The 72,089-nt window shown below is 36.7% G+C and overlaps 4 protein-coding genes, 1 non-coding gene and 3 pseudogenes across 5 annotated transcripts; 4 read left to right on the top strand and 4 right to left on the bottom strand.

Annotated features, from left to right (window-relative positions):
* Positions 1–9,027: 9,027 nt before the first annotated feature.
* Positions 9,028–9,721, top strand: LOC121803694 (transcription factor RADIALIS-like). Its single transcript, XM_042203329.1, has 2 exons — positions 9,028–9,362; positions 9,509–9,721. Exons 1-2 carry the CDS (start codon positions 9,105–9,107, stop codon positions 9,530–9,532), a joined length of 282 nt encoding a protein of 93 aa, XP_042059263.1. The 5' UTR covers positions 9,028–9,104; the 3' UTR covers positions 9,533–9,721.
* A 16,351-nt stretch (positions 9,722–26,072) lies between these two features.
* On the top strand, positions 26,073–27,593 carry LOC121803948 (annotated as a pseudogene).
* Positions 27,594–27,971: 378 nt separating this feature from the next.
* On the bottom strand, positions 27,972–28,541 carry LOC121794638 (annotated as a pseudogene).
* A 1,392-nt stretch (positions 28,542–29,933) lies between these two features.
* On the bottom strand, positions 29,934–31,266 carry LOC121795744 (40S ribosomal protein S25-like). Its single transcript, XM_042194341.1, has 4 exons — positions 31,182–31,266; positions 31,021–31,095; positions 30,768–30,902; positions 29,934–30,246 (listed from the first exon to the last, which is right to left on the bottom strand). Exons 1-4 carry the CDS (start codon positions 31,182–31,184, stop codon positions 30,133–30,135), a joined length of 327 nt encoding a protein of 108 aa, XP_042050275.1. The 5' UTR covers positions 31,185–31,266; the 3' UTR covers positions 29,934–30,132.
* A 10,741-nt stretch (positions 31,267–42,007) lies between these two features.
* On the top strand, positions 42,008–42,571 carry LOC121794562. Its single transcript, XM_042192810.1, has one exon. It carries the CDS (start codon positions 42,008–42,010, stop codon positions 42,569–42,571), a length of 564 nt encoding a protein of 187 aa, XP_042048744.1.
* A 2,941-nt stretch (positions 42,572–45,512) lies between these two features.
* On the bottom strand, positions 45,513–49,044 carry LOC121795734 (annotated as a pseudogene).
* A 5,934-nt stretch (positions 49,045–54,978) lies between these two features.
* On the top strand, positions 54,979–56,950 carry LOC121794481. Its single transcript, XM_042192693.1, has 5 exons — positions 54,979–55,199; positions 55,290–55,678; positions 55,726–56,088; positions 56,167–56,509; positions 56,653–56,950. The coding sequence occupies exons 1-5, from the start codon at positions 54,979–54,981 to the stop codon at positions 56,948–56,950; spliced, it is 1,614 nt and encodes a 537-aa protein (XP_042048627.1).
* LOC121758061 lies at positions 55,549–55,655 on the bottom strand. Its single transcript, XR_006041318.1, has one exon. It is a non-coding gene; the product is annotated as a small nucleolar RNA R71 (small nucleolar RNA).
* Positions 56,951–72,089: the final 15,139 nt, after the last annotated feature.

The following is a 72,089-nucleotide window of genomic DNA, read 5'->3' as shown; positions in this document are numbered from 1 at the left end:
TAAAGTGGAAAATGGAAGTCCACTACTATGTCAGATCTATGATTAGCCACTCATTTGCTTAATCATAATTAACTAACTCCCGAAAGTAACTAAATTATTGATTAGAGTATAATTTATTAATCACTTGAAGGATAACGTATGTGTGACTGCACATGTGATGACAATTAACAACCGTTGATAGAGACAATTATTGACCTTCGATCTGGATTCTTCCGATTCATTTCTTCTAGTTCAGAATATTCAAAAAGAAAATAAACATTTACTAAAAAAATACTCCACTTGCAATAAAATAAAAAAGCGGATAAAAGATATTATTACTACTAGCTAGCTACCAGTATTTAACAAAGTCTTGGCCACTTAAATAAAGTTAATGATAAAAGAATTTAACAAATCATGGCCACCTAAAGTAGACTGGTTAATGTCAGGCGTCAAACGTTTCGAGTTTGAATTTACTGTGATAAATTTTTGTTTAATTGATCATTAAAAAAACCTAAACAGTTGGTGTATTAATTTCATAGTGATGTTTGCAGGGCATTTTATAATATCCATGTTTTTAACAAAATTAGTTTAAGGGGAATTGTTTAATATTCAAGATCAAGTTTGTTGGAAACCATTTGAGATGAATTTCATTATAAAGAAATGTCAAGACTCTGTAAACAGAAAATAATAATATGTGACATTATTTTGAGATTTAAGTATAGAGTCGAATCAACTAAACTGAAAATTATTTATAAAACACAATACCTATATAATCTACCAACCGATGACCGATGACCCCCAATGAGTACACATCGTAAAAAATGTCCAGCCAATGATCACTATTTTATTATAAATCAAATAATGATGTCATTATTTGTAATATGTATAAAACTCATTTAAAACTAATTTAGGTCAAAAGTGGTGACATTTAGCAATATAATTAACAATATTAAGAATGAAGGAATAAAATAAGTGCCAAAAAACAAACCAAATGTGAGGCAACATGATGGAGGCCCTTATATGTATTTGTACAGTTATTAAACATAATGACTTTATTACTTAATACTCCACTTACTTTAGTACTGGAATTAATTGTCTTTTAACACAATTTTTGTAATTTATGCAATTTTGGATAATACCGCTGGAACTTGAAATATAAGAACGATTTGATGTGAGCAGTAATTTGTTCTCTGATGTAGTGTGAAACTGGAGAAAGTAAAATATGAATACTATGTGATAGTTGCATGAATTTTAAATTACACCACATTAATCTGGCCCAGCTCAAAATTGAACCCATAGCAAAATTTATGTACTTACTATAAGTTAAAAATGTATTAACTTTTTGCAACAGTTTAAAGTTCATATTGTGAATTAAAAGTCAGTGTTATAATATAGTCCATGCTATCAACCCTATCCTTGGTTTATACTTAGTACATTGCTTCGTCGGCAACCATTTAATTATAAACAGCAGAAAAAACAAATCATTTGTCGAATTCAACCACAATTTGTCATGGGATAAGTTGAAGCTATGTAAACATTTGAGAGTTGAGTATAAATTCTTGAAACGAATATTCTATCACATTTTTCTCTATTATGAATGTAACGTTCAAGGGAAATACTATGTGGAGTAGTATATTAAATCAATATGGTAGCTTAGTCTTCAACCAAATTAATTTACTTGTGCATTAGTTGGATAATAAACTGTTTTAGTAGTATATTAAGTAGTACTAGCTAGTATTATTAATTAGTACTCTCTCCATATAATGACAAAAGCTCTACGCCTCTACCAAAATGTCAATGGATGAAAATGATGTGACTTTATAACGACTCACCAACCGAAATTCTATTTGATTTTTTTGGGGGTGAGCATCCACTACGCGTCCCGCGACGGGCACGCGTTTCGTTCCGGAGGGACGGAATCGCCGCGGGACGCGTTGCAGCGACGCGTTCCGTCCCTAGCCCGTCTCCATGCCGCCCCGTAGCCCGCGACCACGCGCCGAGGCGACGTGGCGAGCTCCCGATGCATGCGTGACGCCCACTCGCTAGCCCGCGAGTGGGCGTTGTCACGATGACACAATAATTCAATTTTTTTTAATTCGAAGTTTAATAAAAAAATATTTTTCAAACGGTAATGTTACCATTTTTTTTGCCGTTTTTCAATTATTTTTAAATTTTTTTTATTTCTTTACTCTATAAATACTCCTATTTCATACTCATTTCACACACAAACACACATCTATTCCTCTCAAATCCTCTCTATATTCACTCCAATTTCCATCTCAAATCAACTCAAACTAATGAATCCTTTTAAGCAAATGCGTCAAATAATTGAACAATCACTTGAAGAAGATCGACGCCGGGAGGCGGAGGAAGCCGCGCCTCCCCCACGACGCTCCCGGACGTACATCCACCGTAACCGGGAGGAAGCCGCCGCAAGGTTAGTACGCGACTACTTCTGCGATAACTCGATTTGGGGAGATACCTACTTCCGTCGCCGTTTCCGCATGAGGAAACCGATATTTCTCCACATCGCGAATACTTTGGCGGCCCGGGAAGAGTTCTTCCGAGAAGGGTTCGACGCGGTCGGCCGTCCCAGCCACACGACGCTGCAGAAATGTACTGCAGCAATCCGTCAGCTTGCGACTGGACAAACGACCGACATGTTCGACGAATACCTCCACATCGGAGACACCATTGGGCGCACGTGCTTGCTCAAATTCTGCAAAGGCGTCCGGGCAGCCTTCACCGACGAATTTCTCCGGAGGCCAAGCACGACCGATTGTCAATTCCTCCTCGACCTGCACGAACAAGTGCACGGATTCCCCGGGATGCTTGGCAGTGTCGATTGCATGTATTGGCAATGGAAGAATTGCCCGGCGGCATGGAGGGGGTCCTACACGAGCGGCCACAAAGGCACCCACCCAACCGTTGTACTCGAGGCCGTTGCCGACTACCGGCTTTAGATCTGGCACGCGTACTTCGGGGTCCCTGGCTCGAACAACGATGTAAACGTGCTCCACCAGTCCGACCTCTTTACCGAAGTTTTGGATGGTAAAGCGCTGGCCATCAACTTCGTCGCCAACAACCGGCTGTATAAAATGGGGTACTATCTCGCCGACGGCATCTACCCGAAGTGGCCGACCTTCGTGAAGACGTGCAACAAGCCTGCGAACCCAAAGCAGGCTCTTTTTGCGCAGAAGCAAGAGGCTGCTAGCAAGGATGTGGAGAGGGCGTTCGGGGTTCTCCAAGCGCGCTTCAACATCATCAAAGGCCCGGCTCGTTCGTGGTTCATGGAGATCATGGTCGACATCATGTATACGTGCATAATCTTGCACAACATGATTGTCCAAGACGAAAGACTCGAGGCGGGAAATTGGTTCGACCCCGAATCCCCCGGAAGCTCAACCGCAAGTAGTCTGCCGCGAAGTGGAGCGCATCCGTCTATACAAGAATGGTTGTCTATTCGGTCAAGGACACGCGACTCTAGCGCCCACGCCCAACTCCAAGAGGATCTAATTGAGCATATTTGGGAAAACTTTGGCGGAGAAAATTAAATTATGTCATTTTTATTTTTTTAGGATTTTAATTATGTCTTTTTTCTATTTTATTGAATTTTAAGTTGTAATGTTGTTTTAATTTTAATGAAGTGTGTTTTTTAATTGAATTTGTGGGGAAAAAAAATAAAAAATGAAATTGAATGAATAGTAATTTAAGTGACGGTTAGGGTGTCCACTATGGACACGCCGCGGCGGACGGCGTGAACGGGGGCGGTTGGGGGCGGTCGGCGCGGCTGTTATAGTGGAGGGGTGGGCGCCGCGGGGTGGACGCGGCGGGTGAGGGGGGAGGGCGGCGGACGAGGGATCGCCGCGTGCGGGGCGAGGACGCGGCGGTGGATTGCTGAGAGAGAAGGAGGGGGGCTATAGCCGCGGCTGTCTATTGCTATAGCCGCGGCTGATGCGGGGGCGCGGCGGGAAGAGAAGGGGGGCGGCGGTGGGAGGGGGCTGTCCGCCCCCTATAGTGGACACCCTTAAGAGACGGTTAAGGGACGGAGCGTTGCAGGTTCCGTCCCTTAGTTAAGGGATGAAGTAAAAAAGTACAGTGGGGCCCTCAAATAGTAGTTTAAGGGATGGTTAAGGAACGGTATAGAGATAGCGTAGTGGATGACCTAAGAATAATTGTTCTCTTTCTTTTAATAGTACGTTACTGTTAGAACCTATGTAAACTACGAATAAGGGTTCGGAAATATGGATTGGAAGCAGAGATACATATATTGAACTATACAAAATTTTTTTAGATTTTGGGGATACGATGATAATGATATTATTTTCATTATAATTTAAAAAGGTGGTAACTTATAAGGATAAAACTGTACAGATAGTATTATTATTATTAATGCAAATTTGATTCTAGATATAGTAAAAAATGTGGTTATGAATAGAATTCCCAAGCTTAATTAGTGGAAATAGTACTCCTTTTGACAATTGGGTTGGTGGTCCGGCTCAATATTGGGTGTGATTTGCATTACATTTCATTTTGAATTACGAGAGAGATTATTTGGACAAATTCGAATTTTTGGTGAATTTGAGTGTATAACAACAGGCTAACAGCTATAAAAAATATTGTTTGATCTAGAAATAGAGAGAATATTACATATTTTATGTGAGTTTATTGATGCAAGTTACATAAAAATTAAAGTTAGATCTGTTTATTTTCTTTATAACTTCAGAAAATAAATAATACACAAACCGAGCTTTAATTTTATGTTATTTGCAATATTAATTATATCAATTATTATTTTTAAAATATTAGAATTAAATCAAATGAATAAAACAAAAAAATAATACTCACATGAATTAAATACTAAATGCACCCACGAATAACATTTCTCTCGATATACCATATCTTAGGATTTTTTTTCTTTATTTGTATATTTTTGGGCTTAAATGGGAAAATCCAATGGGCTAAGTGGTACATTACATCGGTCCACTACTCTGCTATTTTGTTTATACGCCAATTGAAAAACATTTTTACACCCCAATATTTTCATTTTGTATTACGTAATAAATAAAATTAAAATTTTCAACTATATCATATGGCACATTTGACTATTTGAGTATTTATTCGATATATGCCAAAAATCCATGAAAGTGGAAATCCTAATTAATAAGGATTTATTAAGTTGCACCAACCGATCGACTAATAATATGTGCAAGAGTAGTTGTAGAATAAACTCTGTTATGCTATAGTATAGTATAATCTTGGCTTGCTATGAACAAATATCATTTCCATTTCCGTATCCTAAATATTTGGACATATTTTTCCATGGACTTCACGAATCTCAAATATCTGTATTAATATTTATTATGAGATCACTTAAATCTAAAATATTTTATATTACTCCCTCCGTCCCAACTTAATTATCACGCTTGGAGTGGGCACGGGTTTTAAGAAAGGTAACGCTTGGAGTGGGCACGGGTTTTACGAAAGGTAAAGAAAAGTTGGTTGGAAAAGTTAGTGTAATGTGAGACCCACTTTTTTATATTGATTTTTTAATAAAATGTAAGTAAAGTGAGTTAGTAGAATATGAGACCTACTTACCATTTATCGTAAAAATGAAGTGTGACAATTAAGTTGGGACGAAACGAAATGGAAAAGAGTGACAATTAAGTTGGAAGAGGGGGAGTATAACTTAAATTATTTAAATAGTTAAAAAATTATGTTAAATTATTTAGTTTTAGATGGATAAATTACCATTAGTCATTATGTTGTTCCAATTAAGTTGGTTAATCATGTAGATAATTTAATGTTTTGTTCGGCATACAGATTTAATTAGATTAGTGTTTAAATTAGGAGAGGACAATATCATCCCAGTTAAAAATTACTCCGTATTAATTACTAAATTATCAAGGCATAAAAATTTCAAGAGAAATCTCTTTCACAACCGACTCAATCTTCTACCGGTTTGTTCCATGGCCGACCCAAATCTTGGTTTGCTTTCTTTGATTCTTTTTATTTGAATTTTAACCAAATCAATGTAACATTTCAGAAAATGTAAGCAAGTGCAATAGTGGGTAGTTTGAAGAATTTAAATGTATGGAAATGTGATGTTCACACGACCAATTTTCTAAAAATATGGATTTTAACTAAAACTGCTCTTACTGAATCTTGTTTCATAGATACACTTATGTTCTACAGTATAAACCTAGTAATCAGAAGCCCCCTTCATGCCGAGAATAGTTGTTGATTAATTTATTTGAGTTGAACAGAATTTTACAGATCGTGAATCATTTTGATTTTCATAGTTAATTTAATCTTCTACATCATTTTGATTTTAATAGTCATTCAATCTATGGAGGAAACGTTAAGAGAAGATGAGTAGTAGATGATTTTAGGGTAAACGTTTGCGCTAAGTAATTAAAATGAGAATAATAATGCAAACTCTAAATATCGTACAAATTTTAAATTATGATCTGGACCGTTAGAAAATGTCAACAGATGATAAAATAACAACAACAAAAAATGTCAACGGTTGATGTTGTGTTGACATTGTATTGACACTGTGTTGACATTTTTTGTTGCTATTATTTTGTCATCTGTTGACATTTTCTAACGGTCCAGATTATAGTTTAAAGTTTATATAATATTCAGAGTTTTCATTTTATCACTATCCATCAAACTAAACTATTTCAACTTTTAATGTAGATAAATAAACTCACCTTTTTGGTTGGTTCAATTACCATATCAAAATATGGAAAAAGTGCAGACCTCTTCGGCCCGAAGAAATAACACAGTTGTAGTTAGTTTATTTATAAATTAAACAATAAGTAGAATTATGATAAATAATAATGAAATATAGCTAACAAATGGGACCTAAAAAAATACTAGTAATTATTTTTCTTCATTATTGGAGGACTTATCTTCTGCACCATATCACTAGGGTCTGGCTTGGCCTATGGACCTTATCTTGGATGTAATCTCCTTTTCAGGATTCCATGCCCAAGAATCAATTTAAAGAAGCATGAATCAGAGCAACTAGACAAATGTAATATGTGAAGATCAAATTATTTTCCTTATAAGCAATACAAAGATTTATAGTACATATGTCCCTAAGATTTATCATGATATGGTTATGTCAGCAAGAATATTTAGTACCCCCTCCATCATCATACCCAGTATAAAGATTAAAATACATATTTCATTATGAATGTGAAAATTAATAAGTAACTAAAAACTAAAAACTTGTGCATAAGGAATCATTATTATGTGCTGCAAAATTTTTGACCTCGTTAATTTTTAGCAAGCTCGTTTGCAGTCTTGTAATTAAGCTTGATCGTGAATAAAATCATACTTTACTTTAAATTTCATAGTATTAGCCCAAATAAAATAGTCAATCACATAAATAAATATTTAGCATTAATTTGGATTGAATATAAGTGTACTAGAAAGATGAACACTGATGGAAATGGTAAAACAGAGTGGAAATCTTTTGCAGGTAAAAAAATCTTGATGAAACGGGAAGGGTCGTCTGAACACCCCCAAGATCTTATAAAATGGAAGCATATCAAACAAAATGTCTTGTAGTTTACACATGCCAAATAACCTTTTATTACAATGAGTAGAATGTAGAACATGTAGTGTACAAATTCTTTTGGTGCAAAAAATTATTGTACTATTTTTAGCTGGACATCTATGATTGTTATCGACTACACTACTATACACCAAAAAGAGGATCATATTTATTAGGAATAATTGCAATTTAAATTATCCACTTCTTGTTTTATACATCTACTATTTTTTAAATTCAAATATAAAATTACTAACGTTATAATTTTTCACAATTGTCCATGATGGTTAAAATCAAAATTGTTGTAACTAAGTTAAATATGACGTGGTAGTAAAAGTTACCATATCATTTTAGATAAATCGAAGTCATTTTAATTAACATTCAAAATAAAACTATGTTTTTTTGTCCAGACAACATCGTTTTGTTTGTTATATCATTTGATTGATAATATTAATCTTGATTTTAACAATTGTGGAACAACTTTTAATTTCAATTAGGATTGATTAGAAATCAATGTAAAGTAATAATGGGAGTTTAAAGCTATTTTCCGACAATTTTCAAAATTCAAATATGTAACAGAAGGCACAGCTTCTCCAACCTATATATGTCAATCAGTTAAATATTATTTTAAGTGTGATTAAATTAAGCTAGATGCTACTAACCTCGATATTTTGAACATATTTTTTTCTAATAGATGTTTAGTTTAGTTGATTTTAAGCAGAGATGCTTGCTTTCGACGGAAAAGTAAGCCAATGGAAATGGAAATGTCGAATCCCAAAATACCAACCCATGTGGAAAACAGCTGATTAGACGACTTAAATATACACCAAAGAAGTAAGTTCCCAACACCACAAATAGTCCCATTAAATATAACCAAACAACAACAATACACAATTGTTAAATTTAAGAATCCAATTAAATAAAACGAAGATTCAGCTGATGATACTTAACTATGACATCAAACCTACCAAAAAGGTTGTCAAATAACCAAATTAATTAATAAAGAGTTAATCCTATAATCAACATTCAGCGTTTTTTTTTCAAAAAAAAGTCCTCAACTCATATTTCAATTTAAAAACTATTGACTTTGGAAAAAATGTCACTTCACCTGATTTTTAAGAATTAGAATTGTTGTCCTCATCTATCTTAGTAGTTAAACAATAACTCATCTAAGAATTGAACGAGTGGACACCTCAATTTACCGCGGTTTCAGTAAATATAACATTTTGGTGTGGAGAGTTTGTAAAGTCAATGAGAATTTTGAAAAAAACGTTGAAAGTTGGAGGGGCAAAATATGATTAAGTCATTATTAAATCATGTGATGAAATGAGAGGAATTAAGATAAAATGAGAGGTGAGAGATGATGATATCAAGTATCAAGTGTGGACCATATAATAAGATGTTGTCAGTCCTAAATAGTAGTACTATAGTATACATGATGATATCTTGCTTTGAAACCCAAACCCACCCCACCAGAGAGAGCCTATAAAAGAGCAGCATTTCCATGCACCTGTTGAGTTTGAGGTAGAAGTATTAGAAGATTGTAAGTAGGTAAATAGAAATGGCATCAAGCTCCATGAAGTGGAGTGCTAAGGAGAATAAGGATTTTGAGAAGGCGTTGGCGGAGTTTGGGGAGAACAGCCCGGACCGGTGGGGCAAGGTGGCGAGGGCGGTGGGCACGCGCACACCGGAGGAGGTGAAGGCCCACTATCAGATCCTCCTCGAAGATGTCAGCCATATTGAGAGCGGCAGAGTGCCTCTTCCCACACACTGGAATGGCTCCAGCTCCAGCTCCAGCTCCAGCTCCAGCTCCGACGAGGTACCCACATTGCCATTGCCATTGCCTTCCAATTCTTATATTTAATCCAACTACTATATCTTTTTCAAGACAGGGAAATTAGATAATTTTTCTAGGTATTAATAACATATATGCTGGATATTTAGGACATTTAATTATTTATGCAGGACGAGAAGCCGAAAGTGGGTTGATGGTGGTGAAACAATTAATTAAAGGTGGATCTTATATGGAAGGGCATGTTAATGTGGCAAATATATAGTAGGAATTATATATGTAAGTCTTGATGATTCGGTATTGGCCAACTTGCATGTACTTTCAACTTATTTATGTTTAATCTACATTGCATGCCCTTTTATTAATTAATATATTATTCTTCATAACTACTACTTTTCAAATTACAAAAATTGAAGTCGTAGCTAGATCTTAAATTGCAAATTACCAGTAGTGGGCGTCGCATCGCATCCACCATAAAAGCTAGTAGTATAAATTAAAACAAATGGAAACATAGTACTATTTAATTGTACTTTTAATTAGGAGATTCTAATCTTTAGTCCCAGCCCAGGTAGTGTATATACTTATTAGTAATTGGTTGTTGTCAGACACTGTGTCTGTATACATATAAAAATGTTTCTGCTCGTACTTAAAATAATACTCCATTTACTCCTCGGAATGGAGCTCCTCATGCAAGGATTCTTGGGTCTGATTTGTAAGTTATTATAAGACCAAACTTGTTACTGGGTTTTCTCCTCCTAACAAAAAACACTACATTTCAAACTGCTCTTTAATTTACTAACTTTTTTAACCATCTATATATAAATTTGTTACTACCATAAATTTCTTCCTTCTTCTTTTTCCTCCATCAACATTGTATATGCATTGGCAGTGTAGAGAGTGAAGTAAATTACCCAAAATTCCATTTTCCTGTTTTAAATTTTAAATTTATTTTTTCAAGAAACACAAGAATAATAAATATGACGATTATTTGAAGGATAACAAGAGCTTTATGGATCCTAAAATGTTACTCCATGAATTATTCCCCTATCACGAATCAAAGCCCACGTCCATTTTATCCTAAGCCCTTTATCTATTAACCATTGGGCTGCTACTTTTAACCGTGTACCACTCATCATTGGTCTCGGCCCGTATTCTTGCTCATTCGGAAAATAATTAATTCCTCCATCTATCATTAAATATCTAATATAACTATATCGGGATGCTACTACGAGATGTTTTATTTCACTTTTACTATTAAAAATTTATTATAAAATCAATATATAAAATAGTAGGGGAGTGATCAATTGCTAACTTATAATTTAATTGCTAACTGCTATTAATTTAAGATCATAAGATTTTAGAAAACTTGTGGTCTATAATTTGCCACGTGTAATTTTTATTTTTATTAATTAAATCGAAAAAGATAAAAAAAACTAGCAAATTAGGGTTTCGGATGAAAATGTAAATTTAGTGTTTCAAAAATATCAACACACTGTTTTTTTGAGAATGTCAACACATTGTTTATATTGACATTATTATACTGACATATTTTATATATCATGTTGACATTTGTTGCTGTACGAAAAATTGAAAATTTTTGAATTTTTTTTCAAATTTTGACATCGGAACATATGCAAGTGAGATCTCGTTAGAATCCTTATGGAGTTATCTTTAATTTGATATATGTTGTGCGAAAAAATAATTTAAATCGAGAAAGTTATATGCGTTTTAAAGTTATGAAATATTTTTCAAAAGTTAGATACTACTAATTTGTTGTAAATTGACCTTAATACCCTTATTGACGTTTTTTGTTGATCGTATTGATATATCGGGGCTGATGATCTAGACCCTTAATTTGAATATCTAGGGCTCGTTCAGTGTTCCCGAGATAGCGAGAAATGGGCTCCTTTCCATACAATTATGACCGTTCAGTGTTTTAGTATCATTTCTGTACAACCCGATAAGAAATGGAAGGCCCGCACTGTTCCTATCAGTTTTTTAGAGAAATCAATTCTTCCGAGTGCGACGAGAATTGACCAAGCATCGGGAAGCACACCCAGAAATGAATGTATTTTTTCGGAGACGCCCCTCTCGTTTTTCATTTCCCCCTTCTCTCTCTTGTTTGTTCTCATTTTTTATTTTCCCCCTCCCGCATCTGGAACCCTAGGGCAGAGAATTCAACACAATTTTATGCAGATACCGACTCGCCACCTCTGCCAGGGATTAATTTACGGCCAAATTGGGACACTCCAAGGTAATGGTCTGCATATATATATGCCCAGTAGTCGTGCGCCGATCGCGGAAAAAAATGGGTGTTGAGAGTGACGATATCGGTTCGTTTTTGCAGGGAAGTTTCAGTGGAAAGAATCTGAATTAACTGGAAATGCCCAAAATTGATAGTGAGGAAACGCGTAAATGGCACACCTGCATTTCGACTGAACCCTAGTTTGAAAATTGTAAGCGTGGGTGAAATGGAAGACTCGCCTCCTGCTTCATGTTTTGTAGACTCCGAAAAAATTAAACCCACCCATCCAATTTGCCGAGCTCATTTTTTCGTCGCCGCAAAAATCTCATATTCAATTTTTTTTGGGGCACTTCTGTCTTTCTACAATTTACTTTAAATTAATGTACTTATTTTATTGTAAATGCAAACCCATTTCTAAAACACTGAACGGTTGAAGCGATGTGCCACTTAGTGGGCCCAACCCACTCAATTCATGATCATTTCTAAGACCCATCCATATAGGGAGAACCCACCTCTAAAACACTGAACAAGCCCCCAATGACAATTATTTAGTTGTAGTTAGCCATTAAGTATTGAGTTAGCAATATAACACTCTCCTAAAATAGTATATGATTTACATTTTACTCATTTTTCTTTATTAAAATATTTAATCCGAAGGCACTATTTTCCTTTAAAAATCAAATAAAAAATCAAAAGGAATAAAATATAAATAAAAGCAATTAAAAGATAAAATGAATAAAATATTAACCATTATTACATATACCATAGCAAACACGCTAATATATTAAAAACATCACAAACAAAATACAAAGTGATCGTGCAAAATGAGAAAAAAAATATCATTAAGTACTCATATCGAGTAGTTTGAAATTAAAGTGGTAACCCCTCCCTTAAATTTCAAATACTACATTTCCAACCGGAGAGATAAATGGAAATATAAAGTCTTATAATTACCAGTCTATCATATTTACATAAAAAATCATTCTCTAATAGGAATATATTTGAGAGTGTATTATACATTTTTTCTATTTTAAAAAGGTATTTACTTATCCATTAATGAAAAGGTAAAATCTTATAACTACCATATTTGTCTTCTTTTCATAATAAATCATTCTCCAAGGAGAAATGTATTTGCGAAGGTATCCTACCTATTTATTTTGGAATGCATGTTGTACTATTTTTTATTTTAGAAAATAATTTATCTTTTCTATATACATTTTCTCTTTAGAATTTGTTATTTTTTGGATGAGTATATTTTCCTTTTTGAGAAGATAAATGGATGATATATCTTTTCTTTATATCTTATCTTCTTGGAGATGCTCTTAATATGACATACCATATCATCATGTCAACTTGGTATACCTAATCGACTAGTCCACTTAATTTTTACTCCAGAGCTCAGGTAGTCTAAGTCGCATTACACTATCGTATTTGTAATATAAAATTACTACTATTATTTTTCTTTTTATGAAAATACTCAACGATCTTCATTTTTTTATTTTAATATATATATATATATAGAGTCGTGATCATATGATAACCCCTAAATATCGTAATAACCCTATAACTAAATCTGGACCACACATTTTTAAAATCACGCGGTCTAGATTAAAACTTAGATTTACTTCATAAAAAAAAGGCAGAGGGGTAAATATGTCATTTCCCTCATTTAATTTCTGAATTTCGTCAAATATCACGTAAAATGATAAAATTATCTATTTTAGGTTTATTGCATAAAATGATAGTTTTGTCGGATAGAATGATACTCTACTTACATAAAAATAGGCAGAGGGGTAAATATGTCATTTCGCTCATTTAATTTCTGAGTTTCGCCAAATATCACGTAAAATGATAAAATGATATATGTTAGGTTTATTGCATAGAATGATAGTTTTGCCGGATAGAATGATACTCTGAGTTGATAAAATGATACTCTAAATGATAAAATGATACTCTGAATTTCGCCAAATATCACGTAAAATGATAAAATGATAGGTTTATTGCATAGAATGATAGTTTTTCCGGATAGAATGATACTCTGAGTTGATAAAATGATACTTTTGACTGACTGATAAAATGATAAAATGATAGGTTTATTGCATAGAATGATAGTTTTGCCGGATAGAATGATACTCTGAGTTGATAAAATGATACTTTTGACTGACTGATAAAATGATAGGTTTATTGCATAGAATGATAGTTTTGCCGTATAGAATGATACTCTGAGTTGATAAAATGATACTTTTGACTGACTGATAAAATGATAAAATGATAGGTTTATTGCATAGAATGATAGTTTTGCCAGATAGAATGATACTCCGAGTTGATAAAATGATACTCTAAATGATAAAATGATACTCTGAATTTCGCCAAATATCACGTAAAATGATAAAATGATAGGTTTATTGCATAGAATGATAGTTTTGCCGGATAGAATGATACTCTTGACTGATAAAATGATACTCTGAATTTCGCCAAATATCACGTAAAATGATAAAATGATAAAATGATAGTTTTGCCGGATAGAATGATACTTTCAGCCGATAGAATGATAGTTTTGCCGGGTAGAATGATACTTTCAGCCGATAGAATGATAGGTATTTTTTTGTGTATAAAATGACATTTATGTTTAATAAAATGATACATTTACCTTATAAAATAATAATCTAAGCGGATAAGATGACAGTAACCTTATAAAAATGATAGTTTAGCTGAAGAAATTGCATATAAGCTGATAAAATGATACTTTAACGTGACAAAATGACTTAAAACTGATAAAATGATAGTTTTTCCGGATAGAATGATACTTTCAGCCGATAGAATGATAGTTTTGTCAGGTAGAATGATACTTTCAGCCGATAGAATGATAGGTATTTTTGGTGTATAAAATGACATTTTTGTTTAATAAAATGATACTTTTACCTGATAAAATGATAATCTATGCGGATAAAATGACAGTAACCTTATAAAAATGATAGTTTAGCTGAAGAAATTGCATATAAGCTGATAAAATGATACTTTAACGTGACAAAATGACATAAAACTGATAAAATGATAGTTTTTCCGGATAGAATGATACTTTCAGCCGATAAAATGATACTCTGAATGATAAAATGATACTATGAATTTCGCCAAATATCACGTAAAATGATAAAATGATAGGTTTATTGCATAGAATGATAGTTTTACCGGATATAATGATACTCTGAGTTGATAAAATGATACTCTGAATGATAAAATGATACTCTGAATTTCGCCAAATATCACGTAAAATGATAAAATGATAAAATGATAGGTTTATTGCATAGAATGATAGTTTTGCCGGATAGAATGATACCCTGAGTTGATAAAATGATACTCTTGACTGATAAAATGATACTCTGAATTTCGCCAAATATCAAGTAAAATGATAAAATGATAGTTTTGCCGGATAGAATGATACTTTCAACCGATAGAATGATAGTTTTGCGGGTAGAATGATACTTTCAGCCGATAGAATGATAGGTATTTTTTGTGTATAAAATGGCATTTTTGTTTAATAAAATGATACTTTTACATTATAAAATGATAATCTAAGCGGATAAAATGACAGTAACCTTATAAAAATGATAATTTAGCTGAAGAAATTGCATATAAGCTGATAAAATGATACTTTAACGTGACAAAATGACTTAAAACTGATAAAATGATAGTTTTTCCGGATAGAATGATACTTTCAGCCGATAGAATGATAGTTTTGTCAGGTAGAATGATACTTTCAGCCGATAGAATGATAGGTATTTTTGGTGTATAAAATGACATTTTTGTTTAATAAAATGATACTTTTACCAGATAAAATGATAATCTAAGCGGATAAAATGACAGTAACCTTATAAAAATGATAGTTTAGCTAAAGAAATTGCATATAAACTGATAAAATGATACTTTAACGTGACAAAATGACATAAAACTGATAAAATGATAGTTTTTCCGGATAGAATGATACTTTCAGCCGATAAAATGATACTCTGAATTTCGCCAAATATCACGTAAAATGATAAAATGATAGGTTTATTGCATATAATGATAGTTTTGTCGGATAGAATGATACTCTGAGTTGATAAAATGATACTCTGAATGATAAAATGATACTCTGAATTTCGCCTAATATCACGTAAAATGATAAAATGATAGGTTTATTGCATAGAATGATAGTTTTGCCGGATAGAATGATACTCTGAGTTGATAAAATGATACTCTTGACTGATAAAATGATACTCTGAATTTCGCCAATATCACGTAAAATGATAGTTTTGCCGGATAGAATGATACTTTCAGCCGATAGAATGATAGTTTTGCCGGGTAGAATGATACTTTTAGCCGATAGAATGATAGGTATTTTTGTGTATAAAATGACATTTTTGTTTAATAAAATGATACTTTTACATTATAAAATGATAATCTAAGCGGATAAAATGACAGTAACCTTATAAAAATGATAATTTAGCTGAAGAAATTGCATATAAGCTTATAAAATGATACTTTAACGTGACAAAATGACTTGAAACTGATAAAATGATAGTTTTTCCGTATAGAATGATACTTTCAGCCGATAGAATGATAGTTTTGTCAGGTAGAATGATACTTTAAACCGATAGAATGATAGGTATTTATGGTGTATAAAATGACATTTTTATTTAATGAAATGATACTTTTACCTGATAAAATGATAATCTAAGCGGATAAAATGACAGTAACCTTATAAAATGATAGTTTAGCTAAAGAAATTGCATATAAGCTGATAAAATGATACTTTAACGTGACAAAATGACATAAAACTGATAAAATGATAGTTTTTCCGGATAGAATGATACTTTCAGCCGATAAAATGATACTCTGAATGATAAAATGATACTCTGAATTTCGCCAAATATCACGTAAAATGATAAAATGATAAAATGATAGGTTTATTGCATATTATGATAGTTTTGCCGGATAGAATGATACTCTGAGTTGATAAAATGTGATAAAATGATACTCTGAATTTCGCCAAATATCACGTAAAATGATAAAATGATAGGTTTATTGCATAGAATGATAGTTTTGCCGGATAGAATGATACTCTGAGTTGATAAAATGATACTCTTGACTGATAAAATGATACTCTGAATTTCGCCAAATATCACGTAAAATGATAAAATGACAGTTTTGCCGGATAGAATGATACTTTCAGCCGATAGAATGATAGTTTTGTCGGGTAGAATGATACTTTCAGCCGATAGAATGATAGTTTTGTCGGGTAGAATGATACTTTCAGCCGATAGAATGATAGGTATTTTTTTTGTGTGTAAAATGACATTTTGTTTAATAAAATGATACTTTAACTTATAAAATGATAATCTAAGCGGATAGAATGACAGTAACCTTATAAAAATGATAGTTTAGCTGAAGAAATTGCATATAAGCTGATAAAATGGCACTTTAACGTGACAAAATGACTTAAAACTGATAAAATGATAGTTTTTCCGGATAGAATGATACTTTCAGCCGATAGAATGATAGTTTTGTCAGGTAGAATGATACTTTCAGCCGATAGAATGATAGGTATTTTTGGTGTATAAAATGACATTTTTGTTTAATAAAATGATAATCTAAGCGGATAAAATGACAGTAACCTTATAAAAATGATAGTTTAGCTAAAGAAATTGCATATAAGCTGATAAAATGATACTTTAACGTGACAAAATGACATAAAACTGATAAAATGATAGTTTTTCCGGATAGAATGATACTTTCAGCCGATAAAATGATACTCTGAATTTCGCCAAATATCACGTAAAATGATGAAATGATAGGTTTATTGCATATAATGATAGTTTTGTCGGATAGAATGATACTCTGAGTTGATAAAATGATACTCTGAATGATAAAATGATACTCTGAATTTCGCCAAATATCACGTAAAATGATAAAATGATAGGTTTATTGCATAGAATGATAGTTTTACCGGATAGAATGATACTCTGAGTTGATAAAATGATACTCTTGACTGATAAAATGATACTCTGAATTTCGCCAAATATCACGTAAAATGATAGTTTTGCCGGATAGAATGATACTTTCAGCCGATAGAATGATAGTTTTGCCGGGTAGAATGATACTTTTAGCCGATAGAATGATAGGTATTTTTGTGTATAAAATGACATTTTGTTTAATAAAATGAAACTTTTACATTATAAAATGATAATCTAAGCGGATAAAATGACAGTAACCTTATATAAATGATAATTTAGCTGAAGAAATTGCATATAAGCTTATAAAATGATACTTTAACGTGACAAAATGACTTGAAACTGATAAAATGATAGTTTTTCCGTATAGAATGATACTTTCAGCCGATAGAATGATAGTTTTGTCAGGTAGAATGATACTTTAAACCGATAGAATGATAGGTATTTATGGTGTATAAAATGACATTTTTATTTAATGAAATGATACTTTACCTGATAAAATGATAATCTAAGCGGATAAAAATGACAGTAACCTTATAAAAATGATAGTTTAGCTAAAGAAATTGCATATAAGCTGATAAAATGATACTTTAACTTGACAAAATGACATAAAACTGATAAAATGATAGGTTTTTCCGGATAGAATGATACTTTCAGCCGATAAAATGATACTCTGAATGATAAAATGATACTCTGAATTTCGCCAAATATCACGTAAAATGATAAAATGATAAAATGATAGGTTTATTGCATATTATGATAGTTTTGCCGGATAGAATGATACTCTGAGTTGATAAAATGTGATAAAATGATACTCTGAATTTCACCAAATATCACGTAAAATGATAAAATGATAGGTTTATTGCATAGAATGATAGTTTTGCCGGATAGAATGATACTCTGAGTTGATAAAATGATACTCTTGACTGATAAAATGATACTCTGAATTTCGCCAAATATCACGTAAAATGATAAAATGATAGTTTTGCCGGATAGAATGATACTTTCACAGCCGATAGAATGATAGTTTTATCGGGTAGAATGATACTTTCAGCCGATAGAATGATAGTTTTGTCGGGTAGAATGATACTTTCAGCCGATAGAATGATAGGTATTTTTTTGTGTATAAAATGACATTTTTGTTTAATAAAATGATACTTTAACTTATAAAATGATAATCTAAGCGGATAGAATGACAGTAACCTTATAAAAATGATAGTTTAGCTGAAGAAATTGCATATAAGCTGATAAAATGATACTTTAACGTGACAAAATGACTTAAAACTGATAAAATGATAGTTTTTCCGGATAGAATGATACTTTCAGCCGATAGAATGATAGTTTTGTCAGGTAGAATGATACTTTCAGCCGATAGAATGATAGGTATTTTTGGTGTATAAAATGACATTTTTGTTTAATAAAATGATACTTTTACCTGATAAAATGATAATCTAAGCGGATAAAATGACAGTAACCTTATAAAAATGATAGTTTAGCTAAAGAAATTGCATATAAGCTGATAAAATGATACTTTAACGTGACAAAATGACATAAAACTGATAAAATGATAGTTTTTCCGGATAGAATGATACTTTCAGCCGATAAAATGATACTCTGAATTTCGCCAAATATCACGTAAAATGATAAAATGATAGGTTTATTGCATATAATGATAGTTTTGTCGGATAGAATGATACTCTGAGTTGATAAAATGATACTCTGAATGATAAAATGATACTCTGAATTTCGCCAAATATCACGTAAAATGATAAAATGATAAAATGATAGGTTTATTGCATAGAATGATAGTTTTGCCGGATAGAATGATACTCTGAGTTGATAAAATGATACTCTTGACTGATAAAATGATACTCTGAATTTCGCCAAATATCACGTAAAATGATAGTTTTTGCCGGATAGAATGATACTTTCAGCCGATAGAATGATAGTTTTGCCGGGTAGAATGATACTTTTAGCCGATAGAATGATAGGTATTTTTGTGTATAAAATGACATTTTTGTTTAATAAAATGATACTTTTACATTATAAAATGATAATCTAAGTGTATAAAATGACAGTAACCTTATAAAAATGATAATTTAGCTGAAGAAATTGCATATAAGCTTATAAAATGATACTTTAACGTGACAAAATGACTTGAAACTGATAAAATGATAGTTTTTTCCGGATAGAATGATACTTTCAGCCGATAGAATGATAGTTTTGTCAGGTAGAATGATACTTTAAAACCGATAGAATGATAGGTATTTATGGTGTATAAAATGACATTTTTATTTAATGAAATGATACTTTTACCTGATAAAATGATAATCTAAGCGGATAAAATGACAGTAACCTTATAAAAATGATAGTTTAGCTAAAGAAATTGCATATAAGCTGATAAAATGATACTTTAACGTGACAAAATGACATAAAACTGATAAAATGATAGTTTTTCCGGATAGAATGATACTTTCAGCCGATAAAATGATACTCTGAATTTCGCCAAATATCACGTAAAATGATAAAATGATAGGTTTATTGCATATAATGATAGTTTTGTCGGATAGAATGATACTCTGAGTTGATAAAATGATACTCTGAATGATAAAATGATACTCTGAATTTCGCCAAATATCACGTAAAATGATAAAATGATAGGTTTATTGCATAGAATGATAGTTTTGCCGGATAGAATGATACTCTGAGTTGATAAAATGATACTCTTGACTGATAAAATGATACTCTGAATTTCGCCAAATATCACGTAAAATGATAGTTTTGCCGGATAGAATGATACTTTCAGCCGATAGAATGATAGTTTTGCCGGGTAGAATGATACTTTTAGCCGATAGAATGATAGGTATTTTTGTGTATAAAATGACATTTTTGTTTAATAAAATGATACTTTTACATTATAAAATGATAATCTAAGCGGATAAAATGACAGTAACCTTATAAAAATGATAATTTAGCTGAAGAAATTGCATATAAGCTTATAAAATGATACTTTAACGTGACAAAATGACTTGAAACTGATAAAATGATAGTTTTTTCCGTATAGAATGATACTTTCAGCCGATAGAATGATAGTTTTGTCAGGTAGAATGATACTTTAAACCGATAGAATGATAGGTATTTATGGTGTATAAAATGACATTTTTATTTAATGAAATGATACTTTTACCTGATAAAATGATAATCTAAGCGGATAAAATGACAGTAACCTTATAAAAATGATAGTTTAGCTAAAGAAATTGCATATAAGCTGATAAAATGATACTTTAACGTGACAAAATGACATAAAACTGATAAAATGATAGTTTTTCCGGATAGAATGATACTTTCAGCCGATAAAATGATACTCTGAATGATAAAATGATACTCTGAATTTCGCCAAATATCACGTAAAATGATAAAATGATAAAATGATAGGTTTATTGCATATTATGATAGTTTTGCCGGATAGAATGATACTCTGAGTTGATAAAATGTGATAAAATGATACTCTGAATTTCGCCAAATATCACGTAAAATGATAAAATGATAGGTTTATTGCATAGAATGATAGTTTTGCCGGATAGAATGATACTCTGAGTTGATAAAATGATACTCTTGACTGATAAAATGATACTCTGAATTTCGCCAAATATCACGTAAAATGATAAAATGACAGTTTTGCCGGATAGAATGATACTTTCAGCCGATAGAATGATAGTTTTGTCGGGTAGAATGATACTTTCAGCCGATAGAATGATAGTTTTGTCGGGTAGAATGATACTTTCAGCCGATAGAATGATAGGTATTTTTTTGTGTATAAAATGACATTTTTGTTTAATAAAATGATACTTTAACTTATAAAATGATAATCTAAGCGGATAGAATGACAGTAACCTTATAAAAATGATAGTTTAGCTGAAGAAATTGCATATAAGCTGATAAAATGGCACTTTAACGTGACAAAATGACTTAAAACTGATAAAATGATAGTTTTTCCGGATAGAATGATACTTTCAGCCGATAGAATGATAGTTTTGTCAGGTAGAATGATACTTTCAGCCGATAGAATGATAGGTATTTTTGGTGTATAAAATGACATTTTTGTTTAATAAAATGATAATCTAAGCGGATAAAATGACAGTAACCTTATAAAAATGATAGTTTAGCTAAAGAAATTGCATATAAGCTGATAAAATGATACTTTAACGTGACAAAATGACATAAAACTGATAAAATGATAGTTTTTTCCGGATAGAATGATACTTTCAGCCGATAAAATGATACTCTGAATTTCGCCAAATATCACGTAAAATGATAAAATGATAGGTTTATTGCATATAATGATAGTTTTGTCGGATAGAATGATACTCTGAGTTGATAAAATGATACTCTGAATGATAAAATGATACTCTGAATTTCGCCAAATATCACGTAAAATGATAAAATGATAGGTTTATTGCATAGAATGATAGTTTTGCCGGATAGAATGATACTCTGAGTTGATAAAATGATACTCTTGACTGATAAAATGATACTCTGAATTTCGCCAAATATCACGTAAAATGATAGTTTTGCCGGATAGAATGATACTTTCAGCCGATAGAATGATAGTTTTGCCGGGTAGAATGATACTTTTAGCCGATAGAATGATAGGTATTTTTGTGTATAAAATGACATTTTTGTTTAATAAAATGAAACTTTTACATTATAAAATGATAATCTAAGCGGATAAAATGACAGTAACCTTATATAAATGATAATTTAGCTGAAGAAATTGCATATAAGCTTATAAAATGATACTTTAACGTGACAAAATGACTTGAAACTGATAAAATGATGGTTTTTCCGTATAGAATGATACTTTCAGCCGATAGAATGATAGTTTTGTCAGGTAGAATGATACTTTAAACCGATAGAATGATAGGTATTTATGGTGTATAAAATGACATTTTTATTTAATGAAATGATACTTTTACCTGATAAAATGATAATCTAAGCGGATAAAATGACAGTAACCTTATAAAAATGATAGTTTAGCTAAAGAAATTGCATATAAGCTGATAAAATGATACTTTAACTTGACAAAATGACATAAAACTGATAAAATGATAGTTTTTCCGGATAGAATGATACTTTCAGCCGATAAAATGATACTCTGAATGATAAAATGATACTCTGAATTTCGCCAAATATCACGTAAAATGATAAAATGATAAAATGATAGGTTTATTGCATATTATGATAGTTTTGCCGGATAGAATGATACTCTGAGTTGATAAAATGTGATAAAATGATACTCTGAATTTCACCAAATATCACGTAAAATGATAAAATGATAGGTTTATTGCATAGAATGATAGTTTTGCCGGATAGAATGATACTCTGAGTTGATAAAATGATACTCTTGACTGATAAAATGATACTCTGAATTTCGCCAAATATCACGTAAAATGATAAAATGACAGTTTTGCCGGATAGAATGATACTTTCAGCCGATAGAATGATAGTTTTATCGGGTAGAATGATACTTTCAGCCGATAGAATGATAGTTTTGTCGGGTAGAATGATACTTTCAGCCGATAGAATGATAGGTATTTTTTTGTGTATAAAATGACATTTTTGTTTAATAAAATGATACTTTAACTTATAAAATGATAATCTAAGCGGATAGAATGACAGTAACCTTATAAAAATGATAGTTTAGCTGAAGAAATTGCATATAAGCTGATAAAATGATACTTTAACGTGACAAAATGACTTAAAACTGATAAAATGATAGTTTTTCCGGATAGAATGATACTTTCAGCCGATAGAATGATAGTTTTGTCAGGTAGAATGATACTTTCAGCCGATAGAATGATAGGTATTTTTGGTGTATAAAATGACATTTTTGTTTAATAAAATGATACTTTTACCAGATAAAATGATAATCTAAGCGGATAAAATGACAGTAACCTTATAAAAATGATAGTTTAGCTAAAGAAATTGCATATAAGCTGATAAAATGATACTTTAACGTGACAAAATGACATAAAACTGATAAAATGATAGTTTTTTCCGGATAGAATGATACTTTCAGCCGATAAAATGATACTCTGAATTTCGCCAAATATCACGTAAAATGATAAAATGATAGGTTTATTGCATATAATGATAGTTTTGTCGGATAGAATGATACTCTGAGTTGATAAAATGATACTCTGAATGATAAAATGATACTCTGAATTTCGCCAAATATCACGTAAAATGATAAAATGATAAAATGATAGGTTTATTGCATAGAATGATAGTTTTGCCGGATAGAATGATACTCTGAGTTGATAAAATGATACTCTTGACTGATAAAATGATACTCTGAATTTCGCCAAATATCACGTAAAATGATAGTTTTGCCGGATAGAATGATACTTTCAGCCGATAGAATGATAGTTTTGCCGGGTAGAATGATACTTTTAGCCGATAGAATGATAGGTATTTTTGTGTATAAAATGACATTTTTGTTTAATAAAATGATACTTTTACATTATAAAATGATAATCTAAGCGTATAAAATGACAGTAACCTTATAAAAATGATAATTTAGCTGAAGAAATTGCATATAAGCTTATAAAATGATACTTTAACGTGACAAAATGACTTGAAACTGATAAAATGATAGTTTTTCCGGATAGAATGATACTTTCAGCCGATAGAATGATAGTTTTGTCAGGTAGAATGATACTTTAAACCGATAGAATGATAGGTATTTATGGTGTATAAAATGACATTTTTATTTAATGAAATGATACTTTTACCTGATAAAATGATAATCTAAGCGGATAAAATGACAGTAACCTTATAAAAATGATAGTTTAGCTAAAGAAATTGCATATAAGCTGATAAAATGATACTTTAACGTGACAAAATGACATAAAACTGATAAAATGATAGTTTTTCCGGATAGAATGATACTTTCAGCCGATAAAATGATACTCTGAATGATAAAATGATACTCTGAATTTCGCCAAATATCACGTAAAATGATAAAATGATAGGTTTATTGCATATTATGATAGTTTTGCCGGATAGAATGATACTCTGAGTTGATAAAATGTGATAAAATGATACTCTGAATTTCGCCAAATATCACGTAAAATGATAAAATGATAGGTTTATTGCATAGAATGATAGTTTTGCCGGATAGAATGATACTCTGAGTTGATAAAATGATACTCTTGACTGATAAAATGATACTCTGAATTTCGCCAAATATCACGTAAAATGATAAAATGACAGTTTTGCCGGATAGAATGATACTTTCAGCCGATAGAATGATAGTTTTGTCGGGTAGAATGATACTTTCAGCCGATAGAATGATAGGTATTTTTTTGTGTATAAAATGACATTTTTGTTTAATAAAATGATACTTTAACTTATAAAATGATAATCTAAGCGGATAAAATGACAGTAACCTTATAAAAATGATAGTTTAGCTGAAGAAATTGCATATAAGCTGATAAAATGATACTTTAACGTGACAAAATGACTTAAAACTGATAAAATGATAGTTTTTCGGGATAGAATGATACTCTGAGTTGATAAAATGAACTTTTGACTGACTGATAAAATGATAAAATGATATATGTTAGGTTTATTGTATAGAATGATAGTTTTTCCGGATAGAATGATACTCTGGGTTGATAAAATGATACTTTTGACTGACTGATAAAATGATAAAATGAGCGAAATTCAGAAATTAAATGAGCGAAATTTGGATACGTAAATTTTATCATGAGCGAAATGACATATTTACCCCCGCGCTTTTTTTTATGAAGTAAATCTAAGTTTTAATCTAGACCGCGTGATTTTAAAAATGTGTGGTCCAGATTTAGTTATAGGGTTATTACGGAAATTGAGGTTATCATTATAACGCACCCCTATATATATATATATATATATATATATATGGAGTATTAAACAATTATAAGTTTCTATTTAAAATTTCATGCCATTGAAGAAAATGATCATGGGATGGATTGGATAATTATCTCACCTAATCATACAGTATATGAATACGTACAGAAGCCATGAAATGGTTGGCGGCACCAAAGAGATCAACATAAGAGAATTTGTATAGGCTGTTGTCGTAAAATCGTTTTCCATACAAAGTTGGACCAAAAGAAGCCAACCAAATAAATTTCTCCAACCTAACCAACTCCACCAAGTTGTGTAATGATATCTTGGTCTGTATCACATGTTACTTATTATGATTTGGTAGGCACGGACTGAAGCAGTATTGCAACGGATGGGCAGACGGGCCAGCCTACGTAACGCAGTGTCCAGTTCAGACCGGGCAGAGTTACACCTACTATATGAATGTGACAGAACAGAGAGGCCCATTGTGGTGGCATGCACATATATTTTGGCTAAGAGCAACTGTTTATGGTCCTATTGTCATCATGCCTAAACAAGGGACTCCATATCCTTTCCCACAGCCCAATTCTGAGTTCAATCTAATTCTAGGTTCATTTATGTTACTCAAATACAACTTCTTGAATCAATGAAATCAGCTTGATTATAGTGACAATGCTTAGAAAAAGTTGATGTTTTTGTGGGGATGCAGGGGAGTGGTGGAATGATGATGCTGAAGAGGTTGTGAAGCAAGGGAAGAAACTAGGGTTGCCTCCTAAGATGTCTGATGCTCACACAATCAATGGGAAGCCAGGACCACTCTTCCCTTGTTCTGAGAAACGTATGTGCTTCGACACATTTCTATATTTTTTGCCTCATTCTATAGGTGAAGGTGTGTGTGATCACAACTTTTGTGTTCGATTCTTGAAATGCAGATACTTATGTCATAGAATTCGAGCAAGGGAAGACGTACCTGCTGCGTATCATCAATGCTGCACTCAACGACGAGCTTTTCTTTGCCATCTCTGGGCACAGCATGACAGTGGTTGAGGTTGATGCAGTGTACACAAAGCCCTTTTCAACTGAGTCGATCTTGATTGCGCCTGGCCAGACTACGAACGTGCTTGTTCGAGCAAACCAAGCTGCAGGCAGATATTTCACGGCTGCAAGGGCTTTCATGGATGCAGGGCTTCCTATAGACAATAGGACAGCCATAGCCATACTGCAATACAAAGGTGTTCCAAACACAGTTATTCCAACCATACCTCAGTTACCTGCTTTAAATGACACTTCCTCTGCTCTCACCTACAATGCCAACCTAAAAAGCCTAAACTCTCCTCGTTTCCCTTGCAACGTGCCACTAAAGGTCGACCGTCATCTCTTCTACACGATAGGATTGGGAATCAACCCGTGCCCAACGTGTCAGAATGGGACACAACTCACAGCATCCTTAAACAACATCACTTTTGTGATGCCTCTAAGTTGCGTTGCTTCAAGCTCATTACTCATCCCTCAAGGGGGTTTTCACTACAGACTTCCCCGACCGCCCCCCAACACCCTTCAACTACACTGGTGCAACATTCACGAACCTCCAAACGACACAGAGCAAACTACCGAGGCTCAGCAAGATTGCATTCAACTCGACAGTGGAGCTACTGTTGCAAGACACTAACCTCCTCTCTGTGGAGTCCCACCCATTCCATCTCCACGGTTACAATTTCTTCGTTGTTGGAACTGGGGTTGGGAACTTCGACCCCAAGAATGACCCTGCAAAGTACAACCTAGTTGACCCTCCTGAAAGAAACACCGTTGGTGTCCCAACTGGTGGTTGGACTGCCATAAGGTTTAGAGTTGACAATCCAGGTGAGTTACATATTACTTTTTTGAACATATTTCACTTATATTAAACATTCGTCTCTCAAATACAAGAATTTTTTTTTGCGGTCATTACAAAAGGTGTCTGGTTCATGCACTGTCACTTGGAGCTTCATACTGGATGGGGCTTGAAGATGGCGTTTGTAGTCGAGGATGGACCGGATAAAGATCATGCAGTTCGTCCTCCACCTAAGGATCTTCCACATTGTTAATCATTTTGGGGAGAAACTGTTTATTGCGAATTTTTTCCTTCTTGTAAAATGCACGGGGAAAGACAATAATAAAATACAAAAAATCTTTTCCAAGGAGTTATGCCAATTTCAACATATCACTGCACAAGAAAATGAGTATTTGCAAATGATATCTGCTTAATATACTACACTTCTCAAGATATCATATTGAAAAAGTTGAAAATGGACATCATATATATCTATCAACACTCAAAATTCTTGAAGCTGTTGTATTCAACACAGTGAGTACATACATTCTTGAAAAACAGCAAAAAGATGAAATATAAAAAGAACAATAATCCCAATATAACTGTGATCAGCTTCTCATGAAACCATGAATGATGAAAAGAAATCATCAAGGCAAAATTGCACTTCAATCCCTAAGCCTAAAAATCATTCTCAAAAATCAGAAGAAAATGGCTATGAGGCACACCAACATGAACACCAGCACCACCACTCCAATCCAACAGGCACAAGCCCTCCTCCTCTTCATCTGCTTAGCACGATCGAGCTCCTTCGCCCCGCCCCTCACATCCTTAGCAGCACTCACCACATTCTGCTCAATGTTGTTCAAATTGTCAGCCTGAGCCTCAACCATCACAGCCATATCAAGAAAAACTTGATGCAGCTCAACAAGGCTCTTCTGCAAGTCCGTGACTGCCCCGTGCCTCTGCCGATTCTCCCATCAACCACAACCTCTCCATCCAATATCATCTTCTCAACCATCTCATCGCTCGGCTCCTCCCCTGTTGCACTGCAATACCTCGCCTTAACCCCCTTCTCTATGCTCCTGTACGATCCTCTCTCTCAAACACTGAAAATCAATCATCATCTCCTTCAATTTGATCCTCAATCCATGTGTTACGTCGGTCCTTGTGCGATCCACGTGGCTCCCCTGTCTGTACTCCGCGGAGATGCCCCGATTAGCCACGTTGGACTTATCGAGGGATTCCGACCGGGATTTGATGAGACTCATTCTCCACTATTGATACTTTAGTTACTTCTCTCTACCTCTCTCTTATTTTATTAATTTTATATTAAAACTCGTGTCAAACCCAAAGTGCATATTCTTTGAGAACGGATGGAGTACTTGATTGAAATGAATTAATGGAATTTGAGGTCTCTTACCATTGCATCTATAGCACTGATGGAAGAAAGTTAGTGAAATATGAGGAAGTTATGACTGGTTTCCAGTTATGTGAGAGCATCCACAATAGGGGACGTCCCGACGGACATCCCTAGGCTAGGGGGAAGGGCGTAGCGGATGTCCGCTATTGCGTTAGGCTAACGCGACAGACGTCCCCTAGACAGACGAGCTCTCATCCGCGAACAACATCCGTTAGCCGATTGCTAGCCTATCGTTGGACCTCTATTGCGCGGCGAGCGAGAGGCTAACCGATTTTTATTTTTATTTTTTAATTTTTAAATTTTTTTTATTTATACTCTTATATTTAAAACTCATTGCACTTCATTTTTTAATATTTGATAAATACTAACAATTAAAATGAATTAATCGTATTTTTCAATTTATTTGCTAGGCTAGGGCGTTGGCTAGCTTATTGCTAGCCTATTGTCCATGAGGTGTAGGAAGTCCTTGATGATATGACATGAGGAGTTTTTGGCTAGCCAATAGCTAGCCCGTTGCTAGTATCTACTTTGTTTTTAATTTGCGGCCAAATTGTCCTTTCAGCTACACGAATGCATTGTTTCTTGATTGCTACTGGAACGCATTTTTAGTTGTAAGTATGTAGGTCTCCATCGGCATGTGAATTAAAAGTTATGTAACGATAAAAGATGAGCAATGTTGTTTAAAGAAAGCACAGCCTTTCTCAACTAATGTTAATGTTAGAGGGATACAAAAGCAAAAATAGTGTTCTAGGTTTTCTCCCTGTAAAAGTACCAATTAATGTTAAGTAGAGTGAGCGGTCCCATAAAACCATCAGAGGTTACTGAGTTTTTCCAAGTAGAATATCTCAAGAATCAACAAAGAACCTGAAAATATATTTTAGAAATGGACGCGGACTAAACCCATACACAATTTCACCAAAACTGCAGTTCACCTCAATCTCAAACAAATCTGTTGTCCAAATTGTCTATCAAGACAAGGAATTTCTAAACCACCTTAATCTTTAAAATCATTAGACAAGTAACATTCAAAAATCAGACGAGGACGAGGCAAGATCACAATTAATCCTTGTTCAATTATATTAACCCTTTCAGTAAAAATTATAAAAAGCCAACGCGGCATCTGTCAATACTTTGCAGGGACAAAAGTTCCCTCCAACCTAGAAAAACAAACGAAAGCCAACACTTCATTCAAATAACCAACTGCAGAACTAAAAGAAAGCAACAGAACAAAAACATGGAATAAGAAAAAATGGGAAACATGACATTTAGGAGAATTCAAGAATTATAAGCTCAAGTAATAACATTAACATATATAAAAAGTAGACAACGAAACCTTAATATCTTTCAGTGTTCAAACACAATCATAAATGCTTAAAGAGACGGAAACCTAATTCTCAACAAAATCCCTTCCAAGCTCCACAATACCCATGAAGCTACATCTAGGTGTTGGTTGCCCTGGTGTAAATTTGTTGGCTTGCATGTGCAGAGACCATTCTGATCAACCCTCTTGCCATCAACTCTCTGATGGCCTTCCTCGCAAGGGATCCACTAATCTGTTACATGAACAAACAACTGATCAATAAGCAGAATTAATGTTGTAATCATTAATTATAACTTGAATCATTCAACAAATAACCCCATAGCATCTAGCATACAATCAAACAGCTGATCAATAAGCAGAAAGGCAATCACAAAATATACACGGTCAAATATTCAGAAGCAAATATGCTTTCTCTATTGAATTGGGGTTAAAAATTATCAATTCTGAGTAAGTCAATCTGGAGTAAGTTAAAAATTATTAAGAATAAAAGAGAAATGTGAGAGAACGTGAAATTCATATGATGGGCAGCTAGCAAGCAGGCAAGAATTTAATAAACAAATCGACAACACTAAATAGCGATATACCTATCATAAAACCCGCAAAATAGAAGGAAGAATCCTTACAACCCAACACGACATTCTAGCGACATAACATGATCTATAATGAAAAAAATTAACCGCAGATCAAACAAAAAAATGAACCAAGACAATTGCGATCTCAACTACAGTCATATCAATTGTACTAAGAAATTACCCTGAGACGATCCGATAGAACGGAAGGAGTGATGAGCTTGTACTTTGGCGCCTCAGCCAGCAGCTTATCGTACGTGCCCTTATCGAACAAAACCATGTTGTTTACCTTTTCCTTTTGCTTTCCCTTGCTCCACTTCTGCAATAATTACAATTCCCGCAGCAATTGCAACAAAATCAGATATCCGATACACAAGCACAAATATCAAACCAAAAAAAGCACTCAAACATAAAAAGACGAAGAGATTGGTTATAACCTTCTTCTTCTGCTTGCCTCCACCGGATTTCGCTGGCTTCGACGAGGGCGGGGGAGCCTTATCCTTCTTCGGCGCCTGCAAATCTCAAAAATAAAACAGAATTAGCGATCATCGAACGGAATCCAGTGCGGGTAAGGGATGAGCAGGCAGCGGCGACGTACCATGGTTGAGGTTGTTGCGCGGCGGAGGATATCTGATGAGAGGCGAGTGCGGATTTAGATTTGGAAGACGCAATTAGGGTTTTATTTGTGAACCCACTGTTCAAACGGGTTTAGGGTTAGAGATAGGCCCGTTAAAGTGCTTAATGGGCTTTCATGAGCCCACTGTTCCTACTCTATCAATTTCAATTTTAATTCTAAAGCAAACTAGTATGAAACTGAAGCCCATTACCAAATTTATTTTCAAAATTATTTTACAAGTGCTTGTTTAAGTCCATTACAAAAAAAATAAAAAAGTGTATTTGCTCATTATATAAAGTTTACAAATGTTAAAAGTTTCTCTGATTAGAGAGAATACACCAGTCTTTGCATACAATCACAGCTTCTCTTGTGACTAGAGAGTAACATTTGATTATTGGGGTTTTCTTATGAATGGACAAATAAAACCATTGTGTGATGTTGAACTTTTAATTTCACAACTTTCATCCATAGAATGATAGAATTGTCCAATTCCATTGTTTATGAATTTTTTAGGAGTTTGTGAAATAATTTCTTGATTATGACTTTTCTAGGCCTTGTAAGTGCATCATGAACTCATGAATATGCCACATTATATTTTATTGTTAGTAAGATGCTTAACCATTATTTTAAACCCAGTGTGAAAAAAGACTGAAAAAGAAAAATTGGACAGCATATATATATATGCAATGGAATCCAACTGAAAAATGCCTTAATCCACTGTGTACATCATTTTAAAAAAAATATTTATGACAAAGTGAAACATGCATCCACTACTAGTTGTGTTGGTGTAGAACGGGCAAATCTTGATCTTGTGTAATATTATGCAAATTGAACATATGCCACAAATTGCGTTCTAATTGGGCAACAACAATAAATTCGACCTTTGAGAATTAGTACTCTACTGATTAGATAACCTCAGTTGATTTGTGCATGTATCTCTTATTGCAAGCATATTACCTCATGTCACACAAGAATCTGATGATTTTCACTGAAATAATAACGAATCAAACAGTTTTAAGGGAATAATTAATATATATAGTACTCATGTTGTTTCCATATTTATTCACAGAATATAGACTTGGTAGTCAATTTATAATAGCAACTAGGTTATCTTTTACCTGTATCCTTATCTCTTCCTTATGCCTTTTCAGAAGCATATACATTCATTATCACCTACAAATGTTTCATACAGTATTTTATTAGAGGCATATTATCTTCTAAGATCTTAGGATTAAGATTTAGGACCCAAACGTGCATTAACTCCAGATTTGGAAATGTATCATTTTCTTAAGAGTGAAGTAGCTTACACTTGAGCACAATTTAGCTATATATACTTTGCTGATGGTAAATTTTACCCTTTTTTTATTACAATAACCTCAAGTTTGTGACAACCTAAGCAAATATGATTTGATACGTTACTTTGTCGACTATCATTAACTAGGAGTACTCACTATGATAAACTTTATTTTAGTAGTACATTATTTTTCGGGGAGAGATGATCACAATTGCATTTCCTCTCTCTATCTCTCAATTTCAACTTCACAGTAGTCGGTAGATCGAGTAGACCCTAGACGTGTATTTATCTTTATATTCTTATTTATTATTATAAAGACAAAAGATTGTTAGGATAGTCAACCGGAACATTAATTTGATATTTTCCTTTGGGCCAAAATGATACGAATTTGTTTTTGGATTACTTTTAAAAGGCCACAAACTAATTGAGGTTGGACATGAATTATATGTACTTTTCAATTTCCTTCACTCATCTGATGTGGGATGTGTTGTACCCAACAAACCTCCTCTTAAACCGAGACTATATCGGAAACGCAGTCAACACAAACATGGATCGTTTCAACCCTGGTCCCTGGGCCATCCAGGGCCCGATTCTAACCCGAGTCTTTCGTGGCTGACCCAAAGATTAAATTTTTTATTACTCTTACTTTGCAGTTGCAGGGTCTTGATTTAACCTTCCAATAATGCGTGGATAATTTCACCTCCACGTGTAACTCTCTCAAATGTTGATGCTTCTATGATTGTCACCCTTATATAATGAACAGATAAAATTTCATCAAACTGGATTATAAATTGTTAATTAATTCCTTGAGTAAGTAATATTGCTAGCTTAAATCTCAGTATGTATGTTAACCAGTACACAATTTCCCTATAAGTGTTTACAAATTACTCACATCTCTCTATCCCTTATAAATAAAAATCAGGATATTTTCTTTTTCCAGTCATTCTATAAAAATAGCATATTCTCATAACGTAAGTTTCACCATCCATCAATACTCTTTTAACTATTCTTATCTTATTTTCTTTTACTTTATTAATTATGGGACGGGACAGAGGAAGTATTAAAAATAGCATAGAAATTGTCATATTGTTTTAATTAAGAAAGGTAGTCTCCTAATATACTGAATTGAGTTTTACAAATGTTCCTTTTGATATTTCATTGCACGTAGGAAATGGCTAAATTCTATACTCGGAAGTACGGAGTATATATTAATATTCTAAAAATGTTATGCAATTCACCGCCCAATTTGAACTATAATTCGATAAATAATTGGAACCTAAATTTTTTGAACCAAATATGAATAAGAGTTTATAATAACTTCATATATTTCAATTCATTCATTTTTCCTTCCTAAGTAAGAAACTGCCACGTATTTCCTCTTTTTGTTCTGAAAAACTAACATTCAGACCCACAACTAATAATGGTCAACAATTGCCCTCCAAAAAGCTAGTTATCCAACTGCAATGAAGAGGTCTAGGAGAATTGGCAAGACAAAAAATATGGCTAATTTTGTAATATTGTGTTAAAAACTGGATTTATGGTTAAAGTTTTTTTTTCTATTGGAGTAGATATCTTTTAATCTGATTATATGTGTATGTTTACTACATTAACTCTATAATGATATAGTCACCAAATAATTTATACAAACAGCATAAAAAGGTTAAATATAGTAACATGCATGATTCATATTAGTGCATGTTGAAAATTAATCTGAAGTTGTAAAGTAGAAAATCTTTACTTGCAAAAACAATGTAATTTAAATTAGTACTCCATTCGTCTATGACTAAATATCTTATATTTGACCGGTCCAGATTTTAAGAAATTGTTTGACTTTATAAAACAATGGGTAGAAAAATTTAGCAATGTAGATCCTACTTTAATATAAAATTTATAATAAATATGAATCGAATGAGTTAGTGGAATGTTTGACCTACTTATCAAATATAGTAAAAGTGAAATAAGATAGTTTATAATGGTGGACGGGTAAAAAAGAAATAGTACTTTAAAATATTTAATGGATATTTGCAGCACTGCAGCAGGAGTGTACAACGATGCAATGGATATTTTGTATTTTGATAGTGTTTTTCCCGAGTTTCTATATTGCGAATTTCACATTTGGTTAAGAATTTGATTTACAAGGCAATTTTGTACATTCACCCCAAAATGAACAGTTTTTAACTTTGTAAATAGTTAAGAGAAATAAGTAGTATTTTATATCTTTTAAAATTAAAATTGAATATTTTCGTAGATGTATGCATGCACAAAAAAGACTAAGTCCATTTTAATACTCTATTATTAAGAACGTTAATTTGTATTTCTAAATATACCACTCTCACTTCAAAAAGAATTTTTTGAGTGTTTCAACAGAAATTAAGGGATGAAAATGGAAGTGTCTTAATAAAACAAAATATTAATATAATTTGTCATCAACTTAGTGATAGTAGTATCTTTTGTGTTTGAAATTATAACTATTTTTTAAAATTTTCCAACACAACTAATTGTGTTTTTATTTTTGTATTCTTAAAAAATAAATTTTTGTAGTGACACCTTGTAATCATCCATATGTACGAGTTGTGAATCGACCAGCACTCCTAATTATAAGTATTTATTAAGCGACATAATTGGATTTATTAATCAACACTTATTAATAATCTATATTTTACAAATCATGATTTGAAGTTTAGCTCAATGGCAATGGAAAAAATATTTGTGGTCGTTGTAACGTTATATGTAAATCAACTGATCAACATCACTGATCAATTTTATTTTTATCGTTGGCTTTACTTTAACTAAAAGTAAAAGTGTACTTTCGGAATGCAAATCTTAATTTAAAACATTGATTTAGGACTTGAACCATGAACGTGGCAATTTATCTGATCTCTTCACCACTCACTTTTAATGCATTTTACTAATATTTTAGTTTGGTAATTAGAATTTCAAAGCTAATATTGGATCTGTCCTAGGACGGAACTAGACTTTCAAATAAGCCGGTGCTGAAATTAAAATAATAATAATTATTATTTTTATTATTTTTATAATAAAATATTCAACTCAAATAAAATGTCTTTACAATTTTTTACGAGACTCTAGATGATAACTTTTTTCGACGTGTCGCCATTTCTTGAAACCGTCGAAGGATGTCCTCATTTTCAATTTTGTTAAAAATTTCCCTCTCAGTATATACAACTAAGATATCATTCATCCAACCGTCAATCAAGAATCAAACCTTTGATTTTCTGGAAAATACATGCTGTAATTTGTTGCCTCTGTTCGACAATCCGACTCCAAAGCTATGCTATAATTCGCTGCCTCTGTTCTGGTTTTAGAAGGAGAAGAGCCGCTATTGTAATTTTAGATTTGGGCTTCAATTAGGGCTGTATTATTTTTTTCATTATCGAATAAAATTACATACCAATAAAATATAAAGGCCCAACTTAAAGTCCAATAAAATAAAATTAGGGACCCACTTGAAAACCCAATTACACTGCGTCGTCTTCTTCAATTAGGGATAGTTCTTCTTCTTCTTCTTCTTCTTCTTCTTCTTCTTCTTCTTCTTCTTCTTCTTCTTCTTCTTCTTCTTCTTCTTCTTCTTCTTCTTCTTCTTCTTCTTCTTCTTCTTCAATTTAGGGATATTCTTCTACTCTTCTTCTACATCAAATTTCAGGCCATCCAAAGCCGGGGCGGAGATCGGGCAAAATGCGGCTGCATAGGGGGGGGGGGGGGGTCTGGCTTGGCCGCCGGTGTCTCCGTCCCTAATCTGTCCCGATCATTTAATCTATCATTGCCTGAGAACTATACGATCACATTAATATGTGGAAGCTTCCATAATACAAGAACACAAGAAATGTTATATTTTACTAGTATATTAGCTGAAATATAGAAAATATGCATTGTTATTTCTCTCTAAAGAATGATAAAATTCAATAAAAAAATGATGAAACCATTGTGAAGCGGGATTTTAGATTAAAAGTACAAAACGGGATCATATATACTACTCCCTCCCTCCCCTAAATATTATCCCACTTTGATCCGACACGAGTTTTAAGAAATGTAATGAAAATGAGTTCAAAAAGTTAGTTGAATGTGAGTCCTATTTTTATATATTAGTTTTATAATAAAATGTGGGTATGAATGAATCAGTGAAATATGAGGTCCACTATAAAAAAAATAGAGACAAATTTTGTGGGTCAGATAGAAATAGAAAAATGGGACAAACTTTCAGGACAAAGGGAGTAGTAAGATTTACAGTTATCTAAATTAAATTCAATTAAACACGATCGATCCTTCCTTGTACTATAAATTACTATAATTATTGCATGTAATCATTTGGAATGTGATTATTTGTTAATATAAATCTATATTTATAAATATATTTTGTATTTATATAGTATTAAATTATTAATATTACAGTTCACACAATCGAGCACTACATATGGAGTATAAGATAAAACAAGAGATAGACCCATCACGTACACTTCAAACGAAAGTAAAAAGGATTATAAATAAATCAAAACTGTTGGGTTGCGTTGCCGCTGATCTCACACACGTAATCGAGAAAATAAAGCACGCAAACGATATAACGTGGTTCGGTGATAAACCACCTACGTCCACGGAGAAGATGACCGGAATCTTATTGATGAACTCTTTACAATTACAATGAACTCACACTCACACTCTACCGCTCACAACCGCTCGCTATCTTGAGAATTAATCTCTCTGGGTGTGTGTGTATATGGTGTAATTCTGCTACTTCACTACTGAGCTCTATCGAGCTATTTATACAAGATGCAATCAAGAAATAAAATCCAACTAACTCTATTTCCCAAAGTTAGTTATAACCGCTACTCGGCTCAAAACCGAACTCTTCCTTCTCGGCTAGTTCCAGCTCAAAGCCGAGCTTCCTTCTTCTGCCTTCTTCTTCTCGGCTAGTTCCAGGCTAGTTCCAGCTCGGTAAGCCGAGCTTACCGAACTCCTTTCACCGAACTCCTTTCTAGCCGAACTCCTTTCTAGCCGAACTCCTTTCTAGCCGAGCTAGCTCAAAGCCGAGCTTCATTTCTTGATCTCTTCTTTGAGCTGCAGCTCGGCTCCAACACTCGATCAAATCAGTAGTTTGCACGGACACACTTTCACAAATCTCCACCTTGTCCTTGCAAAACTCCATCAATATCTAGATTCCCTTCTCAATCCTGTTCCATACTTCAACATTCCACAATTTCCACCAACTTCAAGCAATGCTTGAACTTCAAAGTTGGTAGTGACTTGGTTAACATGTCTGAGGCATTTTCTTCAGTGGGAACCTTCACCACATTGATCTTCCCACTCTGAATTTCGTCTCTGATGAAGTGCCTCCTTACATCGATATGTTTAGATCTCTCATGGAACATTTGGTGCTTGGCTAAGCATATGGCTGAATTGCTGTCACAATTAATCATTACTGCTCCCAGCTCTATCCCCAGATCTTTCATCTCAAACTTTTGTTTAAGCTCATCTTTTACAATCTGCAATTCACTCAAGCTTGATCCAGCTAGTAGAATATCATCTACATACAGTAACAGGTAGGCTATTATCAAATCTCCACTTCTCTTGACATATACACAGCTATCAAAGCTGGATCTCTCAAACTCCATCAGCTCCATTTGCTCATGGAACTTCTTGTTCCACTGCCTACTGCTCTGCTTGAGCCCGTATAGGCTTTTCTTAAGTAAGCAAACCTTCTTTTCTTCTCCAGGCCTTTCAAAACCCTTAGGCTGCATCATATAGATCGTCTCCTCTAGATCCCCATGTAAAAAAGCTGTTTTTACATCGAGTTGATGCAGCTCCCAATCAAAATGAGCTGTCAAGGCCAATAAGATCCGAATGGAGGTGTGTTTTACCACTGGAGAGAACACCTCAGTGTAGTCAATACCTTCTACTTGTGTGAATCCTCTAGCTACCAACCTTGCCTTAAAACGTATGCTTTCAACTTCCCCAACTTCAACCTTCTTCTTAAATAGCCACTTGCAACTTATGAGTTTCTGAGTCCCTGGGTCATTCACCAGAATCCAAGTCCCATTTCTCAACAAGGACTCTATTTCTTCTTCCATGGCTCTGATCCACTTCTGACTTTCTTTGCATTTTATGGCTTCTTCATAGGTTGAAGGCTCTGAGAACATGAGCACCTCTGCTATACAAAGAGCAAAGAAGCTCATATCATAATCTGAAAACCTGCTGGGCAAGCCTGCATTCCTTCTTGGATTTCTTCTGTTTCCTTGATTTGATGGATCTCCACCTCTTGTGTTTTCATCTGACTGAGAACTGGAAGCTCCACCTTCTTCTTGGTGTTCAGAGATTTCAACATCCTCATCAGCATCAGACCAAGCAGATTTCTCATCAAACTCAAACTCTTGAATGCTAGAGCTACTGTCACCACCAGGGGGTGCTTTACTTTTCTTGAATGGCATTTCTCCTTCATCGAACACTACATCTCTACTCACAATGATATTCTGACCCCCTTCATCCATATTCCATAACCTATATCCCTTCACTCCATCTTGGTATCCCAACATCACACATTTTCTTGCTCTTGGTTCCAACTTATTCTGCTTGATATGTGCATAAGCCGCACACCCAAAAATCTTCAAGCCTGAGTAGTCTCCCAAAGTTCCATACCATCTCTGATCAGGAGTCTCATTAGAAATTGATGAAGAGGGGCATTTGTTAATCAGATCAGCTGCAGTAGAAACAGCCTCTGCCCAAAATTTCTTTGGCATTCCAGAGTAGAACAACATGCATCTCACTCTTTCTAGCAACGTCCTGTTCATCCTCTCTGCCAGCCCGTTCTGTTGAGGGTTCCTTGGCACGGTCCTATGCCTTCTTATCCCTTTCATTTTACAGAAGCTATCAAACTCAGTAGATAAGAACTCCATCCCATTATCAGTTCTTAAGTACTTCAGCACTGACCCTTTCTCATTTTCATATCTAGTATGCCATTCTCTAAACCTCTCAAATGCTTGAGACTTCTCTTTGAGGATGTAAACCCATACCTTTCTTGAATAGTCATCTATAATAGATATGAAATACTTACCTCCACCTATGGATTCTGCTGGAGAAGGCCCCCATAAGTCACTGTGAGCATATACAAAGGGAGCTGTTGTAGTGTGCTTTCCACCAGAGAATGGTAGCCTTTTTGCCTTTCCAAGAATACAAGACTCACATTTGTTGAGCCTCTCTGATGTCCCCAGCCTCATTACACCCAGCCTAGCAAGCTCCTTGATGCCTTTTTCCCCCACATGCCCAAGTCTAGCATGCCACAGATCCAGGCTCTCTGACTGAGTAACATTTGCTGCATTGATCACGGTTTCACCCACCAAGTAATACAGGCTATTCTTTCTTTTGGCCTCCATGACTATTCTGGGACCCTTTGTCACCCTGAGCACTCCGTTACTGGACTCAAACCTGTAGCCCTTGGACTCCAGCAGCCCTAAAGAAATCAAGTTTCTCTTGATCTGAGGTATGAACCTCACTTCTGTGAGAGTTTTTACACTACCATCACTCACCTTCAGCTTGATTTCTCCAATCCCTCTAACATCACATGTCTGATCATTCCCCAACATTACTGATCCTGTGTGTGCTGTCAACTTTTGAAACCAGGATCTGTGGGAGCATATATGAAAGGAGCAACCCGAGTCCATGATCCAACATTCTTCAATTCTTGCCCCTGAGAGTATATTCAAGGCCTCATTGGCCTCCACTTCCTGAGCAAGATCTGCAGTATTTGAACCTGCATTGATCGCTTGTTCTTGCTTCCTTTTCCAAGCAAAACATGCCTTCTTCAAGTGACCCGGCTTTCTGCAATAGTAGCAGCTTCTAGTCTCCCTCTCTCCCTCAGCCTTATCTTTGTTTTGTTTCTTCTTGTTGAAAACTTTCTTGTTCTGACCCTTCTTCAAGAAAAGACTCTCAGCCACTGGATCATTTTGTCTAGTAGAAGTGGAATAATCATTCTTATGCGATTCCTTCATTTTCAGAGCAGAATGAATTTCTTCATATGTAACCTTGGACTCTCTTCCAAGTAACACCGCATCCTTGAAGTGTTCAAAACTCTTAGGAAGCGAATTCAGCAGCATCAAGGCTTTATCTTCATCCTTGATCATTTCATCGATATTTTTCAAATCATCTACACACTTACCAAATTCTTCAAGTTGCTCTGTAATTCCTCTCGCATCTGAGAATCTGAATGCAAGGAGCTTCTGCTTCAGGTGTAAACGATTTGTAATGGACTTGGTCATGTACAATGACTCAAGTTTTGTCCATACTCCCGCAGCTGTCTCCTCTTTGGAGACTTCCCTCAGAACCCTATCTGACAAATTCAAGATTAGGGTGCTGTAGGCTCTATACTGCATATCCTGAAGCTTTCCTTTCTCTTTTTCATCGACCTCCGCTTCTTTCTCGGCATCGACTTCATTCTTCAAGATATTCCATAGGCCCTGCTGCATCAAGATGGCCTTTATCTTCAACCTCCACAGCCCAAAGTCATTTTTCCCGGTGAACTTCTCCACCTCAAACTTAGCTGTAGACATTTCTCAAACAGACGGTGGGCAATCGCCAAGATCAGCTCAAGTACCGGAATTCTTGGACCCTAACTATCCCAGAAAGCAATCAAGAACTCCTTTGGGAAATTCCCACAGACGGCGCCACCTGTTGGGTTGCGTTGCCGCTGATCTCACACACGTAATCGAGAAAATAAAGCACGCAAACGATATAACGTGGTTCGGTGATAAACCACCTACGTCCACGGAGAAGATGACCGGAATCTTATTGATGAACTCTTTACAATTACAATGAACTCACACTCACACTCTACCGCTCACAACCGCTCGCTATCTTGAGAATTAATCTCTCTGGGTGTGTGTGTATATGGTGTAATTCTGCTACTTCACTACTGAGCTCTATCGAGCTATTTATACAAGATGCAATCAAGAAATAAAATCCAACTAACTCTATTTCCCAAAGTTAGTTATAACCGCTACTCGGCTCAAAACCGAACTCTTCCTTCTCGGCTAGTTCCAGCTCAAAGCCGAGCTTCCTTCTTCTGCCTTCTTCTTCTCGGCTAGTTCCAGGCTAGTTCCAGCTCGGTAAGCCGAGCTTACCGAACTCCTTTCACCGAACTCCTTTCTAGCCGAACTCCTTTCTAGCCGAACTCCTTTCTAGCCGAGCTAGCTCAAAGCCGAGCTTCATTTCTTGATCTCTTCTTTGAGCTGCAGCTCGGCTCCAACACTCGATCAAATCAGTAGTTTGCACGGACACACTTTCACAAAAACCACTACTACTAACTGATTAAAGTAAATTCAAAGGAAAAAGAAACAGAGTCTACACGCACATAATTTCCTCTCCCTATAAATATCCATCACTCACCTCAACCCTTTTCCTCATTACTCAAAATCTCACCAAAAATAAAAATTAAATTTATTTCATCTTTACGTTCAAAACTAGATAGACTACTCTCCCTCTGTGTATCCAGTGATACATAAGGAAAGAAATGGATTCAATCAAGTTCGAGAACGTAAAGGTGGAGAAAGCAAACGCGATTTCAAGTTATCGCAGTGTTAAGAGAATCACGACTTTGTTTCGCGTGGTGGAGCTGCTCTTATTCGCGATCGTCGTGTCTAGGTTTTCGACGGCGCTGCCTTTGAAGCTTTCCGGGGAATATTTCCGAACAATCTCCGTCGCTCTAATCAGCCCCCGATTCGTTTTCCTCCTCGGAAACGCGATCGTAGTCATCCTGTTTTTCAAATCGGGGCAGTTTTCGGCACAGGAAGGCGAGGGGATCGCCGATTTCTACGAGGAGTTCGTCGAGAAATGCCGGAAAAATGAGGAGAAGAAGGTTTTCGACGATTGCAAAGTGATTTCGACGAAGATGTGCAAGAGCAGCTCCGAGAAGTTGGCGGTGCATGGCGGCCGTAAGCTGTCGCGGAGCAAGACGGTAGACTGCCGCACCCGCCAGAAGATGGCGGCAGCAGAAGAGATGAGTAGTGAAGAGTTCCGGCGAACGGTGGAGGCGTTCATCGCTCGGCAGCAGAGGTTTTTGAGGGAAGAAGATTGAATTCTTATCTCCACCTTTTCCCTGTAAGAAGGGATCTTTTTTTTTTTTTGCCCCTTTCAATAATTTTATATAGTTAAAACTTAAAAGTAGGTAAGTACTGTTTCAGCATAAAAATACATTTGTAAATAGTATGTAGATGACTTTGGATCACAACTTCACCTTCTATAATTTGGTGAGGTTGAGTGTGTAGTATTCGATGTCTACATTGTTAATACAATCCTAAATTACTGTAAATAAAAAGTTATTAAAGGGATTAAATGAATGAGAAGTACGTATTACTACCATTTAATACCTTTTAAATGCTTCTTTCATTTAAAAAAAATAGATCTAATCAAACAAACTCCTCTGTGACCGTAATCTTGTAATTTCATGAAACTCGCGTTAGAATGCTGGGGAACTAATGTTAAAGATAAATAAATAAATAAATAAAATGTGCAATGTAGAGAATAACACCATTCCGAACTCATCTTAAATTAAGACGCAAGAAAAAGGAATAATTCCTCAGTAAGATATTATTTTCAATGTGACGGACAAAGTCACCTCATTGCATACATGCTTTAACTTCTATCATCCAACTTTAATCATAAATAACACATGCACACATATATAGAAATATAGCCGAGACACAATAAACCGATAGTCCCACGCTAGAATACATTAATTTATTTAATTGTGTTAACAAAGAAAAAACGAGTTAATTTTGGGAAGGCAGAAACCCAATATGTTCCTTGAATCTCTTTGCCAGCAGTTCTCCAATGCTACAAGAAAAGTTAAGAAAAAAAAGAAAAATAGCATATTGCCTCCACTCCATAAAATCTCAGTATGACAGTAATATGCTGATTTACAGGTTCATAAATTTCTTACATAAATTAAAAAAAAATAAAATTAAGGATAAATAATCACATTGTCCAATTGTCAAATTACAGACTAGTTTTATCTTTTTGGATTCCTACTTTCCTCGACAATTCAATACAATCTAGTATGAAAAATCCACGTATTCATCATATTATAAAATAGTGTTTATAAGAATAACGAGATGCATGCTCAGGCCATCAGCAACGTGTCTCGTTGCCATCTCTATCCCGTCTCGGCGAGACGAGACGGTGTTGCAGCCCCGCGTCTCGTCCCAGTCTCGGCGAGCGTCTCGTCCCAGCGAGACGATTGGCGCGCTAGCTCGCCACTCGCCACATGGCGCGGGCTGGCGCTAGGCGTGACACCCACTAGCCGGCGCGAGTGGGCGTTGTTATGCTGACGCAATAAATCAATTTTTTTTAAAAAAATCGATTTTAATAAAAAATATAAAATTAAAAATTAAAAAACGGTCATATGACCGTTCAACGGTTATTTTATTTATTTATTTTTTCTTTTTTATTCTATAAATACTCCTCTTTCATCCTCATTATACACACAAACACACGTCTATTCTTCTCAAATTATCTCCATTTCCTCTCCAATTTTCATCTCACCTCTCTAATTTTCATCACAAAATGTCCGGCGACCGAAACTCTGGCGGCTCCGGCGGCTTTAACATAAACGTGTTTGGCGACTGGGGGGCTTGTACAATGTCTTGGGTGGTTCCGGTTCCGGTTCGTCGACGTCGGCGGCGTACCAACCACCCCATTTTGATGTGGATGCATACGCTCGTCCCTCCGCCCCGAGGCATTCGCAGGGATTATCCCAAATTAGGGAGATTATCCGGATGAACCCAATCCAGAAGGAGGACGAGGCGGTGGAAGCTACAGGGCACGCGCATTCGACGCCGTGGAGGAAGAGGAGGAGGCGGCCAAGGAGGAGGAGGATGTAGGCCGTCATCCATACAGCTGCAAGGACACGATGGCTCTGTACAACGTCTGGGTCAGCGTCTCGTACGATCCCATCGTCGGAAAGCAACAAACCCGTAAGTGTTTTTGGGAAAAAGGTCACCGCCTACAACGAGATTAAGCCAAAGGGGTCCTGCCGCCGCACATTTAAGATGCTCTGCAGTCATTTTGACCGAGTCGACCGAGAAGTCAAAAAATTTTGCGAGATCTACAAGAATGAAGCGGCGAATTACCAAAGCGGAGCCAGTGGAGCCGACATTCTGAGAGCGACTTTGCGAGTCTTTTTTGACGACAACGACAAAGAATTCAAACATGTCGATGTTTGGGAGGTGGTCAGAGACGAGGAAAGGTGGTCTGGCGGTGTCCAGTCCAGCGCCGCACAAGAGTTTGCCTCACAGGAGGTTGAGGGCACGGCCACCGATGCAGGGGGGTCCTCCCGTGGGCGCCGTCGGCTGCAAGGGACCAAGGCGGCGAAGGCGGCTAGAGGGAGGAGGGGCCGAGGCGAATCAAGCCAGGCGGGCTCGGACTCGAACACCCTATTGTCCATGTACTTGACCGCCACGATGGCGAACACTTCCCGCATGACGCCTCCACAATATCAAGCTCATCTTGCCGGAATTGAGTATATGACAAGACAAATTGGTATTCCGCCTCCAGGTAGCTTGAGTGCACCGCCACCGCCTTCGGGGGATGATTCACCGGCGGAATAGTTTTTTTAATTTCTATAAAATTGTATTTTAAATTATGTAATTTTTTTTAGGATTTTAATTATGTGTTTTTTTTTTTAATTTTTTGCATTTTAAGTTGTATTTTTATTTTATTTAATGAAGTGTGTTTTTTATTAATTGAAATTGTTGGAAATAAAAAAAATGAAATTGAATGAATAGTTAAGGGATGAGATGGTTAAGAGACGGATAAGAGACGGAGGGTTGCAGGTGTTGTCTCTTAGTTAAGAGATTGAGTGAAAAGTACAGTGGGGCCATAAATAGTTAAAAGATGATACGGTTAAGAGGCGGATAAGAGACGGCGTTGCGGATGGCCTCATGATCAGTCAAAGATATTGTTAAACAATGGACTGGGAAATGGATTTGCTAGAATATATGCAGCGAATAAGAAGAATCTGGAAAACAAAAGTCTGATTTTTATTCAGCCAACAGAATATTCTGAGATACAATAGTCAGATACAGACAGCGAGCCGAAACCAAATTTGACCAGCGTCCAAGACGCTTACCTCTATGCTGAGACAACGGACACCAGAAACAATCTAAAGTCCCTCAAATAATCTTAAATGGTCTTCAAATGTCTCCCCGTGTCGGATCTTGGATACTGATCTGTCCTCTTCAACCTAGAAAACGAGCTCAGTTTCAGTATCCGGTTTATGAATCAGTACTTCTTGTGTCATCAAGGTGGGAATATAACGAGAGGGGAGCATTTGATATTTATTAGTAGAAGACTGAGTGTAGTTTTTCTAGTTAAGCGACTGACTGTGTTTAGAATGAGTGTTAAGTGAAAATACGAACCCAATATTCCGGAGGTCGCATTTTGAGATTGTAAGTGGAAGCCATGCTCATGCAGTAGGCACCAGCATCATGAACTACCAACCCAGCACCCTAAAAGCCACAAATCGAACTGTTTGAGACAAGAGGTGATTGGTACTGCCATATTTCATATGGAGAGATAACATTACATTCTACCTTAGTTGGCGTGGGTAGTTCCCTATCCTTTCCCAAGAAATCAGCAGACTCACAAACAGGACCGACTATATCAAATGTCGAGACCTCAGCATTCGGAGGTGAAGGTGAAACCAGCTCTATGTGCTGCAATGACAAGTGAAGCAGTGAGTTACTAGTCCAGAAAAAAGAGAACTTTAATAGGGTGCCATTTATACATTTTCGGAAACATGTATATTTTGTAGAATTAAAGCACTAAACCTCACCTGATAAGCTCCATATAAACTAGGTCGAATAAGCTCAGCCATGCTCCCATCAATCACGACAAAATTTTTTGTTCCATTGGTTTTCACTCCAGTGACACGATTGACAAAGCAGCAAGTGTTAGCAATGAGCGATCTTCCAGGTTCAATTATGAGATTGAGATTTCATGAAAGAACCAATTCACGTACCTGCAAAACAAGTAATCTTACATGTTGATCAAGTAAATGGCACGACACTTATTGAATTTAGAGTTCAAGCAAACATGTACAGAAAAAAAAGATTAATATACAAAAAAGACATGTACACAAGCAAAACGAAAAGGCGCTTATCTACCAAATATACTGAAAATGCAAGGGTTTCGGAAGTGGAAACAAACGTTCGTGAAAAGGCAAATATGAGCAACTAAAGAAATTACTATCTAATACAAGCAGAATGACACTTACGACTTAAAGGAATCTGAATATTGACATTAGCAGTTATGATTACTTACAGTGTCAATTAGGTCTCTTGGAGTCGGAAGGACAGCTCCAGTATGATAATAGTCTATCCCAAGCCCACCTCCAATGTTCAAGTAATCTATTTCAAAACCTTGGGATCGGATCTCATCTATGTAGTTCACCATCAAAACTGCTGCGTCCCTAAAAATGTCTACCTGGAGAATCAGTTAACTCACAAATTACAACATATTAATCCCAACATTTACAAAACAGAGAACCAAGGAGAAAATAACTATAGATAGGGCTTGCTTTCAAGGATAGCATTGCATCCAAACCACGATATTTCAAAGGGAAAAATAGATATAATTATATCATAGACTAAAAATAGTTAGAAATGCAAGCTTTGCAATGGACAAAAGGTAAAGGCACCTTTGTAATAGTAGAACCAAGATGACAATGGGCCCCGACAAGTTTCAGTTCGTTGGGGTGTGACTTCACAGCATCTAAAAACCACTGCAACTTCTCATTTCTGATACCAAACTTGGAGTTCTTGTTTCCCGTTGCAACATAAGGATGGACCTATAACACACAATCAGCGTATGTTAATCCTAGGTACACAAACAGCAGTATAAGCTACAACTTTTCCATGCAAAAATAATAAAAGAGGAAAAGAAAGCTTTACGTAAGTAATAAGTAATGCATTACAACTGAAGATTAAGTAAGCTAAAATTACATGATCGTTCTGATTATTTGCATAGACAACCAAAATCACATCTCACGAGTCACGTCAAATTATAAGAGAAACAACTACTAGGTCTAGGGTAAGAATCAAGTTTAAAGCATCGAATCATGATCATGTGGGATGTAACAAGTCGACGATGATCTAGGCCAAGCAGTTAAATTTAAGATCTATAGCATTTCTTCAAGAGAGAGGTACAGTGATAGTGAGGATCTGGATGGTGAATGAAACTTTAATATGAATGAAAGATATAAATGCTAGTGAGGTAATCTGCAGCAGAAACTTAGATCCAACCATCAATAAAATTATCATGCCATTACTCTTTTTACAATTTACATATTCTTATTCTTATCCATAAAAAAGGGAAGTAACTTTGATAATCAAGCAATAACTCAAATGAACACATCGATTTTAAGCAACACTTGCAAGGTTATATTCAAAATTAGATGTCCAAGCATCTGAATACCTGAGGATCAACATCCGGATTGATGCGCAGGAGCACATTAACCTTCTTCCCAGAAATTCTTGCAGCAGCCACTATATTCTCCAAATCAAATTCACTGTCAATGTTCACGAAAACACCTGCTTGGGCAGCCAAGACTAGATCCTCCAAGATCTTTCCATTCCCATTAAAGACACACCTGCGCCACAAAGGAATGTATGCTCTAAAACTAGGTAGAACGACGAACTAAACAATACTATATGCAGCACAAACGAATTAACCTCTGCTCTTATTCTTTTGATACATAATGGTAGTGAAAAATTATACATTTAGGAAGAGAAATGTGAGTTTAGTAAGCATCGGTAATTAGGTGTAGGTACTTCACTCTATTTGCAAATAACGGGCAAATCCAAAGCTCTAAAGCAAATGAACAAACTGAAACCTAAACCCTAATCAGATTAATGATTGCAAATGCACTCAGATCAAAGCTCATCTATTTAAACTGAATTGAAGAATAAATCGATAAGAAAATGATGGAACGACGATGAAACTTGACATTGTATATACCTGGTAGGATCAAAGCCAGCTTGGAGCGCTAGCCTAAGCTCATTTCCACTAACCAAAACAGCTCCACACCCCAAGCTCTGCAAAAGCTCCAAGATTTTGAGATTATTATTGGCCTTAATCGCGTAGCCGATGATGGAATTCAAGCCCTCCAACGCTTCTTTGTAGGCCTCGACATTCCGCTTAATCTGCGGCTTGCTGTACAAGTAGAATGGCCTTTTCTCGGCGACTTCCATGACTTGTTCGACCTTAACCCCTTCGCAGTACAGGAATCCATCTCCCGATTTCCTAAAACAGTGCTCCAATTTGTGGGTTTTGGGCTCCGGCGTAGACAGGACTGCCCTGGGAGGGCGGGCTCTGAGAGATGCTGAAAGGGGCTTCAATTTGAAGGGGGAGATGAGGCTTGTGGCGAGGGGGGTTGAAAAGAGCTTGAGGTGTTTGGTGCTCGGAAGTGTTGGAGGCTGTGAGAGGAGGTTCGAAGCCGCCATTGTTGCGAGAGTTTTGGAAGTGACAGTGAGAGTCTACGTTATTACATTTATATTTACAGAGATGGGGTTTCGAGTTTCAACAACCAAATTCTAGGTTTAGGACCATCAGCAGTGAGGCGCCCTAAGGTGCGCCATATAGCGCGCCACGTCAGCATTTTTATCCTCCTCCTTCTCCACCTGCAGTGGGGCGCCCTAAGGCGCGCCTTATGGCGCGCCACATAATCAATTTTGTAATATTTACAAAATACATATGAATTAAAAAAAAAACCTAAAATACATTTAAAATACGAATTTTAAAAACTTCATTCATTTATTAAAAATTAATACATTACAATGCGAAATAATAAAAAATGCAAACTCAGCGACGGCGGTTACGAGCCCACACTTCTTCAATCATGTCGCTCATGAGCTGCGCATGCTCCTGTTGGTTGCGCATTGAGGCCTGCCTAGATAAAACCTCATCGAAACCTAACAGTAACCCTCTATCGGGTGTCTCGGTTGATGTGCCGGCAGAGCTAGATGCACAGTCGTCGTCATTCCAATCGGTGATGCTTCCGCCTTCACTCTCGACTATCATGTTGTGCATGATTATGCACGCATATATGACATCGGCGATGACTTCCTTGTACCAGAAACAAGCCGGCCCTTTCACAATTGCCCACCGTGATTGGAGCACCCCAAATGCCCGCTCTACATCCTTCCGCGCCGCCTCTTGCTTTTGCGCAAATAAAACCCTCTTCTCACCAATCGGGCAGCTGACCATCTTTAGGAAAATTGGCCACCGTGGGTAGATGCCGTCGGCCAAGTAGTACCCCATATGGTATTGGCGTCTGTTGGCAGTGAACTCTATGGCCGGGCCGTTGCCGTTACATTGGTCGGTGAAGAGGGTGGACGAGTTGAGGACGTTGATGTCGTTGTTCGACCCGGCTACGCCGAAGTAAGCATGCCAGATCCAAAGCCGATAGTCAGCGACGGCTTCGAGGATCATCGTCGGGTGGCTGCCCTTGTATCCACTTGTGAATTGGCCTCTCCACGCCGTCGGACAGTTCTTCCACTGCCAATGCATACAGTCGATGCTCCCGAGCATCCCAGGAAACCCGTGCGCCCTCTCGTGCATCTGCATCAGACCCTGGCAATCAGTGGCTGTCGGCTTGGCAAATATGTGTCGCCATAGGCCTCTACTATCCCCCGACAAAAGTACTTCAGACACTCGCGGCCTGTAGTCACCCCACAGTGGAGCTACTCGTCAAAAAGGTCCGCCATGGTGCCGTATGCCAACTGACGAATAGCAGTCGGGCACTTTTGCAATGGTGTAAGGCCGGGTTTCCCGATGCCGTCCTCCCGAAACGTGAAGTATTCTTCACGTGAAGACAATGTACGGACAATGTTGAAAAAAAGGTACCTCGACATTCGAAACCGGCGGCGGAACACAGTCGGGCCCCAACGTGGTTGATCGGCAAAATAGTCTTCAACCAGACGCCTGTGAGCTTCCTCGTGGTTGCTTCGGACATACGTCCTATGTCAAATAGGACGATGGACTTGCTCAGCCGCCGCTGCAGCCGCCGCCTTCTCGCGCTGCATTTGCGAATAGCATGCCGCCATGGCCTCTTCAACGGCTGCATCTAATGCTTCGTCAATCGAACGACCGGAATCAAACGAACTAGAACTATTGGTGTCTTCGTCGGGATTCATTTTCGTTGGATGTTGAGAGAGAATATGTTGAGAGATAGTCGATATGTTCGTATGCACAACTGAATGAGAAACGTGATTTATATAAAAAACGAAACCACGTGCCATCGTCCGCGACCTTCACAATGGGGCGGACGATGTCGCGGACGATGGCCATCGTCCGCGACGTCCGCAATGGAGCGGACGATGGCGCGGACGATGGCCATCGTCCGCAGTTTAAGTCGCGCCCGAAGCATAGGCCGCGACTATCGTCCGCGGCCTATGCCACACACCCACAGTGAGGGCGGACGATGAATGGCGCGGACGATGCTTGCCATCGGGCGTGCCATCGTCCGCCCATTGCGGATGGCCTAACAGAGGCGGCTCAAGCTCAACATTCAAATTAAACCGATCAATTGATTTGAGAAATAAATTCATTGAAATAACAACCTTTTGTATTTACATCTATATTGTGTAATTCAAAAGTCGTCATTAGACTCATTTAAATCATAATTTTTAGTTTATTTCTGTTTATCCAATAACTTAAAAAAAGTAATTAAATAATTTTTATATATTTTTCAATTATCTCATAATATAATTAAATTTTAAAGAAATTTGTTATTTAAATCATATTTCTTGGTAACTTAATTTTAGCATTGTTCTATATTATAATAATCAATTTTATAATTATTATTTAATTGGTGAGGATATAATGACGAAATGTACAAAAGTCACAATAAATTTTACTAAAATTTGAATTGTATTGGATAATTGAGAAATGTACACAAAATTGTGATTTAATAAACAAATTTTATAAGTTATGGGATTGACCAATAGTCAATCAAAAATTATACTCACTTAAATAGCAATTTTCCTTTAAATTATGAAAATTAATCTCTTTCTATTTTCATCATCTTATTTTATCAAATTTGTATTAAAAATTTGTCATCCACCAAGATTATACAAAGGGTACATATAAAAAATTGAAATTAATTTTTTTTCCAATAACCCATAGTAAAAAAAAAAACTAACAACTAGTTAGCAAACTCAATTGTCGACAAATTTTGGTATTTCAACGTGGAATTTTATTATTATGTCCAGAGTCTTTGTCCTAGTGGCAATGAGCTTAGACATTATTGTATGAGGTGTCGAGTTCGAGCCCTGTTGTAATTTCCTCCTTTCTATCGGAGTTTATTTGTAATTTCCTCCTTCATATAGAAGTGATGAGGCTCGTTTCATGCATTTGTTCTATGATAAACTACACCCATTTCTTTAAGCTAACGTACAATAGTGAGTTAGGTGTGTGTGAAATTCGCCATAATCAAAAGCTGCACGGATCAATTGGGCGGATAGACGGATCAAGAGGAGTGAAGTCAAAACTGTTGTGCTGAGTGGATCAAGTCAGAATTAACTATAAGCTAACATACAATAGTGAGCCAGGTGTGTGTGGAATTCGCCATAATCAAAAGCTGCACGGATCAATTGGGTGGATAGACGGATTAGGAGGAGTGAAGTCAAAATTGCTGTGCTGAGTGGATCAAGTCAGAATTAAATGGAGCCAGCAAGAGTACTCACATAGAAGATGGAGCTAAAGACCTCCAAAAGCCAAGGGCAGGAACGACATTTAGAGAGGACAGTACCCTAGGGATCAGAGCCCTACGCCTCTCTATAAATAGGAAGCCAAGCGCGAGTAAAGGGGAGACACACATACAGAGATACATTTAGAATTCAGCTCTCTTCTAGGGCGGAAATGGTAGCTCACTGCACTTCATATCCCTGATTTCCGTCACACACACACTTGGGTTCTGGTTTTTAGTTTTAGTGGGGTGGTAGTTTATTTTGAAGTTTGAAGCTGTGTAACACCGTCCCGAGAAGGGGCGAAGATACAATCTGTTGTTTTTAAGTTTTGCTACTTTGGTTTTACGTTTCCTTGCTGTTATCAAACCTAAATGTTTTTACGAAGTGAATTTGCTGATATGATTTCAGCTTACTGCAGGTGAAGACATCCATTGATTGGATCCATTCATAGGCTTCTGCAGGTGAAGACATCCATCGATCAACTGGATAAGTTTGATCTCCCGATTTGATCAGTCCACAACGACAGGAGAACTCAGAAAACAACTACGAGAGATAAACATATCAATCACTAAAAAGAGCTTTCAAATGGCGCCATTGCCGGGGAGGATGACGTTCATCATACATTTGTTGCAAGATACTTTGGTGTAAATATTGTTAATATTTTCTTTTCTTTCTTTTGATTTCAGTTTGAAGACAGGGATAGCTCAGGGAGACAACAACAAAGAGTCGAAGTCCTTATCTATGTGGATCAATTGCCTTACCCGCTGTTGTGGACAAAAGGGGCAACTAGGGTAGAGGAATACATTGATGAGCGGAGCGTTTCAGGTTTTGTTTAAGAAGATTAGTGTAAATTTTGTAAATAAACTTTTCGTTGTCTTTTATTTTCCCCAGGAGGCAAACAGAGAAAGAAGTGGAACCAAACACTGTCAAATCCAAACCACCTCCCATTCCGCCAACTAACTCGGATGCTAGCTGATGTGAATCAAATTGTACAGTTTTATTCCCATAACTTTGCATGATTTATATAGTTTGATGCTTGCAAAAGTATGTTTTATGGTGTAGGAAGAAGAATGAATGGTGAAACGAAACAAGGAATGAAGCTCGGATGGTGAAAAAGTCTTGCAAAATGCCCAATTTGATAGACTGCCCAATTTTACAGACTGCCCAGTTTGCGTCGTAAGTCCAGAAAGCTCTCAAAATGAGGCACTCGGCCGGGTGTATTTTATGCCTAATAATTCCACCCGGCCGGGTACAATGTTCATAATACAAAATTCTAGCAAGTCTTCAAAATTGTCCACCCGACCGGGTGAATTTTATGCCCAATAATGCACCCGGCTAGCAAGTCTTCAAAATTGTCCACCCGACCGGGTGAATTTTATGCCCAATGATGTTATTTTATGCACCCGACCAGCAAGTCTTCAAAATCAATCACAAAGACGCAGTAACCTCCGAATTCAGTTTTCAAATAGTTTTGAGGCAGTTTTGGAGAGAATTCGGAGAGATTTGGACGGAAAAAGAGAGGAAAAGAGAGAAAGAGAGGAAGAAGAAGAGAAGGAAGAAATTCCGGCCAACATTCCGACGATCTGTCTCCACATCCCAATTCCACTCAACGAGAGCACGATTCCTATGGTTTTTATTGCAAATTCCACCATGTGTTTAGGATAAACTCTCCATGTCGCTCTAACTTGTAATCTAGGCTTTGTATGGATGTTTCTACACTATTGAATTCATGTGTTTTGTTACGAACAATGTGCTCAATGTTTATACACTATGTTTTTTGCTAATAATGTAGTGTTGTTCTTTCCTTTGCTATTGTCTCTTTAACATAGTTTAGGATTGTTTAATTGTTGGTATGCTATTGAATTAGAATTGTCCAAATGATAATTTGATAGTGGATTAAGTAGGTGATTATAGTAGATGTTTATTTCTCCTGCGCTTCCGCAGGAGTTTATAGACATTGAAAATTGGTTCATAGGTTATGTATTCAGCTAATTGTGAACTACTCATCGTGTACATGTTCAGTGTATCTGATTAGGTTGATGTTTTAATCCCTTCATACGTTTCATTGTTAAAGGTGTAGAACAATACAAATCTAGTGAGCAACTCGGAGTGACATGTTTTCCCGTTTGAAAAGACTTTCTCTAGTTAATTTATAGCTTTATTTTGTCACAAACTTTCAAAATCAAAAATCAAATCTTTACATGTTTTTGTATGCTTTTAAGTGTAAATAATCTTTCGTCTCCCTGTGGATCGACACTTGAAATACTACTACGACACTGTAATCTTGCAGTATTGTAGTATTATTAGAGTTAATTAGGTAAACTTGATATATTGTGTAAACCAGACAAGATACTTTAAAATACGCATCAAGTTTTGGCGCCGTTGCCGGGGAAGCAATAGGTTGTTTACTACTTAGTAGTTTTATTTTTGTTTTATTTTGTTTGATATTTCTTTTTGTTTTGTTTAGGAACTTACTTCTTGTTCTTGGGGGTGATAGCCATCTACCACGTCAGGACTTGAAGAAGAAGGAGTGTTTGTTTTAGGTGATATTTTTCTAATTTTTAGTTTAATGATTAGGATTTTTAGTTTACACTCAAGCACACACGTTTTATAGGAACTTACCCCAAAGTTGTCGAGGGGTTTCGATTTCGGTAGTAGTGAAATATATTTTGTGTATGTGTTTGGTTTTTTTTTTTCTGTTGTGCAGGTTTAGTAATAAAAAAACAAAAATTTGTGAATGCACACAAGATCACAGGGTACACCGCCGTTCGGATTACTCTGTTATCAAAGAAAGAGAGGGTCGAGAGGTCCAGAGATTGAGATTTATCCTGGTTATCAAAGTCCTGTTAGAGAGAATCCGGTATTCAGCTCATGTTCAGAAAGTAATAGTTGGATAGAATCAGAAGCAGAATCGATGGCTAGGAATGAGTACAATGATGCCCCACCACCTGTGGGAAGGTTTGGAGATATCCTTTGATCGGGAGTTGAACACCCGGGGGAGTTTGCCTATGCAAATGACAATGTCAACATTCTACCTCACTACATCAGTTTGGTGAATGGGGGAAATCTTTTCCATGGTCATGATGATGAAGATCCAATGAGCCATTTGAATGCCTTCTATGAGTTGACAAACTCTCACAGACCGCCAAATGTGGAGCATCATCGGATCAAGAGGGCTTTGTTCCCTTTCTCATTGAGAGAGAAAGCAAGGGAATGGTATGACTCACTGCCGGACTACAACATTGCAACTTTTGAAGAGTTGAAGTCGAAGTTTCTCTTGGAGTACAATTCTCCAATGAAGATAGAAAAGTTGAGGGAAGAAATCACTTCATTCTGGCAAAAATATGATGAGTCATTTGCCGAAGCTTTGAAGAGATTTACAGATTTGTTAAGGAAATGCCCAAGCCATGGACTAGCTCCGAGGCATGATCTCTTGAGTTCTACAAGGGACTTAATCATGAAGGCACATGGTTGGTGACTACAGGCTTAAGCGGGAACTTGGACGATTTGACCCATGATGAAGTGAGAGCGCACTTTCAGAGATTGGCGAACAATCAGAGGAATTGGCATAATCCAAGGGAGGTGACCGTAGGAAATACATTTGGTGCTACCAAGGAATCTGAAAGAGTTTCAGCTATAGAGGCTCAAATGGTTGATTTTAGTACTCAAATATCTTCAATGACAAAAGTTGTGAAATCCTTGCAATTGACTCCTCAACCCCAAGCTGCACCTGCGATGAAGTGTGGAGTATGCCAAGGAGGACATTATACAGATCAATGTCCAAGTTTGCAAGGAGCACCAGTGGAGGATGTAAATTATATTGGTAACCGTCAAGGTTTTAACCAAGGTAACCAGTAAGGAAATCAGCAGAATTGGAGGCCTCAACAAACAAATTGGAATCAAGCTGGTTCTAGCAAAACTGCAGGAAATCAATGGATGAGCAATATCCAACCTTCGGGGTATGAGAAGAAGTTATCTAGTGATGATCAAGTTGCACAGATCTACTCCTTCATGACAAAGAATCAAAAGGAGAATGACCAGTTTAAAGAAAAAGTGAATGAGAAGTTTGGCCATATAGATGCTATAATGAAGAATTTAGAGAAGATGATAGCCCAAATTGCATCAGCTGCGCAAACAAGGACTCAAGGATATATCCCAAGTACCACAGTCACAAATCCAAATGTTAATGAGCAATGTAAAGTGGTTACTCTTAGAAGTGGAAAGAATTTAGATTCTATTCCGGCATCTCACACACAGGGGCGGATGAGGTATTAGGCTTGCACTCCTCGCACGCAGGGGCGGACGAGGTGTGTAAGGGAAGTCCCGAGTTAGTGCAGAAGGCACAACATGGTCAAGAAGGGGCTACATCCGGCGGCAAGATAATTGGTATGCAATCTTAATCTTATGGAAGACTATCAGTTGAAGAAAAAGGAAAGAAGATAGAAGAAGCAAACATGAGTTCAGAGAAGAAGGTTACTTTAAGTCCAGCACAAGATCCCAAGAGCATGTTCAATTTCCCCGATCACATTCCACCTCTACTGTATCCACCAAAGAGGAGGAAGAGAGTTCCCAAAGAGAAGAGCTTCGAATGGATGATGAATGTGATTAGGAAGGTAAATGTGGATGTCTCTTTGGTTGATCTCTTTACCAATTTCCCTAAATTCTCCAAGTTTTTCAAAGATATGATAGCGAACAAGGAGAAGCTTTAAGATGAGGGAATTGTCCCGCCGAACATGAATTGCTCACAATTAATCATGGGAATGATGCCAAGAAAGAAAAGTGATCCGGGGGGGATGTGTGATTCCTTGTGAAATTGGTGATACCATCTTCACAAAATGCCTTTTAGACCAAGGTCAGGAATATCTCTCATGGCATTGAAAACTGCTCGTGCTATTGGATTGGAGAAGAGAATTGAGCCCATAGACATAGCTCTTCAATTGGCTGATCACTCGATTGTGAAGCCAACTGTGATTGTAGAGGCTGTGTTAGTGAAAGTATACAAGCTCATCATCCCTGTCGACTTCATTGTCTTAGATATGCCGGAAGATAAGGAAGTGCATATTCTCTTTGGGCGGCCTTTTCTAGCCACTGGAGATATGCTTCTTGGCACAAAAGATAACTCCGTCACTTTTATAATTAATGGTGAACAAGTGACTATCAATGTAGATAAAGTGATGAAGCATCCAAGTGATGCTAAGGCATGCTTTAGAGTTTATGTTCTTGATTGATGCATCTTTGAGAAGAGTTGTTGTTCGGTGCAAAAGGAAGATAGTGTCTTTGATGAAGGGAGTTTGGAATAAGATTTTGGTTCCCTAATGAAAGCTGACTTCAAAGAAGAGGAGAATTATGAAGAGGAAATAAGCAAGGTTGTAAATGCTTGTTTGGTAGATTTGAGACCTTCTATTGAAGTCCCACCTAAGCTTGAATTGAAAGCTCTCTCATCAAATCTCAAGTATGTATTTAGGTGAGAATGAGACACTCCCGGTTGTCGTGTCGGCTTTGTTGAATAATGAAGAGTAGTCAAAATTGATAGAGCTTTTGAAGCTTCATAAGCAAGCTCTAGGATGGTCAATTGCAGACATCAAATGAATTAGCCCTACAGTTTGTATGCACAAAATTCTCATGGAAGATGAAGCTAAACCAGTGAGAGACAAGCAAAGGAGGCTAAATCCTATTATGCAAGAGGTTGTTGAAAATGAGGTGAAGAAGTTGTTGGATTTTGGTATGATCTATGCAATTTCTGACAGCCAATGGGTGAGTCCTGTTCAATGTGTACCCAAGAAGGGGGGAATAACCGTGAAGATAAATGAGAAGAATGAAGTGATGGCAACAAGATTGGTAAATTCATAGCGAGTTTGCATGGATTATCGGAAATTGAACAAAGCAACAAGGAAAGATCATTTCCCATTGCCATTCATGGATCAATTGCTTGATAGAATTGTAGGTTATTCTCCCTATTGTTTTCTTGATGTATACTCGGGGTACAATCAAATCACAATAGCCCTAGAAGATCAACACAAGACGACCTTCACTTGTCCCATTGGCACGTATATATTCCGTAGGATGCCGTTGGCCTTTGTAATGCGGCGACTACTTTTCAGCAGTGTATGATGGAAATTTTTACTGACATGAATGAGGATATAATGGAGATATTCATGGACGATTTTTCCGTGTTTGGTTCTTCTTTTGACCGCTGCCTGCACAATTTTGGTCGGGTCTTGCAAAGATGTGAAGAGTCAAACCTTGTTTTGAATTGGAAAAAATGTCAATTTATGGTGAATGAAGGAATTGTGTTTGGTCATAAAGTATCAGAAAAAGGCTTGGAGATGGATAAGGCAAAGATTGGTGTGATCTCAAAATTGCCACCTCCAACAAATGTGAAGGGCATTCGTAGTTTCCTTGGCAATGCCGGGTTCTATAGTAGGTTTATCAAAGATTTTCCTAGGATTGCTAAACCCCTTTGCAATTTAATGGAAAAAGATGCCAAGTTTATCTTCAATGATGAATGTCTTGCAGCTCTTGAGTTGTTGAAAAGCAAGTTAGTTGAGGCTCCCATCATCATCACACCAGATTGGAGTATGCCTTTTGAATTAATGTGTGATGCCTTGGATTTTGTTGTAGTAGCTGTTTTGGGACAAAGGAAGAACAAAGTCTTTCACACCATCTACTATGCTAGTAAGGTTCTTAATGAAGCTCAAATGAACTACACAACAACTGAAAAAGAAATGCTTGCTGTAGTTTATGCTTTTGACAAGTTTCGTGCTTATTTGCTTGGCAAAAGTGTAGTGGTATACACAGATCATTCGGCTATAAGATATCTCATGACTAAGAAAGATGCAAAACCGTGTTTGGTGAGATGGATCCTACTTCTACAAGAGTTTGATGTTGAAATTAAAGACAAGAAAGGATCCGAGAACTTGGTTGCCGATCATCTATCTAGACTTGATGGTGTGGAGGAGACAGAAGATGCGAAAAGGAGAAAAATCAATGAGAAATTTCCCGATGAGCAAGTGTTTCAAGTGAGTGCTCGGGAAACATATGTGCCATGGTTTGCTGACTTAACAAACTACCTTGTCACCGGAAGGGTTGTCTTCTAACCAAAAGAAGAAGTTTTTGAGTGACACTCGCATGTATGTTTGGGACGACACTTTTCTATTTCGTCTTGGTAGCGATGGAGTGATTCGAAGGTGTGTAGGAGAACATGAACACCTTCAGATTTTATCTGCATGTCATGATTCAGAATATGGTGGCCACTTTGGAGCACGCTGGACTGCATTTAAAGTGCTCAAATCCGGATTCTTTTAGCCATCTATCTTCAAGGATGCTAAAGCCTATGTGGAGAGATGTGGCAGTTTCCAAAGAACCGGGAATATCTCTTGGAGGAATGAAATGCCGATGAACAATATCCATGAGGTGAAACTCTTTGATGTTTGGGGATTAGATTTCATGGGGCCTTTTCCCAAGTCTAATGGGAAGCAATATATCTTAGTCGCAGTGGACTACGTTTCTAAGTGGGTAGAGGCTGAAGCATTGCCTACCAATGATGCTAAAGTGGTGTTGAGATTCATCAAGTCTCATATCTTCAACTGCTTTGGAAGACCTCGAGCTATCATTAATGATGGAGGTACTCATTTTTTCAATAAGTTGTTTGCAAACCTTCTTGGAAAGTATGGTGTTCAACATAAAGTTGTTACCCCTTATCATCCCCAAACAAGTGGTCAAGTGGAAGTTTCCAATCGTGAGATTAAAAGAGTACTTGAAAAGGTAGTGAAGCCGTCTCGAAAAGATTGGTCTCAAAATCTAGATGATGCCTTGTGGGCGTATCGAACGACTTATAAAGCTCCTATTGGAACTTCCCCTTACAAGATGGTATTTGGAAAGGCATGTCATTTGCCGGTTGAGCTTGAGCATAAAGCGTTTTGGGCTTTGCAAATGTTGAATTTTGATTATGATTCAACAACTAACAAGAGGATGCTTGAGTTGAATGTCATGGATAAGTTTAGGCTAAATGCTTATGAGAGTGTTGATCTCTACAAGGAGCGTGCAAAGAAGATTCATGATGCAACCATCAAACTTCGTCGAAGGACAACTGGTCCTATTGTACAATTCTCGGTTGAAGCTTTTCCCGGGAAAACTCAAGTCAAGATGGTGGGGTCCGTTTGTGGTGCATAAGGTGTATCCTTATGGTGCAGTGGATGTTCGTGATCCTAAGTCCAATGATGTGTGGAAGGTGAATGGTCAGCGGCTGAAGGTTTATCTAGGTGGAGATATTTTGAAGGAGCAAAGGGAGGCAGTCGCACTACAAGATTCACAAGTGTCGACCCAATGTTGAAGAAGGTCGAGCCAACGACTATAAACAAAGGCGCTGATTGGGAGACAATCCAAGTTTTTATTTATTTTATTTTTTTTTTATTTTCATATGTTGGAGGTTTTGTTTGCTCAATTCTTTCCTCTAGCATTTATTTTGAATTGAGTGTTTCTTTATGTTTTGTTTTGTTTTGTGTTGTTTTGTTTTGTTTTGTAGGAGCACATGGGAGCTTATGAGAGATCACACCTACAATTGAAGATACACCCGCCCTCTCACCCGTATGCTACGGATTTCATGCCAAGTTTGGGGGAGTCTTCTATCCTTTTACTTTTTATGCTCTTCTTTGCTTGCATTGAGGACAATGAAGCATTCAAGTTTTGGGGGGGGGGGTTGTTTGAGTTTGAATGATCTTATGCATGATGCATGTTTTTGGGTGTTTATTTTATGCTAAAGGTGTTTTGAATCAATGTAACTGACGGGTGCATGCTTTATCTTCGGCTTTCTGGTTGGGAAATCTTGCTTGATTTTACTTGATCTTTGAAGCTTAGGATGGATGAAATTTGTGCATTGATTTATTTGAAAGAGCATTTTGTGACTACAACCGATATCTTCAGTTAAGGAGAGTATAAAAGTCACATGTCTTGTAAAAATTACCTTGGATTGATTTGCTTTATTGAGTTGCGTGCTTGCATTCATATGTGTTAATGATAAAGGACGATAAGGTACTAGGATGAACTCCATGGACAAATATTCACATGCTAGTCCAACAAATGATCCCCTATAAGCCACCTTGAGCTTAATCCCCATTGTTTTGTGCAAACACTTAGCCAATCACATAGCTACTAAAATAAGCCTCATTTTAGCCCCATAAAAAAAACCTTACTACTATTTGGGTGCTAAATATAAGTTGAGCTTTCTTGATTATGTTGTGAGTGTTGGGTGGTGTTTTATCAGAGTTTAGAGATTTTTCAGATTTGATGTAATGTATAAGTGTGGAGAATGAAGTTCTTTGTAAGGAAAAAGACGGTCTTCAAATTGCAAAAGTCGAGGCCTTGAAAAAGAATAAAAAAAGAGAAAAAAAGTGAAAAAAGTTAGAACTTCCATTGCTTTGTAAAGATGTAATCTTATCTAGAAAAGATCTCAAGTTTGGGGTAGTGTGAAAGTGTGAGTTGTAAAAGGTGTATTGTTTGGTTCTTTGGAAGGAAGTTGTAGGAATGAAGAATTTGGCACTCAAATATGTAGTTCTTGAGCTACTATCCATATTTATCCTACCTCATCCCTAGCCCCATAACTACCTTTGAATAAAGACCTTGGACTTTATTGTTAATGCATTATGGGTGTTTTGTAAATGGCTTGGTAGAGTTAAAGAAGTTTGATTTGAAATCTGCGGGTCTATATGATAAGTATTGCTTGACGAGTCAATGACGACGGTTTGAGTTGTAGGATCTTATGCTTCAACTTACTTTGAAGTGCACCTTGACTTGAATTTCAAGGTGGATGAGTGATGGTTCTTGAGAGTGGAAAATTTTGATTGGAAATGTTGGAGGTTGAGATTTTGTCATTCACGTCCCTACGTGATTCGCTCTTATGAAAACTTTTGAAAAACTTTTGTGAGTTGAGCTTTAAAGTTTTGTGTTTTATGCAAATAAGTTTGAGGGTATTTGATGCGAATCAAATTGTACATTTTTATTCCCCTAACTTTACGTGATTTATATAGTTTGATGCTTGCAAAAGTATGTGTTATGGTGTAGGAAGAGGAATGAATGGTGAAACGAAACAAGGAATGAGCTCGGATGGTGAAAAAGTGGTGCAAAATGCCCAATTTGACAGACTGCCCAGTTAGCGTCGCGAGTCCAGAAAGCTCTCAAAATGAGGCACCCGGCCGGGTGTATTTTATGCCTAATAATTCCACCCGCCCGGGTACGATGTTCAGAATACGAAAATTCTAGCAAGTCCTCAAAATTGGCCACCCGGCCAGGTGAATTTTATGCCCAATAATGCACCAGGTCGGGTACGAAGACGCAGTAACCTCCAAATTCAGTTTTCAAATAGTTTTGAGGCAGTTTTGGAGAGATTTAGACGGAAAAAGAGAGGAAAAGAGAGAAAGAGGAGGAAGAAGAGAAAGAAGAAATTCCGGCCAACATTCCGACGATCCGTCTCCACATCCCAATTCAACTTAACGAGAGCATGATTCCTATGGTTTTTATTGCAAATTCCACCATGTGTTTAGGATAAACTCTCTATGTCGCTCCAAGTTGTAATCTAGGCTTTGTATGGATGTTTCTACACCATTGAGTTCATGTTTTTGTTACCAACAATGTGCTCAATGTTTATACACTATGTTTTTGGCTAATAATGTAGTGTTGTTCTTTCCTTTGCTATTGTCTCTTTAACATAGTTTAGGAATATTTAATTGTTGGTAAGCTATTTAATTAGAATTGTTCAGAGGATAATTTGATAGTTAATTTAGTAGGTGATTATAGTAGATTTTTATTTCTCCTGCGCTTCCGCAGGAGTTTATAGACATTGAAAATTGGTTCATAGGTTATGTGTTCAGCTAATTGTGATCTACTCATCGTGTACATGTTTAGTGTATGTGATTAGGTTGATGTTTTAATCCCTTCATATATTTCATTGTTAAAGGTGTAGAACAATAAAAATCTAGTGAGCAACTTGGAGTGACATGTTTTCCCATTTGAAACGACTTTCTCTAGTTAATTTATACCTTTATTTTGTCACAAACTTCCAAAATAAAAAGTCAAATCTTTACATGTTTTTGTATGCTTTTAAGTGTAAATAATCTTTCGCCTCCCTGTGGATCGACACTTGAAATACTACTACGACACTGTAATCTTGTAGTATTGTAGTATTATTAGAGTTAATTAGGTAAACTTGATATATTGTGTAAACCAAACAAGATACTCTAAAATACGCATCAAGTTTTGGCGCCGTTGCCGGGGAAGTAATAGGTTGTTTACGACTTAGTAGTTTTATTTTTGTTTTATTTTGTTTGATATTTCTTTTTGTTTTGTTTAGGAACTTACTTCGTGTTCTTGGGGCGATAGCCATCTACCACGTCAGGACTTGAAAACGAAGGAGTGTTAGTTTTAGGTGATATTTTTCTAATTTTTAGTTTAGTGATTAGGATTTTTAGTTTAGAGATTAGGTGAGAGCCATCTAATTTTTCTTAATGATGAAACATCAAGGGAAAAGGAAGAAGAAGTCATCAAGCGTTGTGTGGGACTCGGTGCTACATTATTTTACCACCAAGCAAGAACAATACACGTACTTGATGAGAAAGGTGAGAGATTTGTATCCGGAGTGGAAGGAGAGAATGCACCGGTAGTGAGACCACCTCCAATGATAGACAAACCGGATGGGTGTTACGGAGGAAAAGGACCAAAGCTGAAAGATGAGAGGTCTAAAACTGGAGGTGCGAGATTAATCTATTGTGAGCAGCCGGAGCCGTGGCATGATCCACTTAAGGTTGGAAATCCTTCTGACCCTGGATTACGTCCCAAGGAAAAGAGGAAAGTTCAGGGAACTTACAAGAATCATACGAAAAAATGGGCAATCATGCTGGTGATGCACCCTCAGAAAGGTCGGTGGACAGGCAGAACCGCTAGAAGAAAAATTATTTCAGGATCTCCAGTTGAGACTCATTCCCAGAACGGTTTGCCGACCTCTGAACTGATCAAGTTGGAAGAAAATTTAGAATCACTTGATCCAGTTAACTGTAAAAATGGCAATGGAGACCAAAGGATGAATGACTGTGAAGAGGGAAGGAAGCTGCTGCTAATGAGCACAAGGGTGCGATGGCGACAAGCGGGGAAGAAAGTACTACTCTTCCAGTCTTTGCTAGAATCGATATCAGTCAAGCTCAGAAAAGCAAGGATCAACCTACAAGTGAATTGAACCACCACCTCCTGGGAATTTTAAAGTTTCAGGGAAGTATCCTAGTCTATAGCTTTTTCTTAATGATCCATCTAAATGGGATAATGGTGAATAAATATGTGGTATGCGCAGTGGGATAAATTCCATTACGCATATTCAGCTTAATCAAGTAGATAAATAGTCGTTGAACAATTCTTGAGATTCGCTTGCTCAACTCAATACACATGCATGGGTAAGACACTGGATCAAGTGGATCCCGAGAGTTGTCCACGACTAATAATAAAAAAAGAAGAGAAAGATTCGAATTTTTGGATGTATCTGGAGAGAGTCTTAATTTCAACGCAATATTTTAGAATCTTGAAAATCCTCGACCAGATCTCCAGAAAATCTTTTTAATTTGTTTCTTTCATTTTAAAGTATGAAATTGACAGAATAAGTGAGAGAGAGAAAATTACTATGCAATTTTGTTTTTAACCGGAAGAGGTAAAAAAGGGAGGAAGTTGGGAAAATTTTGAAATTCAAATTTGGCGCAAGGAGGCGAACGGTTGCTGACATTATAGCGACTGTTCCCTCTTCTCCCCCACCTCTATTTATCACACATCTCCATCTCTATAACCTTTTTTTAGCAAACCCTTATCACTCTCAACTCTGAAAATTCCTAATTTCCTTTCCCTCAGTTTCAGGCGAAGCCGTTCTCCACCGCCGACGATGGACAAGTCATATTTGCTTCCAGCTAGTCCCAGAAACCCTCAACCAAACTCAGGGTACGGAAGATCCCCTCTACTCCTCGACCAAAGGCTATGACACCCCCAACCTCTTAATCAATGGTGTTGCCGGCTGACGGTGCATCCCAGCCAACGGAGACGTCCGTGGGTAATGTGTACCCGAGTATCATTGAACACGCAATGGGGAAATTTAGCCCCGCCGGTAAAATGAGTGAAGTTTTCGCTCAACTAGCCAAGAAATTTAAAGATGAGGAGGAACAACCTACTCCTATTCCCATTGCAATCGGAGCAGCGGTCCAGACGGAGCTAGCAGCGGCACAACCCCTCACAGCACTGTTGACTGCTCAGAACTTCCCCTGCGACAGAATCCGCCAAAATTCCCGACAACTATAAGGAGGAGGTGGAACCCGGCGAGGAAGGGAATAGCCGAGAAGGAGAAGGAAGTGGTGAAGAATGTGAGGAGGCCGAAGAACCAGAAACGGAAATCGTACAAGAACCGGTAGAGGAGAAATTTGTAAAAAAAAACTGGAGGTAGTGGACGTGGACGAAGAGGGATCAGACAATGACGAGTAGACCCTTGATGAGAGGGCAGTTAGAAGGAGCTTCCGTACATAAAGGGGGTTGGAGAGAGAGAAGCTCATGAGCTTGCGAGAGGAGGCCGCAGTCTTGGCGGCCGTGAAGAGAGAAGCGGCATAAAGAAAAAGAAAGGGAAGCAGTTGGCGATCCCCATCAAGAACAGGAAGCCAAGGCAGGCGTCACTGGGTGTAGTGATCCGAGAACTCGCTACCAATCTTACTAAAATGGCCCACTACCAAGAAGAGGAAGGCGAGAGCGAGAGGAAGGACGAACAGAAGGCAAGAGCGTATGAAAGGATGGAAGTCGAAGTAAACCAAAAGCTGCTGGAGGCTATGGTTTATTTCAAGGACCCGAAGTTGAGAAAGAATTGTGCCGGAAGAGTATCGGAGGCAAGGCCAGCTAAGTCAGGGAGAAAGATACATTATCCTTCCCTGCGGATGATAGGAGTTAAGGAACAATTCCTTGAATACATCAGAGCTATCAGGTTCGAATGACTGTTGGAACACGCACCATGTGAGGTGCCAGTTAACCTTGCGAATGAGTTCTTCACGTCCTTCCACTTTGAGTACACTACCGACATGGACAAGGAATCCATCTGCTTCAGAGTGTTTAATCAGGAAATGGTTATGACCCTTAGAGAGTGTTCATTGAGATTGGGACTGCAGAGTACCGAGGAGGATAGGATAGGAGAGTGGTCTTTGCGGGAGATTGGCCAACCCAAGAACACTGAGGAGTTCGACGCAGAGGAAGCGTGGTACCTGATAGGAGCCGAAGGTGCAGATCCGTTTAAAACTAGAGTGTCGACAGGGGAGGAGATTGCTGACCCCGTTCTGAGGATGGCGCATGTCTTTTTGGCCCACAACCTCCTTATCCAATCAAACACCACGATCACCACGATTGAATTATATTTCATGTGGTACATGCTCAATGAAGTTAAGGTTCATTTGGGCTATTGGCTGACCCACTCATGCCACAAAATAGCCCACCATCATGTCCGTCACTTGTATGCCTGCCATCTACTTGGGGCATATCTGATAAGGAATATAATGTCAAGGTTAACAATTCCTAAATCCTCCATCTCGATGTGTGAGGATCCAGAATGGTTTGACCTGACCTATTTCATTAACATTGGCATTGTCAAGAGAAAGGGGGCTGCACTGGTGTTTTGCGAGGATGGGCAAGCAGAGGAAGAAAATGAAGAAGTTGAAAGCGAAGAAGATAATGAGCCTGTGGAGGCTGAGGGGAGGAAGACTCCTTCTGAAGAGAGACCACACCCTACCGAGACGAGGCCAGAGGCCACTGAAGAAAATTGGCAGAGGATCATAGAGTACATGCTTCGCAAATTTGGCGAAGCTAATGATAAGCAATTGGCGTTTCTTGAGCTCCAGACTGAGAACATGACCAAGGCCCTCTCTCTTATTAAGAGGATGACCACCCTGGCCGAGAATAACAATCAAGTTGCCAAACAGCTTATATCCGCCGCCTCTACTTCAAGAGAGAACCAGCCACATGGAGCTAGTCCAGATGTTATCCCAGACACCACCCCTATCAAAACAGTCAGGAAAAGGAAGACCACCACCACCACCGCCAGCCAACCACCCATTGAGAAGCCTTCCTCATCGTCGGCCAAGAGGGTCAAGCTGGCACTACAGTCTGGCTCCCAAGGGAGCCAGAAGAAACACTAAAACTAGACGAACCAAGTAATTTTTAATTTCTGGTTTAGTTTTATGTTTTCTGCTTGAGCATGCTTCTGTTTGCTGGTATATATGCCTGTTTATTCCACTGTGTGATCTTCTCCCACTTAGCCCACTACATGGTCTAAGTGTGAGAGGTTTGTTTTTTACTATGTTTCTAATCACCTATTTACATGCTTATGTTTTTTTTATAATGTGTTCTTCTCCCACTTACCTCAGTGCCTGGTCTAAGTGTGAGAAGTTTGTTTCCTTGTTTGATATGTTTGTGTTTTCCATATGTTTTGTTTTGCCTTCTTCCACTTAGCCCATTGCATTGTCTAAGTGTGAGAAGTTTTATTTTCCTGTTTTGACACTAACTACCCTGTTTTCCACTTCATCAAGTTCGCTTGAGGAAAAGCTAAAATGAAGTGGGAGGGGGGAACAATTAGTGTAGTTAGTGTCAGCATATGTGAATTTGAGTCAGTTAGGAGTCATATGTTAGTTGTGTTGGACTTATGTGTGGATGGACGAGAAAAAAGAAGAAGAGTACGCGAAGTGGATCAAGTTATATAGAAGATAACCGACCGGGTGGATCAGTTAACTATCGTTGCCACTTGATCAAGGCATTCTCGCTCTCACTCACTTACCAATATAATTTATAACTCCCAAACTCGCACTACTTTAACAGTAAAGCGGCAGGTACGGGGTCGATCCCACAGAGAAAATGGTGCATTGAGTGTGTGAGTAGTGATCAGGGTTCAACTGCTGCCACGCTTTAATTTGAGAGTTTTTAACTACTGGATTTATGCTAGGCAGAATGTAAACTAACTACTTGATCAAGTAACTCATCATGCTGGGAAACAGAAATTGGACCAAACAATCGACAGGTTGAAATAACGACTTAACTACCTAGGCATGCTACGAAACTACGAAAACACCTTGACATTCAACATAATGAAACACTGGATCAGAGACTTAACAGCGAAAATAAACTGGAACAGTAAATAAGATGACGAAAACAAAACAACTCCGATTTTTATACCCAAAGCTCAGAACAGTGCTGTGAACATGCGGAATACAAAAAGATCGATTCTTTAACTACGGAACAACACGGAATTAAACTAAGCTAACAACTTCAGAAAATAAGAAAGCGAGTAAAGCCGAGAAGCTCACAGTTGGAAACTTGAGACAACGCCGAATAGATATTGAGTATTCTGTCGCGCTCCCTACGATCGCTCTCTCTTTAACTAACCATTTCTAAGCTATCTTTAAAACTGGAGAACTAAACTAAACTTAGAACGGAGCAAAAAAGATAAAAAAAAGGTAAAAGAAGGAAACTAAAAAGAAGATGATTCCCCGGAAGCTCTCGTTATGGTGGCACGCCCTCCATTTATAAGCTAACCGCAACGCCCCCGGCTGGATAACGATTTCGGCAGAGAATATTCGCTCACACTGTGATCGAGCGTCTCATCGATTGATACATGCCTTCCTTCAAGAATGCCGCTACTCCTTAATAACAGAATAATGATTCAGCTTCGTCCTTGCGTCTTACGTATCAACACGTGTCCCCTTCTAGAACGCCGTCCTTGATAATCGATTGATGATCACCATCCAGCTCATCAGCCTCACGTGTCCTCCTTCTAGAATACAGTGGTCCCTGCCTAACTGCTTGATCACCCCCTTGATCATTCCACCCGATTTTTGGCCTTTTTCGCCCTTTGGTATCAACTTCATCAGCACGTGTCCCCTTCTAGAACGTCGTCCTTGATAACCGATTGATGATCATCATCCAGCCCATCAGCCTCACGTGTCCTCCTTCTAGAATACAGTGGTCCCCGCCTAACTGCTTGATCACCCCCTTGATCATTCCACCCGATTTTTGGCCTTTTTCGCCTTTTGTACCAACTTGATTAGCTTAGCCTTGTTGCCCTTGGTCAAGCGGCATTCCTGCACAATTAACAATCGCTTTGCGCGATAAACTGATCAAGTAGCATACATTTTACTCCTAAACCGATGCATGAAATAAGCCTTATCAATGTGTTTTGGACTTATGTGTTTTGGATATGAACTGGTTTAAGTAAATAAAGGCAAGATTTCCTTAGTAAGAGTGATTGAAGAGAGGATACATGTTGATTTGTGAGATTCTCTCCTTCAATAAACAAAGTCAGTTTGGAGGATGTAAGAACAATGGAAAGGCTTTAATCTCATCCCTTTGTGAAGCCCTCTAAATGTAAGTTAGATGCTAGAGTATAACACTTTCTACTAAAATAAAAATAGAGAGACTGCTATTGATGCTTAGGGGGAAATGACATAGGCTAGTAAGATAGTTTAGTCTCCCAGTTCGTTCAATTGAGTAGTTAACTTAACCCACCCTGTGAAGCGTGGCAGCAACCATTCTCATTTTGTCCTTAACAAATATAGACCACATCGTCTTTGTGGGATCGATCCTTACTTCCATTTATTAATTAATATTATTGTGGGGTAAGGTTTTGAAAGCCCTGAGTTCCTCCATTTGCGCACGTGAAAAGTTAGAATTAAGTCAAGTTGATCAGTTTAAATGTTCATTGGATCCATTCACAGGCTTCTGCAGGTGAAGACATCCATCGATCAACTGGATCAGTTTGATCTTCCGATTTGATCAGTCCACAACGATAAGAGAACTCAGAAAACAACTACAAGAGATAAACATATCAATCACCAAAAAGGGCTTTCAAGAAGTTTATTTTAAAAAAAAATTGGAATTTTATTATCGAACACTTTTATGTTCACAGTGGAGAACACTACAATAGTAGTACTCTTATTTGTGTAAAAGTTAGTATGTTGAACTTTCCTTTTTAATTTTTCCTATAAAAGATGTTACATTTTATTTTTTTAAAAAAGTTCTTTCTCATATCAATATATAAAAATATATTTTCTCTCTCCACGTAACACACAAAATAACATCATATATATACTGAGTCATTAAATAAGTGTGACATCTATTATGGAACGGAGGATGTATTTAATTGTATCCCTCTAATACATATTGTACACATAGTTTATTTTAATACATCAACGTTCAACAATAAGATTATTGGACTTGAGCAGAGGAGGGCTGTCAACATATTTAACCTTATACGCTCGAGGAGGGCTGTCAACATATTTAACCTTATACTCCTTCCGTCTCAAGGTAGTCGAGTCGTATTTTTTTTTGGTTATTCCAAGATAGTTGAATCATTTCCTTTTCTCACAAAAACTTTATCATCTCTCATACTTTACTATCTTTTCCTCTTACTCTTACTTTATTTCCTCTCTTGCTTTACTTTCTCCACTCTACCATGTAACACATCAATTTCTTAAATCACGTGCTCAAAAGAAATGACTGAACTACCTTGAAACAAAGGAGTATAATAAAGAGTTGAAAAATGTATAGTAATCCATAAGATAATGTAGTATCTAAATCGTGGCTGACACAGAGAAATGCGAAGTGGACGTTGTTCTAAAAATTAGTGGAGCACACTTATCCACCTCGACAAACCTAAAACTGGTCTACACTTAGAAAATTTCCAAGTTATATGTAAACCGAGTTTATTTTTCCTTTCTTAGAAGCATAAACTTAATGTACTATGGTTTATTGATTTGCTTAGTTTGGTTTCATGTTTTCTATCTAATTAATCGAGGTTTGAGTCACCATGGTACAACGAAGTATAGTGGTGTTCAGAGAGGGTGTAAGGCGCCCAAAGCACGACGATGGACTACGACGTGTTTGAAAGACTTGTTGGCTACGACAACAATGACTAATCAAATATAGGGTATGGTATTTATCTTAGAGTATAAATGAGATGGAAGGCTGGCCATGAATAATAGGAAAAAAAAAACTTTGATAGTATATAAATTGGAAGATACAAAAGATAATCCTCTTGCAAGGTCACTCCTCTCACGAGTCTCTTGTTAGGATTGGTATACTGAAAAGCATATTTCGAGCATGTTGCACGGATAGAATTGCTTGTAAACAATAAACTCTACAATACACTTTCAACCCAAGGAGAGAAGAAGTAATTTTATCGCATTGGCGTTTGCTTGTGCATTTATAAGATGTTTCTCAAACATTTAAATGTATAAGAAGCAAACAAGTCTAATTCTTCTGCAATAGTAGACTAGTCGTGAACGACGTTCACAGAAGATGATGCAGTCGGTTCTTTGGAGAAGAGAAACATAATTTCACAACCTATATAAGCTTTGGCTACCTGTCGTGAAAGGTTGCAGTGTCAGTCCGCATATTTTCTTACCTTAGGAAATAAACGACACTGGTGTGGTATATCACTGAAGGATCTAACAGTTCAGATAAATCTTTCTTGCTATCTACTGAAAGACAAGGTATCGATGATTGTTATTTCTTAATAATTGTTGATATAACATTGAGCTTACGATATTGATTATGCACTACTTTGGTTTATCAAATGATGCGGATTTTTCACAATCCAAGAATCCTAATATCTTGGGTAGTGGTGATCAATGTCTAGAGGTACTAGTATTGTTATTACAATGAATCGTGTGGTAGGTGAGTCCAGTTTGATAATATCCTCAAGAGGTGTTTGAAAAATGTTTTATTATTCAGAAACCCCGCCGGTTGGAATTTGTTTCAAAATAATAAATAAAGAATTTGAACTAGACAACTCTTGGAAAAATGTAT

Source organism: Salvia splendens, chromosome 1 (genome assembly GCF_004379255.2).
Source record: "Salvia splendens isolate huo1 chromosome 1, SspV2, whole genome shotgun sequence".
Lineage (NCBI taxonomy): Eukaryota > Viridiplantae > Streptophyta > Magnoliopsida > Lamiales > Lamiaceae > Salvia > Salvia splendens.
The sequence above is the reverse complement of the archived record's forward strand: the minus strand, read 5'-3'. Positions and strand labels throughout refer to the sequence as shown.

Excerpts from the sequence above, each read along its gene's own strand:
- LOC121803694 (XM_042203329.1), top strand. The coding sequence starts at position 9,105 with ATGGCATCAAGCTCCATGAAGTGGAGTGCTAAGGAGAATAAGGATTTT. Across the intron at positions 9,363-9,508 it reads CCAGCTCCAGCTCCGACGAG|GACGAGAAGCCGAAAGTGGG; the intron begins GTACCCACATTG and ends TTATTTATGCAG.
- LOC121795744 (XM_042194341.1), bottom strand. Across the intron at positions 30,903-31,020 it reads GAGGCAAGCAGAAGAAGAAG|AAGTGGAGCAAGGGAAAGCA; the intron begins GTTATAACCAAT and ends TAATTATTGCAG. Across the intron at positions 30,247-30,767 it reads TTCTATCGGATCGTCTCAGG|ATTAGTGGATCCCTTGCGAG; the intron begins GTAATTTCTTAG and ends TTCATGTAACAG.
- LOC121794562 (XM_042192810.1), top strand. The coding sequence starts at position 42,008 with ATGGATTCAATCAAGTTCGAGAACGTAAAGGTGGAGAAAGCAAACGCG.
- LOC121794481 (XM_042192693.1), top strand. The coding sequence starts at position 54,979 with ATGCACACAAGATCACAGGGTACACCGCCGTTCGGATTACTCTGTTAT. Across the intron at positions 55,200-55,289 it reads GCCCCACCACCTGTGGGAAG|TTTGGTGAATGGGGGAAATC; the intron begins GTTTGGAGATAT and ends TCACTACATCAG. Across the intron at positions 56,510-56,652 it reads CACACACAGGGGCGGATGAG|ACTATCAGTTGAAGAAAAAG; the intron begins GTATTAGGCTTG and ends ATCTTATGGAAG.